Raw genomic sequence first — 72,089 nt, 5'->3', positions numbered from 1 at the left:
GCGAGTAGCTTGAAGATTGCCTTGGACCGACCAGTGAGTGATCCAGTCGAGTCATGGATTGACCCAGTGAGTCAGGGCGAGTTAGAGAGGGTTGTCAAGTGGTCTGAGTCGAGCGGGGACTCGCCGAGTCGTTCTTGAGACTCGGCGAGTTGAGTTGGGGTGGCCCCGCGATTCTTCCAGGTGGAACTCGTCGAGTCAGGGGGAGTACTCGACGTGTAAGAAGGGAATCCTAGAGAGTTGGTGAAAACGTCTAGACTCGCCGAGTTGCCCTCGTGCACTCGCCGAGTCCGGTCAAAGTTGACCGTTGACCGTTGACCAGAGTTGACCTGTGTTGACTTCTTAGGGACAGTCAACCTTAGAGATAAAAAGTGTTAATTAGAGACATATGATGTTATAGGAGGATTATAGCTCGGAGGATCGGGCACGAGGGATTCAGGATTTGTGAGTCATCGAGATCCGCGAGGTGAGTCTTCTCACTATACTTTACCTTGAGTCGGTAATCAGAGTTATGTGTTAGTGTATGTATGTTATGTGTTGTACTGCATTATTTCTATGTGATTTATGTTGTGCATGATTATAGAGTTGGAACCGGAAGGTTCCTAGAGTTAGAACCTGAGGGTTCACAGAGTTGGGTGCACGGACCCATAGAGTTATAGCCTCGAGTGGCTAATATGTGTTTATGTGGTATTTTGGGGAACTCACTAAGCTTCGTGCTTACAGTGTTAGTGTTGTTGTTTCAGGTACTAGTGATGACCGTGGGAAGGCGCCGGCTTGATCTGTACACACACAGGGGACTTTGATATATTTACATTGATCTTGGGATTTTGTGTAATGTGAATTGAGATTTAAATCTGATGTTTTTATGAAAAATTAATGAGAAATGTTTTTATAAATTGTGAAAAATTATTTTAAAATTTTCGGTGTTACATAAAGCAGGTCCGCCTCAACCCAACCACAGATACACAGTGTCAACACACATATATAACAGATAATCATACAATTAACCAACCAATAACAAGCATATAGATCTTACATATCACTAAGCATAGCATTATCCTATCTTAAAAAAAAATTTACTCCATAATTTTCAAATATTGTAACAAAGTGTTAATATTTTCGTATTTTCAAAATTTCAAATTTCAAATTCTCTTTTCTAATTTTTAAGTACCTATTTTCTTAAAATATATTAATCTTTGATAAATTTTAATATTTTATTAATAATCTATGATCCCCGATTAATTACCGCCAAGACCGATTAATCTCTTAACACTTGTTGATCGTCGAGCTACCATCGAACGATTTTTAGAACCTTGAATAAAACTATTACACAGTCAACCATTTAATAGAAAAAATGACTGAACTCTAATACACGATATCCTTTACAAGTTTAGTTTGTGTAATCGTCACAAACACTAAAATCTTCAACTTCTATCTTTCTCTTTCAAATAAGCAATTAAGTATTTGATAATATTAGTTATATAAGTGAGGAGAACGTAATGTTTATGCTTCTTATATGAGATGTCTCAAGTTCAAAATCTCAAGGCTTTCAATCACTTGATTTAAACATGTGTCCGACTTTCTCACTTAATCGGTTTCGGCTTAAAACAGGTAAAAAATCGGTTTTCGGTTTATAAAAAATCTGATTCCTAACCGTAGGTTTAGTTTTCTCAAACCATGTTTTTAACAAAACCGGTTTAGTTTTTTCGTACCGGTTTTAAAAAAGATGGTTCACTCGGTACATCTCTACATATGACTAGTTTGAATATTTGATATGCATTAGTTTGAATTTTTTTATTGGACAATATTATTTTGTGATTTTGATATACTTTAGTTTGAAGTTATGTTTTTTTTTTTTTTTTTTCCTGTTGAATGATTGATTGTGTAATAGCTTTATCATTTATAAAATCTTTATAAAAGGTTAGCTATGTGAAGAAATACCAAAGAGAATAAAAATTTAAGATAGGGACTCCTAGTAAAAAAAATGGTGGTGAAAACAACAAAGGAAAAAAAACAATTAGAGAAGGGGAACAAACCGCCAATTTATAAAATCTTTGGAAAAAAGTTAGCTATAAAAAGAATCGATATATATATATATATATATATATATATATATATATATATATATATATATATATATATATATATATATATATATATATATATATATATATATATATATATATATAAGGTTCTAAATGGCGTGAGGCGTGGCGTGGCGGCAAGGCCAAGCCTCAAGCTTAACGAGCCATGGCGAGCCACGGCGTTTTTCAAGGCGTGATGTAAGGCGGCGATTTTGTATTAATTTAAAATTATATTACCACATAAATATAAATTTATATTAAATATAACTACTTTTTAGAAGTGTTAAATCAATAACTAATAACAAAAAGTCAACAAAAACCACAATACTTGTATCTACGGTTTGAAGAAACATAACAAAGAGAAAAAACTGTGTCTCAAACGAAAAAACACGCGCCATAACACGTCATAACGCGCCATGGCGCGCCATATCACGCCTTGTCACGCGTTACGTCTAACAGCAACGTTATTAAGCTTTTCGTAACGGCGAAGCCACACCTCACGCCATGGCTATATATATATATATATATATATATATATATATATATATTAACATGTGCCTAATTGTCAAAAAAAAAATGGAAGTTAAACAACAAAAGAACAAAACAATTGGAGAAATGGAAGAAACATTAAAATTCGTCGTACTAGTTGTGAGACTCGTATATTATATGGGTTTATTAAAACAAAATGTTAAGTACAAATGATTAAATAGAAATTTTATTTGAATTTGAAATTGAATAAGTGAAAATTATGAGAAAAAATAACATGCAAAAAATAAATTAATTAAAATTATGTGTTTAGTGTGTATTAAATGGGTTAATTATAACAAAATGTTAAACATAAAGGTTTAAATTGTAAATTTATTTGGAATTGAATTTGAAATTTAAAATGTAAAATTTAAAATTTGAAATTAATAGTCATTACGGTAGGTTTAATTTATGGAAACTAAATTAATGATATATTGAAAATGAAAATTCAAGAAATGACTAGTGGAAAATAAATATATTTCAAATTATGAAAAAAATGACATGTGGTACGAGAGAATAACATGTGACAAAGTTATTTTCATCTATTATGGTAGATGGTAATCAGACTCAAATTTTTAGTGGATTAATAAAATTCTTAGGGGCTGTTTGGTAGCCTCTTAATTGACAAATTAAGAGGCAACCTCTTAACTTTTCAGATTAAAAGTGTATCATACGCCTCTTATTTTTTCAGATATGAGACCAAGTCTGAATAAAAAATAGACACGCTTGCCCTTAATATTGCATCCCCACTTTCCCTTTTCTCTTTCACAACACACGACGCTCCATCCCCATCGCATCTCCGATTTGTAAACCGGCCAGCCCATCCGCCACCATACGACCACCGCCTCTGCCAGCGACGTCGCATCCAGCAGCAACGTCATCGCCACCGGCAACGACATCATCGTCGCCGACAACGAACCCTCCAGGTCTGCTTGAAATCGCCATCGATTTGCAATCATATGCTTTGCCCTAAGTTTTTTTCTTCGGTTTTGCTTGAAAGGTGAAAGGTAATTTGATTAATGATCATCTTCCAAACATTGTAGATATCATCCGAAAATACAAATCTACAGGAAGAATAAAATCTGTAAATCTCTAAATGTTTGCTGATTTCTTACTAGAACAAGAACAAGAAGAAGGATGCATTTTTTTTCCTTTTCCCATGTATTGCTTTTACCTTTGCGTTTTTTTTTCATGATGTCTGGTTTCAATAAAAAAAAATATTTTTTTTCATGTTATCTGTGTTTTTTTCTTCTTTCCCCTGTTTTGCATTTTCATGTTTTGTATATGTTGATGGTATCAGGTACCTACCTGGTGGCTTAATATAAAACAAATGATTTGAAGATGTTTTGATTATTGGTGGGGAAAGCAAATTGGTTAACATATGTAAAAAAAATAGAGATGGGAAAGCCATATGCATTACTTATACCTTATGCAACACAAGCTCATATAATCCCACTGATGTAGCTTATGTAACGATTACTCAATCATGGTGTAAAAGTCACATTTGTTTATATTTGATTTTGATTTTTGTTTATGTTTGATTTTGTATATTGTTTATATGTATATTTTTATAATTACTCAAGAAGTGGTCCGTTTATTTTATAAAAAGAAACATTTAATTCGGAAAAAAAAATAATACAGAAGGGTAAAATGGTCATTTTTATGATTCAGACAACAATTCAGATGTTTCAACAAAACAACATGATAAATATTTAGATCTTAAAAATTCAGATCTTAATACTTCAGATCCTACCAAACGGCCCTTACATGGAAGAATCAATGCCCTTCAATTAATAAAAACCATTAAAACTAACATTTGAAATGCTCTTATGTTATCCCTAAAAATTTGGAAGCGACTAAAGTTCAAACAAAAGTAAGATTTCATTATATAGGTTGGAAAGGCACCCGTTCACCGATTACATCAAACAAGAGAGTCCCGATTACTAAAAGAAAGAAAGGGATTAAAAATTAACAGCAGAACCCTTTGGGCAAATTCAAAAAACCAAGACGCCTTAAAGATCACACACATTTGACGGAGAGAACCTTTCGCCAAAAGGAAAATTAATTTGTACAATTTCTTCCGAAGAACAATGGATAGTGGTGACTACTCAATCGTGCATGGCTTAATTACGCATTGCTTCTAAAGGATCCTAGAGCTTTCACTGCCGCTGCTCTCAACACATACTGGTGGTAGAAGGCGGCGATGGCAGCTCCGATCATTGGTCCCACCCAGAATATCCACTGTACACACAACACACACCTCAATCCGTGAGTACACATACATGTGGTGGAACAAAAATGAATTATCAAGAAGGTCCAAACTAAAGGCCTTCAACGATGAATATAATATGAATATGATTATAACTTACTTGATCATCCCATGCCTTATCTTTTCCATACATGACGGCAGCACCAAAACTACGAGCAGGGTTGATGCCGGTGCCGGTGATTGGGATTGTTGCCAAGTGAACCATGAACACAGCAAATCCAATAGGAAGAGGTGCCAACACCTTTCATTAATTCATCCAAAAAAAAAAAAAAACTATGTCAAAAGAAAGAAGAGAAAAGAAGAATCTTGAAAGTTCTGATATTGCAGAGTAAGTACTTACAGGGACATGGGAATCGCGTGCATTTCTCTTGGGATCAGTGGCGGAGAAGACGGTGTATACAAGAACAAATGTCCCGATGATCTCAGCACCCAAGCCAGTGCCTTTACTGTAACCGTCGGCGAGCTCGTTGGCGCCGCCACCATAATTATTATAGTAAGTCTTCTGGAAAGCCTTAACAAGACCACAACCGCAGATAGCCCCCAAGCATTGAGCAACGATGTACATCACTGCCCTCGGGAGTGTCACCTTCCTAGCCAAGAACAACCCAAACGTAACCGCAGGGTTAATGTGTCCTCCTGGAATTTTTATCAAATCATCGTCAAAATCCATCTACTAATTATCAAAGTACGAAGTGAAACAAATTGATCATAGGAAAGAAAAGTTACCGGAGATGCCGGCGGTGCAGTAAACGAGGACGAAGATCATGCCACCGAAGGCCCAAGCGATGCCTAGTATTCCTACGCCACCACACTGGTCGGAGCTGTGGGCGGGATCGGTTTGAGACTTGTAGCCGATGACAGTCAAGACGGTGATGTAAAGGAACAAAAGGGTGGCTATGAACTCAGCAATGATGGCTCTGTAAAAAGACCATTTCGTGAGTTCCTCGGTGTCAATAAAGGCAGCCGGTGGAGGGTCTTCGTAATCTTTTGCGCTGTAGTCATGACCACCAACTTCAACGTCTTTGCCCATGTTCTCTTTGAGAGCTGTGTGTGTGTGTGAAAGTGAGAGAAAAGATAGATGGATGATGAGAAGAATGGAAAAGAAATTGGTTGTATTTATACCGAGAAATGGATTAGTTGGAGACAATGAAAGCAGTGAAGTGTAAGGTTTTATTGTTAATGTTTCATATTTTGTAATAATTTAATGTAACAAAATTATTATTTCATCCGAAGTGGTAAACAATTGTTGCTTTTGTTGCTATGAAATGTTGACATTTCTGTAAAATAATATAAAATGGCTATTTAATACATGATTAATTTATTGATTAAAAAATATGTAATGTTAATTGCTAAGTTAATTGAAGTGGATATATTTTTTTCAAACAAGAGAAATTAAATATCCTCCTATATTTTATTCATATTATCCTCCTACCCATATTAAATGATGACAAGTGGACTAAAATATTATCAATTTCATTAAATATGTTATTAAATGTGCCACATGTCAACATTTGATTTGGTAGGAAGATAAGTAGTAATAAAATGTAGGGGGACCGAAACATGCCACTGAAAGACTCTACTGAGACAAAGATGGGCTGTCAAAAACGTAGAGGAGGTAGGATGGGCAGTTGGTCAGATCTAGTATGGATCGTACATGGATGGTAGTTGGAGTCGGCGGCTCTCCTAGGGTTCCCTTATCGGGGATCCCTGGGGAAGAGGATCAAGTTGGCCCTTGTGAACAGCTTGATGCACAATCTCCCTTCAACCCTTTGAGCGAAATGCGGCAAAAGGAAGGAAAATACATGGACCGACCCCATCATCTCCACCCCGTAGGAACTACGAGATTACCCCAAGGACGCGTTCGGCATCCAGGGGTCACAGACCGACCATAGAACTCTGTTCAATAAGTGGAACGCATTAGCTGTACGCTCTCAGGTTGGGCAGTAAGGGTCGGAGAAGGGCAATCACTCATTCTTTAAACAAACACTTTTAAAGACTATTTAAGTACATTAAACGTCTATTCCGAAAATAAATTAAATCAAACAATCTCGTAAACATAATTTAATTCAACTTATTTATTTATTTTGATCATTGAACTTTAAGTACACTTCACAAGTAAAATCCTTTACTTAAATTGAACAAGAATTATTTACTCATAATTTATATAATTTATATGCTCCGTGATACATCCAACCTCTCAGTAGAACTCTTAATATTATATTTCTCAGTAGAACTCTTAATGGTTTCCATATATTAATTTTAATTGTATTACTTTGTTGTAATATCTCTAGGAATAATATTATGTGTGATTGTGTTCTATAAATGCAAATTTTTTTTGTAAACATTTGTCTTAAAATCTAAAAACAAAATAACAAATAGAATTGGACATCACTGTCAGTGTCACCCACCACCGTCCATTGTCCTTTTCATTGATCCAACCACTAACCTTGTGTCACCTGGATTCCACTAGCCAATCAGTGTTTAGAGTTGGTAAAGAGTATTTTTCTTCTGCTAACCCAGCCAATCATCTAACGACTGTTTTATAAACATAAAAATTCGTGGCCATTCAACTACCACGTGTCAGATAGCTAGCTACTATGACGAAGGTTTTGTTTAATATTTATTTGAATTTACACTCATTTGATTTAAGAGCTTATGTTTTATAGCAAGTATTTTTTATATATACCTAAATTGGTTTACATTATATTAATACATCCAAATTACATAATTTAGTGTGATGCATCTCTAATACCCCAATTTTCATGATATTGACAACCACGATAATAATTAAAAATTCCTGAGATGACAACAAAGAAAAATAATAATATAAAGGAAATGACAATTTACTAATAGAAAATTCAACAAATAAATAAAAGGTTTGAATGGTACGACTCTTTCATGCTTCATATATATTTTGAACTCTTATATTCTTATTTTTTGTTTGCTACTACCAGCTGCAATGTAGCTTCATTGATTACATAATTGCACTTGCATAACAATGTGTTTGTAGCATGCTTCCACAGTCAAGTCCATATGCATCATCATCGAGTCAAATACTACAAATAACCTTTTATAGACATAATTTCCGAGGAGATAGGGATAAGTTATAGCAACGGACGGTTTTGATTGACATTCTTCAATTATTCATTCCTTCGTTTCAAAAAGATCATCGGTTTTGGAGTTTGACCATTCGGGGTGTGCTCAATTTCATAAGCTCCTAAGGTGATTGACAATGACACTTTTGTGTGTTGGGGAACGAAAAACTAGATGGAACAATTATATTCCTATTAAATTTGAATGTTTTGGTTTGGAAAATTCGGTTGAATAAAATTCATATTATAGTCAATCTCAATAATAAAAGAAATTGATGTGGATTCAACAATATGTCCGATTTTTTAGGCTTCACGGAGTGGGATGCGGTTTGGAACCGCGATGGTGACACGTGGCCAGGGAACACCGCCCCTAGGGCGCGGTTAGGTGTGGCCAAGACCGCAGTGCGGTCCTTGAAGACCGTGGTTTGTGATTGGTTGTTGGTGGGTGTGACCATTGGGGGCATAAATGAATTGATTTATTTATTTATATATATTTTTTTCTTTTTTGCCTTTTGAAAGTGTGGCACCGTGTGACAAGAAATCACACTTGTGTGGTAAAATATAACATGGCGCTGATGTGGCGGGGGAAGGGATGCGGTTTCGGTGGCACCACACCCTCCAGCCTTATAACCACATCTGGAATATTGATTATGTTTTAGTTTTATGTTCTGTTGCTGGTAATATTGTGGGTCAAGTGACACATGAATGTTTGAGATCGGCCGATCAAATGAAAGCCAATGCGAATCAAAGAAAATGTTTGGATATAATCACCATCTATACGTTTTGAGTGTTTTGGAAGTTACGCACTATATAGTTTTTGTAACGATCAAACCAAAGAAACAAAGTTATTTGATACCATCATCTTATATTTGGATTTTTAACTGGAGCACCAAATTTGGATGCAAGTTGGTGGTAGTAGGAATAATCTAAAACGATTAAAAGAAAAAAAAAAAAAAAAAGATAGAAAAAAGAAAAACACAAGAACAAAAAGTGAATAAGACAAGGGTAAATTGGTAGTTTTTTGGTTAACAACGGATCATGGAGCCAAAATGAATAGCTTTATAAGTAATATTAAATCCCGAGGACATTAGGTTGGACGAAGTTCCAGAATACATTGTGGTTTGCTAATGTGTACATTTCACTCTATCTGGAACACCATATTTTGGGTGCAGTTTAGATGAAAGATTTTTCTATCAGTGTAGCTTTCCCGCATCCTCTCTTTTCTTTGATTGGCCAATATTAAAAAATATTATATTTTTCTGTTTAAGCTTTTATTAAATTAGATATATCCTAAAATAATTATTATAAAATTTTTAAAATTTACGATTTCAAATTCTCTAGAAAAAGTGTATAATATTTTTATAAAATACATTTAAAAATAAAATAAAAATGTGAAGTTAATTGAAATGTGATCATTTTCTGATATTAGAAAATTAACCGACAAATGAGAAGAAAATGAGATATACTGAGCTGACATAGAAAATACGAAACTAAAATATGGATATACCTAGTGTTGTAAAACTCGCCGAGTTGGCCGATTACTCCTCCGAGTACTCGCTACTCGGCCCCATGCCGAGACGAGTTACAAAATCTCAAGTACTCCCAGATCGACCCCTTTACTGATTTGTTATATATTTCAATCAACTTGTGATTTTAATTTATGATTTTGACATATATAATTTCGCTAAAAATATTTCTACATGAATTAGCGAATCCAAATACTCCCGAGTACTCCTGGGTACTCGCTACTCGGTAATCGGCCGAACAGATACCGAGTAACGAGTTTTGCAACATTGGATATACCCTCCTCATCGTCCGTTTTGTCAAAATCCTCACCAGTCACCACAATCAAATATGATGCCACCCATTGGGACCAAAAAGCGTAATTTACTCTAAAACTATTCAAGGCAAATAATCATTTTTATACTTAGTTACAATTTAAAACAAAGCTAATTATTACATATAAAAGTATTATTACTTACTGTCTTATTTAGCGTTATCAAGTTATTTTTCAAATACATATCGTTTTTAGTAGTTGTTTTACGAAAAAATCAATATTGTAATTACAAAAATTTCAAAACAAAATAATAATACTATTAGAGAAAATTATTACTATTACTGATATATTATAAATTATCACATATAAATGAAAAAAACTTTAACAAAATATAAGCTTATGATTTTATCAATTTTGTATTAACAACTAGAACTAGAATATGCCAAGTAATTTAAGATGATATTTTCTATATCAAGTTTTATTATAGCCGATTAGTTGGAGATCTCACATTGAAATGGTTATATGTATTTTTATATCATATTGCTCAGCTCAGGTGTCAGATATGATAATTGATAGCCCACTATACATAGCCCAATACTTCCCCCAAAGCCTGTATTAATCAAACTTACATTTCAGATGTGTATTATTTATCTTTACATTAATATTCAATTTAAGGTTTTGTTTGGTGTTACCACATGTTTGCTCTTATCACCCAATGACTTCTTTTAGAAGGTGATGCATGTAAGGTTCATATTAACCCTTGAATGATCTAGAATGGAACACTCTCGTACACACAAAAATTACAGTCTATGATTTTAAATACTTTGGGGGACCGAACTTTGCACCAATAATTTCAAAAATAATTTAAAGGTTTGAAAATGGTTTTTAAATAATTACTTATTTTCTACTAACTCGTAGGAAGGGTGTTTCATATTATAATTAGATAATATTTTGACATGTATGTGCTGACCAAAAAACTTCTTTTGGATTGTACATGTAAAACATTATGCATCCTAATAGCAATAGAGGTAAAAAGATAAAACTAATCATCAAGAACTTTGGGTAATTAATGCCCTTCTTTAAAGACATAAAAGATCGACATACGGATCTGTAGGATTCGATATGACACCACCAAACTGTAATATACCAAGAGATAAATTCTACTTCAGCCCAAAAAAGCATTGACTTTATACGCTGAATCATTGTTGAATAAATTTCATATGTGTAATCTTATTATCACCTATCATAATGTTGGTTTGTTAGTGAGAATTTTGAATGCTAAGAAATATAGGATTTTGTTCCTCTCTTAAGAGGTGTTAGGACATTTAATTGTGCATTTTTAGAAAGTTAATGCCACTTAAATAAAATTGTAAAGTGATCATTTTTACCGTCCATCATAAGCATTTAGTGTCCTAACTATACAAAATGTTTTTTTTAGAGTCAGATTTTTTCAGAGTCTCTGAATGATTCTTAACTCGGAACTATTTAGAGCTAAATCACTAAGATTATGCCAAATAAGTGTGTAAATAATTTAAAATGACAGATTAAAACTGGTTTAATCTAAATAAACATCTATAGATATATAATTGAATGTCATTATATCTCAAGGAACTTTTATTATAGCTTTAAATGGTCATAAAATTTTTATTGTTATTTTTTATTTATTTATTTTTTTTTTTGTCGTTGTTGTGTGCGTGAAAGAGTAATTAATCTAGTAACAATCACCCAAGGAAAACCGCATGTTACTCAATTGTTTTCAAGATGCAAAACAAAAACCACAAACAACTTTAAAAAAAAAAACCAAAATCATAAACACATAAGATCAATCCAGTAACAATCACCCAAGGTTATTCAATCACATGCACCCATCATATCTTTGAGGACACCCATCCGTATCTGAAGGGGACAACTGAACAATGTCCTAGCTTTTGCTTGATTTGCTGCCAAAAAATTTAAAGCCCTCGGTAATTCATGGGGTTCCAAACCCACCAACTCCAATTCTCTATAAATTTCGTCCCCTGTATACTCCTGAGGATAAGTTCTATCAAATATTACATTACCCTCCCTGATAGCACCAGCCACATTATCAACCGATTTCATTATCTTTGAGTTAAAATCTTCTTCTTCTTCTTCAAATTTTCTCTTTTTACTTTTACACTTGTTTGCACCTGAAGACTGCCCTTGTGAAAACGGAGTTGGAATAACACCCTGAATGTCATCATCAAGATCAACATATTCGTTCTCCAAATGAATTTCATTGTTAGCTAACAAGTCGTCAACTTCTTTAATTGTTTCAACTTGAATTTTTACATTTTTATTTAATCGGTCATTTCTTTCTTTCACCGTTTCAGCATGTGCACCAGATGCCCTATCCCTTGCAAATACTATCAACATATCATCGAAGTTTGCAATCTTTTTTTGTCTTTAACAACGCAGCCTCAGGTTTTGACTTTAACAACACAAAAATAATTAATATTGCAAACGATAATTTAAAATATTTAAAAAAATAACATAGACATAAAAGGAACACTTACATTTATTAAATTATCCCATACTTCTTCCTCCGCTTCTATTAGTTGAGTAGTTGAATTCCAAGCGAACCCGCTCAATGAAATTCTCCTAAACAAATCGTACCATTGCGAAAAATGTTTTTTTTTAAGGTTTTGTAGCGATTCTTCAAATGACTTTTGGTAATATCCATTTGATGCTCTGTGTTCAACTCCTCAACCATTTGAGCATATGCAGTTGGTGTGAAACTACCATTCACCTTATTGCCTATCTCTTGTTGTTTAATCATCGCTTTGATGTACGCATAATCCATCTTATCTGACCATTTAACTTGTTCCTTTTCACTACCACTAGCTTCCTGTTTGCTCATGATGACTTTGCACATAGGAATAAAAATTAAAGAATCATACATTGTTAGACCACAATACGAAGCATAATACTAATGAAAAATATGAAGGGTAAAACACATAATTAATCTCAAAAACTAATCCTCAATAAAATGTGAAATTGAAAACAAAATGCATCAATAAGAAACTAGTTTTACATATTAATTTAATTGTTTGAATGTGCCAAATAATTTGCCCACATTTCATTTGCAATTGAATTCCTTAGTTGATCTACCCTACTATTATCCTCATCTGTTTCTGTTGAATTACGACGATCTTGCTCTTGTGGTCCGTTTAAGATCTCCTGCATCACCTCATCTTCAAGATTTATGTCGAGGTCTTCATCTAGTAAAAGTTGTGTAGAATACAACATGCCAAAAATATGGCAGATTGAGTTTCACAAGAGTAAAATGGTTCTGTTGTACTTCGAATGATAGGAAACCTTCTTTTAAGGACACCAAAAGCTCGCTCAATGGCGTTATGTAAGGAAGCATGACGAAGATTAAACAACTCTTTAGAATTTTGTGGACCACGCATGGAGTACTCTTTTAAATGATATTTAACACCTCTATATGGCGCCATTAGTTTATCCGTATGAGGCAAACCCCCATCTACTAAACAATATCTACCTATAAAGAGCTTAATCAATATTATTGAAAAATATTAGATATTGAAATTACATTGGTTTAAAAAATTACCTGATGGAATTAGTAGTTTATCATCTCTAGTAAATGCGTTCTTTATTATTCTCGAGTCTGATGCAGTACCCTCCTAACCCGTTAACACGTACGTAAACTTCAAATCAAATGTACAAGCAGCTAATACATTTATTGTCGGGTATCCCTTACGACCACGGTATCTAGGGGCATCTATGTTAGGCACATGGACACGAACATGTGTTCCATCTATTGCCCCTATACAATCCTTGAAAAAAGGATAAAATCTCCTACTTTCTTGAATTTCTCTCGGGACAACATCACCTGTAGGTTGCTGAATATAAAGACCTTCTATTGCCATAATCGATCGTAATACTCTATGGAAGCACCTACTCGTTGTTGATCTAGAGCGACGATACATCCACGAGGTAAACCGAGTTCGCAAATCATTACTTACAATATGCAAAAATCTAGCAACATGTTCCTCAACGGACATGCGTTGCGTACGTCGTAGACCACCTACAGTTTGTAAGATTTCACACAATCTCCTAAAAGCATTTTCACTCATACGAATAAGGTCACGATATTGACCACCTTCTAAAAGATTGTGTAGCAACTCTTCCCGTACAACTTGTCTTTCTAAAATAACTTTTCTAGTGGGTAACCTAACCCGCTTTTTGTTGGCCATATTACGTTGTGTAATAAAAGTCCACAACAAGCAAATCAAGTTAATGACTTGCAATTGTCGGGCTCTTAAAGCATGAGTAGGGTTGAGTACCGGAGTATCCATAAGGACTATATATGAACTAATCCCTTTTTCTGATACATGATCAAATAGTTTGAGTTAAATTTAAAACAACATTGATAAAAATAACATGTAATTATAAATAGTTGATTTATTAATTATAATTAATAAACTTTTTTTGTTATAAAAGTTAAATGTAATCTAGGGGCAAAACAGTCATTCTAATAAAAATAACATGTAATTAGCTTCAAAAAAAAACAGTAATTATATAATTTACCAATAATTAATAAAGTTTTTTTTGTTATAAAAGTTAAATGTAATCTAGGGGCAAAACAGTCATTCTTATTTATTGAATGTAGTCCAGGGGCAAAACAGTCATTCTCTGTAATAATTCTTAAACAATAATGACATTAACATTAAACTTGTAAGCAGTTTGAACATTTCAAGTTAAGGGTATTACCTGTTTGTACAGGTATAAATTCTCTGCTATTATGAACAAAAGATGGACAAAATATTACAATTTTTAGGAGGGACAAAATATTACAATTTTTGGTCCCATTGATAAAAAAAAATTGTAAGCAGTTTGAACATTTCAATTGTAGTTTCAATGCTTTTGCTATTATTTTAAATATGTGACAGACATTATTACACTCATTCTTGTATATATTACAACACAAAAGGCCAACTTTACCTTAAATATTTGCATAGCATCGAGTGATTTGTTATTGGATGGGATTAATTAGTGCTATAATCCAACACAGATACACAGTCTAACCAAAAAAAATTGGCAGAAGTCATAACAAAAGGCAGAATGCGTAACACAAATAAGAAGAAATTAGGCAACAAACATAAGGCAGAAGCCTAACCAGGTAGAATACAGAAGAAGAATAATAATTAAAAAAAACAATTGAAGAAGAAACTGGGTACCTGGTGTTTGTAACAGAAAAGAAGACGAGGCAGAAGCTGATCGATTAGTAGAATCAGGGAGCATATCTTTTTATTGTTAGGCTAAAGGGTATTTTTCGTCATAATCTACCCTTTTATCTTCCAGCCGTTTTCTTCCTCTCCAATTCCGCCCATTTTGGGAGGAAAGTTTGGAACGATACAAATCCTCCCAAATCTGCTTTCTTCATCTCTTCTACTAAAAAAAATACTAGGGAGCACCCAAACTTCTCTTCTTTCCTTCCAAATCCTTTCACTTCTGTTCTCTTCTTTCGTTAAGTGATACTCAGGAGAAGGGTGTAAAATTTTAATTTATGGGTTAAAGAGGGAATATCTTCAAAACGAACGGGTCATCTAGTTGCTTAGAGTCCACAAGATCAACTAAAGTTTTCAACCGGACATTGATACGGCGTCCATATGGATTTTTCCTTTTAAGGTTTTTTAAAAAAAAATTGAAAATCTCTTTTTTATCTCTACGCATCAAGAACATCAAGAACCCATTTGATGCAACAATGGTTTCAATCACAAAATTAAACATTCTTATATATATATATATATATATATATATATATATATATATATATATATATATATATATATATTAAAGGGGAGCACTTATTAGGAATAATGCCTAACCAAGGTACTAACTAGGGTTCTGTTCATCTGGTTGGCTCCTCGACCATGGTAAGTTTCTTTGTTCTTATCCAACATTTTCTTCTCCCATCAAAATCGTCTAGAAGCCCTAAAACCACCCCCACCCCACCTATCGATTTTGCTCCTTCTACTACGGTGCCTTCAATGGTTGCCATGGATTTGATGGCACAGGTGTGTTTTCCCTGGTTCCATTCTGACCTCCACTGCCTCCTATCACATCAGTTGTGGTGCTTTGGAGTTCCGGTGGGTATTTACGTGTCATTCTCGCGTCTCCCCCCACCGGTTCTGCCTTATCTTCCCCCCACCACTTTCTCGCCACTCATATTCGGATTTCACCAAGCTACAGACGAGATGACGCAGATGACCATCGACCGGACTCCGATTTACGTTCTCACGACGGGACTGGGATCATACGTTCCATTGAGCTCTTCAAATCCTCGAATTTCTTTGATGCTTCCACAGTCGGTATGTGAATTCGAGACTTCCACCATCGACGTATGAAATCGACGCATCCTAAAGGTTGAAGTGGTCACGATGCAGATGGCCATCGACCGGGCTGCGATTTAGGTTCTCACGACGGGGCTGACTCCTGATTTGTGCCACCGACAGCAACCCAGCAGTCACCGCCAACTGGAGCTTCTAACCCCTTTTTGCCTGCTTCTCAAATGCTGCCACCAGACGCTTTCCTCATCGAAACACCATTGATGGCACCCTTCTATCCCAATTCAGAACCCAATTCAGACCTTTTCGTCACTTACTCATTCTTTTGGGTTTTAGAATGAACTTTTATTTTTCTTGACTATGGCAGACGCATCATCCAGACCAAGTGCGCTTTCCTTGTGTAAGAACTGCTTTAGGTGGTATAAATGCATCTGTTGTTTAAATAGGTACGACCATCAGGTAGCCAGCAGCCCTGTGTCGCTGTGTCGGTATTGTTCAGCCCTAATTCCTTCAACTCTTTTGTTCTGCTGGACAAGCTTTTGACAGGTAAGTTGTAAACCCTAAGTATAATTCTGAAATTACTTGGGTTTTGTTGTCTGCATGTGGAAATTTGGGTTCTTGCACATCAAATTACCTCATACATACATGGTATGTCATCAGCATAATCATTCATATGCATATTTGTTGATTCTAGAATCAAATATGTTATCTGCACTTTGTAATTTTTGATGAATTATAGATTAGTGACTTCCATTCCTTTTATTAGGCTAAATCCAGGAAGATTGGAAGTTCTTGGGATGTTCACGTTAGAATGTGTTGCTTACAGGCAGATTGTAAGTTCCTGGGACATCATTTTCGTATATTATAAAATTTTTTTATCAACAAAAGGCTAATACTTGGTTTTTTTTTTATAAAAATGTTTAATGTAGGAACATCTGAAAAAAAAAGGCTATTTCTATTAACGAAATGGTAGTTATAGATATTAAAACCAAGTTAGTCTCTTTCTATTTCCCTACATACTTTTATTTTTATAAAAAAATAATGATTTTAACAGTTTTTGTTAAAAATGCCCCTGCATATGGTCATAAACAGATGTGGAGATCAAGACGGTGAACCATGAATACAGGACGAGTGTTAACAGATTGTAAGCAACTTATGACTCTGGAATTGGTATGTTTCTCAATTTTTTTTATTCATTTTATAGGGTTTAGGCTCCAATTAACCATTCAGAACAAACGGGAAATCACTTTACATTGCAGGTTCCTATTGGTTGATTGGTCACTGGTTCGTAATACAGACTTTCAAATTTCTTTCTTGATTCATGCAGGTTTCATTCTATCTTTCTTTGACATTACAGGACCAAAGAAGGAGTTTTACTCATTATATGGTCGCTGTTTTGAGATCAAAGAGAACAAGTTATTAACTTTACTCTTTTTATTATTATTGTAAAGCTTATATTTATCTTTGTTTAAATTTGGATTTTTTTTAAACAACTTCAGGTATGTTTACAAAGTTTGTCCCTTTTAGGATGTCAGTCAACTGGAGGGTCATACCACAACTACTTTAGGGTATGTGTTTTTTTATTTTTTTTATTTATTGATTTTCACTGAAACTTGTGTATTAAATTTCTCAAATGTTTTGATGAGTCATACAGAGTCATGCTCTTCTCAAATGGTGACAAATGCTGAAATGGACCTCAAAGAAGCTTACCTTGACCTACCTCAATATTTTAATATTTTTTAATTAATTACAAAATTAAAAAATTGCCCCTTTCAACATATCATATTTTCTCAACAGGTGAGATTAACATGTGGATCAAAAGTTGAAGTTACTGATATAGATGAACCTACCCGTTGCGAGTAAGCCCCCCTCCCCCCCCAAATTTATTTGTTTTATTATTTTTATTGTGGAATTGTGAATAAAATATTTATTTGCAGATACTCGCCATTATTAACTGCTCCAACCCTTTGCCAAGAAGGAAGACTCAAGGTACACATGTCTCTCATCATTTTATTTGTGAAAAGACAAAATGCCCTTCTCATTGTAAAAGAATAACCCGAGAAAGATTGTATGGAATGTTTCAGGAGCTACAAGATAAACTAGAAGTAGTGAAAATGAAACAACCACAAGGTCACGATGAGCGTTAAGTATTTTTCATACCATTTATTGTGGAAAAAGCAAAAAAAATGATCGATTTGTCCTTTTATTCCATATTTGGGATGAACTTGTTGAAAAGGATCAATACAACACTTCCATGAGATACATGGAGTGAGGCTTATAACTTATAAGAATATAGTTGCTTTTTTCGAGGGGACTAGAATTGGTAAAAAACTAGAGCATTGCTGCTATAGTAAGTTGTACCTCCTGCATTGGAAGTTGAACCTTTCCATGAACTGTATTAGATAATCTTGAGAGGTAGATACATATATGTTGGGTGACTGTGAATCTATTCTTTTGCAAAAAAAAAATTCTCCTTAAAATGGTGCATTACATAATTTTCTGTTGTGGTTCTTAATCTTTTGATGCAAGAAATATCAATATACTTATATTTTTTATTTCTCTATTATAGCATTTTACTTTCATATCTCCATATTACAACATTGTATATTAGAAAAACTATCTGTTTATGGGAATGTCATCCTTATACTAATCAATTTTTGTTGCCATGATTGAGTAGAATTTCAAACTACAATGTGCTAACAAGATTTGTTTTGTAAGTATTTTTTTAAAAACATTTACTCAATAAGAAAGAAATTAAAAGGTATAATGTTGTAATAGAAAGAAATGAAAGTTGGATGTTATAATAAATAAATAAATGAAATGGACCATGTGTAATGTGAAATGGTAAAAAATATATCGTTTTGCCATTTTTGTAGTGGGCCTTCTGTAAAGGGTAGGCACTTGGAAACATATGAAATGGGCCATGTGTAATGAGCTCGTACGAAATGGTTGGCCCATGTGAAATGGATTGCTTGCGAAATCATCAAACAAAGTTTTATCTAACCAAACTTGTGTATTTATGTATTACCACTTAATATTGATATTAAATATGTGGGTTGCATCCGACCCCTGCAACGCAGGGGTTCCCCACCTAGTTCAATATTAAAGTCAATGAAAACAAAATACCAAGGAATCAACATTGACAAATAATCCTTTCTCTAAGGATCCATCTTATACATCTATGCCTAGAAATCCATCACAAATTTCTCCAAAGATAATGGCAATCAAGTAAGTTGAAACCATAGAGCCTGCTTATCCCTCGACCAATTGTAAGCCTCGTTAACTCAAACAACATTAGATTTCCAATACAAATGTTTGTTTTTATAGAATCAGAACGAAAAAAACCTTAAACTAACAATAAAACCATGACCTAAACGTAACGAGTTCAAAATTCCAACATACTAATCAAACTGGTAGGAGTATATATATATATATATATATATATATATATATATATATATATATATATATATATATATATATATATAGGGGAGAGTTCAATTGAGAAAAAAAAAAGATTGAGAATGAGGGAATCATTCCCCGCCAATCATTTATTTTTGCCACAAAATCCTCCATTGTACCGGCGAAAATGGGAAACGAATGCATATGTGTTTTCCAACATAACATATTTCCTTAAACTATGCTAATCATTACCTTAATATATACAAAAACATAGTTTTTTTCGTTTTTTTTTTAATTTTTATAAACTATTTTTATCAAAAAATGATTTTAAATATACCAAAATTCATGATTTTTTATTCTCTACAAATAGACATTTATATTGATATAGTTTTAAGATAAAATAAAATTTTTTTTTTTTTTTATATTTTCAGCTATCATTATTCATAAGTGAATAAAAATGAATCAAGTTTTTAGTACAGTACATTCGTTATTCAGTTATTAATAAAAACTATGATTAATTTTTTTACAATTTAAGTATCATTCATATATGAATATAGCATATAATAAACATAGTATATTCATATTTAAATATTAGACGATGCATTCACTTATGAATATTACATAATATATTCACTTGTGAATATTAGATGGTATATTCACTTATGAATATTAGATAATATTTTCATATCTGAATATTACATAGTATTACATGATATATCACATGTGAATATTACATAGTATATTCATTTGTGAATATTAGATGATATATTCACTTATGAATATTACACAGTATATTCACATATGAATATTACAAGGTATTTTCACAAATATATATAATTTTTATATGTTATTCACATATGAATAACATACAGACTTGCATATTTGTTTTTTTGTTTTAATAATCATATACTGAGAAAACATATTCATATATGAATATAACGTGGTAATTTAGTTCATGCATTTCATCAAACAGTTGGAGTGCATACAATTTAACTTTTTTTAAAAATGTTAAAAACATGATATTTTGACCATTTAAATCTTACAAAAGAGTAGATTGATAGAGAATTATATGAAATTTTTCAAAAAAAAACGATTTGATATTTTTCTAACCTTAATTTTCAAGTTTTATTTGATAATCGATGTTGAATAAATGATATGAAGTGGGTTTTTGTTGATTATCGATGATGTTGATCTAATAACGCTGGGAGTATAATTAATCATAGATGTTGAAGATCTGATCGTATTCAAACACAATTGAAGGTTGAATTAAAAGAACAAAAAACGAATTTTTGTTGTTAACTGTTGAATCGTGTTGATTATTGACGAAGATCGATGATTGATTAGCACTGGATGATGTTGATGATGGTTTAATTGAAGAAATCTGAATGATTGTTGAAAGTTGGAGAAGAAATTTGGATGATGAACGATGAATGGGTTTGAACTACAGATACGTATTTGAGATTGAAGGTTGTTCTCATATTTACAAGTTTGTCACCATGTCTTTTTATGCTTGAATAAAATGAGTGGCTGACAATGATTCCCCCATTTTCAACCTTTTTTATTTTCTCAATTGAACCCACCTATATATATATATATATATATATATATATATATATATATATATATATATATATATATATATATATATATATATATATGTCCCTATTCTAATAAAAGAATAGTTTTAATATCCTTTTGACATGTGTCATCATATTATGCCTCCTAATTAATATACATTTTATTCTTTTTTTTGTCATGTATCACCCTATTAAACCTCTTAATTAATGCATGTCACTTGTCAACCTATTAATTCTCTATTTCAAATTTTAAACTTTTCACTTTAATTACAATAAATTAATAACAATGCAATAAAAATTAAAATAAAATTAATACAAATTACAAGGTGATATAATTTCACATATTTATTTAAATTAATGATTATAATTGATTAATAATTTTGTGTTCTAACTATTAAAGTTTAATTAATTTTGTAGTCGTGGTTTCACGGGTTATAAACTAGTATATATATATATATATATATATATATATATATATATATATATATATATATATATATATATATATATATATATATATATATATGGTTAGGTTCATGTGAGACGGCCTAATTTTGTGAGACCGTGAGACGCATTTTTTATTTTTTTTATTTATTTTTATTTAATTCAAGTTCCGAAAATAATATTTAAATTTTTTTTTTGATTTTTTCATTTATTTTGCATTTTAAAATTATTTTTAGAATATATACAGTGTAATATTCTATTTAGAATATTTCACGTATTTTTCAAAAAAAAAAGGGATTTTTTTTATTTTTTTTAGTTAATTCAAGTTCCGAAAATAATATTTAAAAAAAGAATTTTTATATTTTTCCATTTATTTTGCATTTTAAAATTATTTTTTAGAATATGTCAGTGTAATATTCTATTTAGAATATTTCACGTATTTTAAAAAAAAAACGGGATTTTTTTTTTATTTTTTTTAGTTAATTCAAGGTCCGAAAATAATATTTAAAAAAAGAATTTTTGGATTTTTCTATTTATTTTGTATTTTAAAATTATTTTTAGATTTGGTCTCACAGTCTCACAAAATTAGAATGATCTCAAATGAACCTGAACCTCTCTCTCTCTCTCTTTCTCTCTCTCTCTCTCTCTCTCTCTCTCTCTCTCTCTCTCTATATATATATATATATATATATATATATATATATATATATATATATATATATATATATATATCCAACTAGACTAATCGACTCCAACATCACCGTAAAACCGGTAAATAAAGGGGATATACCCTTTTTTAACAGGTTATTTGTGATTCAGGGATTTAAGGTACCAAAAAAAAATATAGTGACTAATTAAAACCGAACATAATATTTTATTGGGCAACAATGATATGAACCCTAAATATATAAATAACAAAACTAGATAATTTCAAAACCTATCTCATGAGTCATTGACTATTTTGATAATATGATATCGGATCTTTAATCCTATATAATATTTATATAAATTATAAAAAAGAATATAATAAAGTAATGTTACTCAATGCAAGAAGGGGACCATGTAAGCATGCGACAGCCTACATGATTTAGAATTTAGAACGTAGTCTCGTGTTTTTGCATTTTTCGTGTGTTAGGCACCTTAGACTTTTGTCTTGGTCAAAAGTGTGAAATTTTATAACCTTAGAATTAAAAATATATAGTAATAAATAATAAATAATACATAGATAAATCCAACAAACTTGAATTGAGCTAAATTGCGTGGTTCATCTGAAAAAGTAAATGTTTCTTTATTATATTATATACAGAAATAAATAAAATCTAACTTGTTAATTTCTTTAGCGAAAATGTTCCAGTAGAGTAAATATTCATAGAAGTTAAAAACTAGACTAGAAAATTCTAGCACAAGGCAATAATATTATTTAATAACTGGTTCTACTACAAATATAAAATACATTAAGTTACCTAAACGGTCCTTGTGGTTTTGGCAAATCATGCAACTTTAGCCTAATTGTTTTTACACCATTTGTCCTTTAGCTGTGTTTTTCTTGCATACGTAGCTCATTTCAGAGCGAGTCAAAAATAGTTGTTAAAGATATATAAAATTACTCATTCACCTTTTTATTACCTTTTAGCATGTTTATCTAGTAATCCTATTAAACCAACAGACAAAACAATGTAAATTGGTTTTTCCCATAAGGCCTTGTGGTATACATACCACGAATGAAATCGTGGTCTGGTTGGCCCGATAACGGATCGTGCACACCACCCGACGTTCCGTGGTTGGGCGTGGTCGTGCTTCTTCGTGCTCCCGACGACGGATTTAAACGAACAATGTGATTGGTTGTTGGGTTTTTTAGCCGTTGAACGACTATTTTGGTCGTTTCCTTTTTTTTTCAAACTCAATTCACTAAATATAAATAAACCTTCCATTATACCAAAACTTACATCTCATTCTATTCTCTAAAACCACAAAACACATACGCATGGATTCCACAATACATATGAAATTTTTAAAAAGTTTTGACTCGGATGACGATGTAGAATTTGTCGAAACATTCTTCAACGTTGTACAACACATTCACGACGAATAAAGTTCGAATGCAGCTCGTAAAAGGGCGGTCGTCAATCGTGATCGCCAAGCCGCACACAACTTATTGATACGTGATTACTTTGCCGTTAATTGTCTTTATAATGACGACTCATTCGAACGTCGATTCCGTCTGAATAAGGCTATACTTTTACGTATTAGTAATGCTTTAGAATTTCGTTATGATTTTTTCAAACAAAAACCCGATGTTAGAGGAAGAATGAGTTTTAGTAGTATACAAAAATGTGCGGCTGCTCTTAGGTATTTGGGATACAATATATCATTTGATACATCTGACGAATACTTGAAAGTATCCGAGATGATCGCAGTTGAACGTGTAGATTGGTTTTCTGCATGTGTTTATGAAGTTTTTCACGAAGAATATTTGCGCAAACCTACTCAACGTGATATTGAGAGATTATATTCGACTCATGAAGAGAGGCATGGATTTCCAGGTATGCTTGGCATTCTAGATTGTACGCATGTGGCTTGGGAAAAATGTCCAACTGCATGGCATGGTCAGTTCACTCGAGGAGATATAGGTGAACCAACTATCATCCTAGAAGCTGTTGCTTCTCAAGATTTGTGGATATGACATGCCTTTTTTGGAGTAGCGGGGTCTAACAACGACCTTAATGTTCTTGGCTAGTCTCCACTTTTCAACGATATTTGGACCGGCAAAGCACCTGATATGACGTTCACGGTGAACGGGCATGCGTACAAATACGGTTACTACCTTGGTGATAGGATATACCCGGATTATTCTACATTGATGAAGGCATACTAGGTTCCTCGAAGTGAAAAGGCAATTTTTTTTTACAAAAAAACAGGAATCGGCGAGAAAGAATATCGAGAGGGCATTTGGAGTCCTTAAGCAAACATGACATGTAGTGAAATATGCTACATGAGTCTGGGATAAAGAAAGAATTAAACGAATGGTCCTAGCATGTATTATAATGCATAATATGATTATTGAAGATGAAGGTCGAACGATTTGCACGTATGATCCGAACGACGTCGTCGTTCCAATTGAGAAGTTCGTACCCGGAACAAATGCTTTTTTAGAGCGAGTTGTTGAAATTCATAAAAGTGAAACGTGTTTCAATCTTCGAGAAGATGTCGCAGAACGTTGGTACCAACATAGCATGAACGACGATTAGGATTTTTATATGTATGTTTGTTTGTTTTTTTAATTAATATAATGTTTTTTTTTTCTAGATTAACTAAGTAATTTAGTTTGAAGTTGTTATTTTATTTTTATAATTAATGAAAAAATAGTTTAAAAAATGAATGCTTTTTAATTATAAAAAATGTAATTTTATTGTACTTTTGAATTAAAAAAATGTAATTTTATTGTATTTTTTAATTAAAAAAATAAAAATAATGACGTGAAGTGGTGTGTTAGTGATAGGTATCACATGTCAGTAGTAGTGGAATGTGATGCTGATGTGGCACCCAGTACAAATGTGGTATGTGATGGGTATAACGGATGGTCTAATGCAAACGTGCACATGGTTCTAAGATATTTTATTCGGAATGGATTAAAAAGTCTTGATTGTCAATTGACAAATATTGTGACAAATTTACTAAAATCGTGATTGAAAGTTGTAAATTAGGACAATCGGTATTTTAGTTATACCTTTTTATTTTGAAGATTGGTTAAATATTTAAATAATATAAAGAATAATGGAATTTAATCTAAATAAATTGTATATACGTGTAATAGAAAATTCATTCCATAGCTTTCATACACGAGTTCAAATACAGCAGTCACAAAATGTCTAATGACCAAAAAATATATAATATTAGTTTTTTAAAGTTAATAAAAATGTTTGGAAATATAATCAAATAAAAAACATTGACGATGACATAATTTTTTATCATGTATCGCAAATTTTGCCTAAATGATGAAAATACAGCAGTCACAAAATGTCTAATGACCAAAAAATTAAAAACAGAAAATATACTTTTTGTTAAAACATAAAAATAATTTTAGTTGAAAAAAGAATAAGAAGAAGAAGAAGGGTTTTCGTGTAACCTTTCATTTTTTTCAAAATAATTTTTTTTTTATTTTCATAATAGAGTATACTATAACATTTGTTACCAAAAGTAATATAAAAACTCATTTTTCCAATATTACAAAATATAGTTTCCAAAGATAATATAAAAACTCATTTTCCCGATCCGATTAGCCCCGTTTCCAAAATTATTTGTTCCATGGCGATTTCAGTTCCAAAAACAAATAACAAATTCAGATGTTCACCTCAAATAATTATTTGAACTAGCGATCTCCCCGATTCCTTTTTCGTCTACAATAGATAATGAATGGAGTAGAGTGGTGAATGAGCCGTCTACAACCTTTTCCGGTGATTGAGAAAATGATCGGACCAGAAGGAGGCAACATATAGCTTTTCGACAAGGGAACCAAATTAAATATTTTTTCTGATAATTGTGGTTGTGGTGTGTGTATGTGTGTGTTTTAGGGCAAAAACGGGAGAAGTTATGCATGTTTCCAAGAGGGATGGGAAAGGAGTATGTATTGTGTGGTGGTGGTGGTGGCATACAAGTACTCCGACGACCATGGTACTGTTGGCATTCATTGATTTTTCCATGCCAAACTCGACCTCATTTCCCTCCTTTTGTGATCTTTGACCAAAACAACCCAACCCTTTAGCACCGGAGACCTGCACCCAATTAAGCTCCATCATCTCCAGATGTTTGAGATAAGATGAGACAAGACAAGAAGAGATATATATTGTGTGCTCGTAACCACAAATCTAGACCAACGGATGAAATAAAATCAATGGTCATGATTTGAGGGTCTATGATATTACAATAGGGTAATATGTATCATATAATCATACAAATTTCAACATAAATGTATTTTAGTCAATTAACCTATATTAAAAAAAATGAAAATTCCAGATTTTTAGGGATAATTAATTCTCTTAATTTAAAATTTTGGATTTTTTATATTAATTCAATTTTAAGTCTAACGTAATTTTTTATAAAAAAATTTGAATTATTCTGTCATTCTAAAAAAATGTCAACCATAAACTAGCAATGATATTTCCGATTTTATTTTTACAGAATATAGTTCCAATTCAAATATTTTTGATAATTAACCCTATTTAAGAATTCTACAAATTCGTCATATACATCCAAGTCAATATATGATTTTATTCTTCATATACATCCGAACTAAAATACAAATTCATAAATATACAATTATTGAACAAATTTATTTGATCTTCTTCTTCTCCGTAAAACTTGGTAAGGAACAAGCTTCATCTTCTCCGTAAAACTTGCAGCGTACTCGGTGACACTCATTTTTCCTTTCTTTAGGTTCTGAAACTCGTTGTTGATCTCTAGTAGATCCTACTCAGAGCAGTACTGCATTTTCAGTTGCTTTAGGAAATCTTCCCAAGGTATCTTGTTTGCTTCTCCCTTGGGCATCGTATTTGCCAATAGCTTCCACTAGCTCAAGACTCTGGTCTTTAGTTGTCTGACCGCAAAGACGGTTTTCTGCTTGTTGCTACAGTCGCAACTCTCAAACACCATCTCCATCTCGAGATCCAGTCCATAATTTCCACAGGCTTCGGGCTCCCTGAGAGACTTGGTGGTCTTGCACTTAAGAAATTCTTGTACATTCGCCCATCCTTGTCGTTTCTCCTCTCTGGGCCATCCCTTCGTTCACCTTGAGTCCCTACTTGACTCACTTGGCGGCTGTAGTTCCCTTCCTCAGATTGCTCGGGAATTGGCTCGGTCGGCTCAGCATGTATGGTAGGTTCGTCCCTATTTTCATGGAACATCTGTCTCATTTCTTCCCTTTGTTCAGCTAGCATAGCCCGAATCATGGCTTGAACTCCAGCCATGGTGATTGGCTAGGGTACATCTTCTACTACGACAAGTATTTGCTGAATCACCGGGGGTTGATTCCTATTCTCATTTGCATTCATGTTTCCGCTACGGGTCCTTGCCATCTTGATCTATACACCGGATAAGGTGAATCTAGATCTTTATTTAGGATTGACGTTTAAATCATCCTTATCACTCTGAAATGTTTACATGCTAGTTCTAATATCGTAGTCGTACGTTTAGAATCCTAAACACATAAGGTTTCTAGATCCGGTCGGCAACAGACCATAGATCCAAATAAATAACAGCATATAAGGCATAAAACATTTAGCACATAAAAGCATTTTAGGCATAATTCCTAAAATAAGCTAGTGCTCACACCTCACAATCATCGCTTAGCATTCTAAGTTTAAGTCTAGAAATAAATCCATATTCCTAGTTCGCTTAAACTAATGCTCTGATACCAACTGTGACATCCTCATTTTCTCGGCCAGAAAAGACCAATTTTATTTATGCTTTATAAAAACCAGAGTACTTCTTTTCATAAAAATGTTGCGGAATTTGTTCCCAGAAAAATACGATAAATATGTTATCAAAACATTTTCGAAGAAACGTATTTTATTCATTTTAAAACGTTTGGGATGCCATCGTCAATACAAGAACATAAGCATAAACAGAACTTACATTTATTTACACTAGTGATCTACATCTCTTTAATCTCTCAGTGTAATGTCACTTCATAACGACACATGTGATATAAATAAACTGAGTGGGTCAGGTTGGGAAACCTGGTGAGTACATAGGGTTTTCAACCCACAATAATATAATTATTATGTTCAATCATCAAACAATTAACCCAATTACCCATCCCCATTATCTTCTTTATTCCTAAGTACCCTCCCTAAGGATTTATCCTAAGGGTCATCTCCTACATCATATTTTACCTCTCATCTTCTTACATCGCATCTCCTTATATGTTTGTTCCTAAGGACTTTCCCTAAGGATCATCGCCTACATCGCCTAGACAGTATTGATTCAGGGATTACTCCCTCAATACGTGCCCACCAAGGGTTAGGGTATCATCGCATGAATACGTAGTTACAACATCGGCTGAACTCGTAATTCATAGTAAGGGGGTTAGAGTATCATCGCATGAATACGTAGTTACAACATCGCCTGAACTCGTAATTCATAGTAAGGGGTTAGAGTATCATCACATGAATACGTAGTTACAACATCGCCTAAACTCGTAATTCATCACTTACAGGTTATGAGCCTGCTGGTGTTTCCACGGGGTTGTTTATAATAGTCAGTGGTCGCCATCTATACTCTGGTAGATGACTACATCTCCAAATTGTCGGACAAGGTTGTAGTATCCTACATCACCGATTCATCATCACCTATCTCTCATTATTTTATTTCATCACACACCAACTATTTCATCTACCCATGTTTTATCCCAACATATTAGTAGATATAAATATACGGTTTAAATCATTTAAAACATGTATAAAATCATTCATCCAGCATAGACAACAAGTATTCACATAATATGCACACATAGCACGTAATTTATGTAAAATACTTCATATCTATGTGTGAGATGAAAGGGACCATGCACTCACTTGATAAGGTGGTGAGTCGGCACTCGGACAACACTTCGTTACTCTTAAAACAATTATCCCTTGACGAAACCTAGTATCATTACCACTAGAGTTTAGTCTAACGCTTGACGAGACTAATTTAATAGTCTAGCTATTATTACTATTATATAAGCGTTAAACAATACTTATATAACCCATAATAATAGCTCAAATACTCCTTATAAGGTCCTAATAACAATACTATATTGAAACATAAGCTATACTAAAGATAGGATAGGTACAGCTCACTTACAGCGTGTTTTCTCGAAAATCGGGCTTCGTTGGAGCAGCGTTCCCGAGTCGAAATGCTCTTTTCTTGGGACTCCGGGATCCTTGGGGCTTCCTTCGGGTGCTAGGGGGTTTACCTAGACATTAGGGGGCTTAAGGGGAGCTAGAGAGAGAGTTTAGAGAGAGAAAGTGGAAGAGGAAAGGTGTGAGAATGAATGGAACCCGGAACATCTATTTATAGTGTGAAAACCTGATGGAATTGTCGAGTAGGAGGACCTACTAGCCGAGTTGGGGAATGTGGTGGCCTTCTGGTGGTGCCACGTGTCCAATTCTGGTGGTGCCACGTCACCCCCTATCGCGTATCAACCTTCAAACTTAGAAAAATCATAACTCTTACATACGAGCTCTGTTTTCGACGTTATTTTTTTCAACGCGTAGGTAAAATCAAGATCTACTACTTTCATTTAGACTCTGTCGGCTAATTCTCGACCGATCTTAAATTTAACAGTAGGAGGCGTTTAGACTGTTAAATGACCGCGAAGAATTCGTAACTCCTTCGTACGGACTCCGTTTTCGTCTATCTTTTTACCGTTGAGTTCCTATTAATGAGATCTTCAACTCTCATTTAGGTCGCGTAAGCCAAAAACCGCTCGAACTAAAATTCGAGTTTCGGGTCGTCCACTGCTAAGCCGAATCTTAGAAAAATCATAACTTCCTCATACGAAGTCAGATTTGGGCGTTCTTTTTATGGATGTTCTCGGTTTAACGTATATTACAACTTTGGTTTAGATCACTAAGGCTAAAAAGTCCTCTATCTAAATTCACTATTTACGTCTCCCGGTGTCGTGTCGGTTTTGCCGTAAAACTTCGATGGGCCATAACTTCTTCGTTATAACTCGGATTTCGGCGTTCTTTATATGTACGGAAACCTTGTGACATATTCTACAACTTGGTTAAGATTATTTATTCTAAATAATCTTTTGTCGAAAATTCGTTTTCGACCCCTATTGCCTCTAAATTGACTAGCCCGAATCTGCGAGCGTTACATACTAGTGGGCCGACATTGTGGCCTTAGACCAACTTCTGTTGGAAGGTAACTCCTACACATAACATCTCTTTTAATTTCACTTTCAAACTTATAACCCCTTTAAGGGTGGACTATGGTCAATGGTCAAGACCCTGGTCCAAGTCAATATTCTGGTTGACTCAACTTGGCGAGTTGGTCCATCAACTCGTCGAGTTTCATGATTCAGAGAACCTCAAACTCGCGATCTAACTAGTCAAGTTTCTCCTTTTGACAGAATCGAGACTTTTCATTTGAACTCGCCGTGTTTCTCCTTATGACAGAATCGGGACTTTTCATTTGAACTCGTTGAGTCCTTCCATGGACTCGTCGAGTTCTCCTTATACAGTGTCGGGACATTTCACTCCCAACTCGCCGAGTTCATCCTTGAACTCGTCGTGTTCTTTTTCTTAACAATCGGGACCTTTTCTCTCTACTCGCCGAGTTCATCCATGGACTCGTCGAGTTCCTTGGTCTTTAAGTCCATAAAGACGTCTAACTAGCCGAGTCCTCTTCTAGACTCAACAAGTTTGTTCAGTAATAGCAAGGTTGGGGGATTCACGACCCAACTCGCCAAGTCGAATGAACGACTCGTCGATTCCCCCAAAACCCAAGCCTATCCAGTTGATTTTAGTCAGCCTTAAAGCATCCAAAACATGGATATTGTCTCCTAGGGTCGATATAACACGTAAAGTTACAAACTTTACATTCATGCATGGGCTTTCTAGCTCAAAAGGCCTTAAAATGAGGTTCACAAGTTGCATGGGACTCCTATGGCCCTAAATTTGGCACCTTTATGCCATGGAGTCCCTCAAAGATTCCAGATCTGAAATCTTAACCCCAAACATGCTTGCATCCATGAATGGTCCCATATTATGCTCCAAAAATCCCTAAACTACACCATAAAGGGATCTAATAGAAGAATGGACAAGGTATAAATTTTATACCTCAAATGAGCTAGAAATGGAGCACAAACTATGGATCTACTTGCTTCCTCTTGAAACCCCAAGCTTCTTCTTTCTTCTTAAGCTTCAAAATCACCAAAAGTACACAACAATGGTTCAAGAACACTCAAAACGGGTTAGGGTTTCGAATTAGGATTCTCTGGACTAAGGGAAGCGATGATGGAGGCTACAATGAAATGTTAAAGGTCTTTAAATAGGGTGCAAACCCTGAAAATTAGGGTTTCACTCTGGCAGATCTACTCGTTGAGTCGAGGCTCCTCGACTTGTTTAGTAGACTTCAAGTCCCGTGTCCAAAAAGATCCGTTCCTACTCGACAGGTTTGGGGCCTCCAACTCGTCGAGTCCCTTAGCAAATATGAACAATTCTTATTTAAATACGTACCAGAAACCAGGCGTTACAAAAATGATGAGTGTTACTAACCTCATTCTAAAAGAATATTGTGTTTTCTCATTCTGAAAGATTTGTAGGTTTGAAATAACATTCATTAGCTAAAAAAATAGATTTCATTACTCTATGCGAAAATCAAAAATTATAAAACCCGAAACCATTAAAGATTAAAGTTTACAACCATTACTCTAGGAAATTACCTGTGACAACCCGGAACTATCTCATTGTACATCTAGTCAATTCAATCAAAGTTAAACTTATTCTGTTAACTTCTAGCGCTGTTTGAGAGTTCATTTAAGTATTCTAAGCATGGGTTCAGTCAAGGTTGAGGTTAGGAATGATTCAACAAGTTGTGTAGTGTCAAAATCAGGCCATACACCCCTTTTGGAGGAGTGTGCGGCCGCACACATGGGTGTACGACTGTACACACCCCTCATGGCCACACACCCACTCATATATAAAGGGTAGACCCATTTCCTTTCATTACTTTCACTTCTTGGCCTCACACTACACCATCCTCTCAAGCTTCTTCAACCGTGAACCCTCCAAAGCTTCAAGAACGTGAGTAATTTGTTTGGTTGTCAAACCAACAAATAATGGGATAAAATAATAACAATAAAACTCAAATCGCTGCTACTTCTTACACTAAAGTTAGTATAGAATAAGCAGGGTCGATCCAAAGGGATACGGGACTTCTTATTTAGCCATATTCTCACACATCATAGAAATAATATTAAAGTAGGGGTGGGTTATGTTTGAACTAGAATTAAATTTCATAAGTAAATAAGATTAATACTAAAAATCAATAAAAGAAATACATTTATGATTCGGATTCCTATACATGCATTATGTTGTAAGATGTAATATGACGATGATTCATGTTCAATCTAGGTTGGTAATTTAGATATTAACAAACTCTAATACCCAAGTTGACAAAAGTGTTTTATTCAAAACATGTTCTTTAAATAAAAGTTCATTTAATTGATTCAATTCAAACAAGCTCTCACATCAAATCATTAAATGACATTAAGATTTTGCAACAGTTACCAACAATATCCAACATTCCTCATAAATTCGGGAATATGAACATCTAATCTTTGATTACACTAATTTGTGATCTAATTACAACCAATTAAGTGCATGTTACTAACATCAAATCATAAAACATATACGAATTTCATAATTTGATTAACTAGATTGATAAGAACCCTGATTCATTGATCAAGTGAAAAGAGAACCAATCAAACATATAATTAAGATCAAATCAAAGATTACTAGATGATAAACATAAAATCAAGTGCAAGTTACAACTTAACAACAAACACTTAGGAATCCAGAATCATAAATGATTTAGAAATCAGCCACGCATGTCTAAGTGAAACTACAAATTCAACTAGTTTGATCTTTAAATTAACTTACAAAATGTAAAATAATGTGTTTCCAAGATGCTAGATGATGATATGATACACCAAAATCGCCCCCCTACAGTTCCAAGTCGAAGTTATGTTTGCATATGCCAGAAGAACATGATAAATCGGAAGTTAAGAATTTGAATTTCAATCAGATCACGTTACACGAACCGTGTAACACATGCCTTGCCATTACACGGCCGTGTAATGATCCTGATGTGCTGAAAGACTTCCAAAACACAGCCCGTGTAACACATGTCTTGCCAAAGCGCGGGCCGTGTAATGAACTACAAAATAGCAATCTCCAATTTTCTTCATTTCTTCAATTTAGCTCCGAAAGTTTCGAAAGTTCACCGAGAGCTTCCCTTGACCATCCTAAGCATGCTCCAATCTTCAAATTACCCTGAAACATCCACAAAAATGGTGAAATATCGATAGATCCTCGATAATGTCCTTAAATGCAAAATGAATGAATATTACACTAAAAATGCAATGCAAAGCTATAAATAGACATGAAATTAGATTATGAAAAGGTGCAATTTATACACCTAACACAATTCATCCCCTAACTTGCACACCATGAAAGAACACTCTATCTAAGCCTTAGGATTTCAAAATTTGGTCATGTTCTTCATGTCTAGAAGAGAGTGCAACCGCACACCCCTTTAAGGTGGCCGCACACTCTTAAAACACCCTCCAAAGTGAGAGAGTTTGACTTCCATACTCAAGATAGACATGACCCCTAGCCTTATTGCACCTTGGAATCAACATTTGGACATCTTCATATGGGGTGTACGACCGCACGCGCCTATGTACGTCCGCACACACCCTTGTGCGGCAGCACACTACCGTGTGCGACCACACACACACCCTAGGATTACAAACCTACTTCTAGGACCCTTAACTTGCACTACAATTGAGTATAGACCTAGAACAATTCATGGATGCAAGTATGCACCTTGAAAACACCACGATGGCACCTCTCATCATGAGTGTACGGCCACACACCCATGGTCGTACACACCTTTAAGGTGGCCATACACCTCCCTCATGCAATTCTTTAAGGTCCTAACACTTAGTGCAAGTAGTTCCAAGTCCCTAGAGTGGTTCTCCGTCACATCTAGTAGTAAAATACCCTCATTTGACTCCTTTACGTGTCATTATGTGTTATTTAGGATCAAATTGTGTTCAGGGCTTCACTTGAACATCCAGCTTTCCGTATCGATCCTTCAATCAAACCACTCGCTCAAGGTGAGTTCATACCCCTACATTTTCCATGTTTTTAGTGTTTTTAGGGGGGGGGGGGGATACAAGCCAAACTCAAAGTATTTTATTAAGTTTTAAACTTATTAATACAGTCCAATGATTTCCATGCTTAATAACATATTCATATATTTTATCTCTTTTTGTAATATGTTGAGCATAAGGGAAACTTTTAATTTGGAAATCTAACTTCATAGCTTTCAGAAAGGGTTTTACAAAGCATTTTCCATATCAACTATAATAAACTATAATGGGGATAGTTTGGGATAACCCTCTAGGCAGTTTCTACCAAATCAGATTTCATGGATGAATATGTATAAACTATGGCAGGTATAGTTTATGTTATATATTTTCTCAGAAGTATAAAGTACATTTATTCAAGGATAAATACTATTTTTATACCGTCTCTAGCTTGTAAACTAGATTATACAAAATTGTGAGACTCTACTTCAATACTGTACCCTTAGGTGTACAGGGATAAATCATTTTAGTATAACCAGAGTCTCCTGGAGGGAGAGCGTGGGATTTGTGAATAGATCTATTCGGGACTGACAATCCCACATCTGAACTGCTAGCTACAGTTAGGCAGACATATATGGAGCAATAAGAGTCATGTTTTTATATACTACATACTTTTGGTGTAATTAAAACATGTTTCAGACTGATGTAAACATTTTTCATATATATATATATATATATATATATATATATATATATATTCATTGTAATGATTGTGTTACTATGATTGCTATTGTACAATGGTTATGATGCTAATCATGACGTCCTCCACCCCGGAACGATTCTGCCATCTTGGTTTCAGGGTGTGACATTACCAACTTTGACGTACTCCTGTAACTACAGGTCAAATTTCCTTTTGGTATAATGTTACCTGAAGCCAATCCACAACTTCACTAAGATATTTGAGCTCACTACAACTGATGTATACCTTCAGAATGCATAAAAAATCGGTTTTTATATTTATATGTATACCTTCAAAATGCATAAAAAAACCGTTTTTTAAATTTATATGTACAGATACTAAAATTGAATTAAAGTAAAAGAGTGAATTGAATAGTTAATGAAAATGGACAACATATTTCATTCATTCATTTTAGTGACCGGTTGGCAGGCAAGGATTGCTACAAAAAAAATGAAAGAAAAAAAAATGGAAATACCAATTATAATCAATCAGAATAAGAAATGCCCAGGAGGGTAATTAAACCAAATCTTATTCATAGGACTTCAATACCTCCCATTCACATAATGAAACACTATGTTCACTAGATAAACAAACGTAAATAATGCAAAAGTTATAAAAAAGTAAAATCTTACATGGAATAATAAATTCATGCAGGAATTTAGAAACACAAGCCTGAAAGGCAAAGGAGCAAACTGACATTTCCTATATCTTACATAACTTTGATGTCATTTACTCATGTAGCCAAACATTCCATAGTATGATTTAATTATCGTTTCCCCTAAGGGATAAGTTATTTTTCATCAACGTCCCTAATGAAATGCTTACCATATCTGATTATGGTTAACTATTTGTGAAACCAATCATGGTTAAGGAGAACAATTAAATCAGAAGACAACCATTATAAATATCTAAAGATTTGGTCAAAGTAAAACAACATTTGGTCAAAGTAACTTCAAGAAAACCATATAAACAAATGATTAAAGAGGCAGAGAGAGATTGACGGACCAGACTAATGGTCAGAACAATGGTTGTGTGGTGGAGCATGGTTGGTGATCTATTGTGGTGGAACACGATTGACGATTGAGATGCCCAAGACTATGGCGACATGTCTAATGGCGATGAACATGGTTTGGTGACGGGGTATGGTTGTCGATCGAGAGGCGTGTGGTACGTTTGTTGAGTCGAAAATAGGTGGTCTGTTTGTTGAATCAAGAGGGTGAGACTATGTAATATAGGTGTCTTTCAAATTCGTTTTTGTACACATAAGTAAATGGTAGGGTTTCCTCCTAGGTTGTATGTCATAATCGATGGCAAAGGGTGCCAGCTCGGACCCTCCTCTCTTTTTCGATCGTCAGAGGTTTGGAATGTGATAAAATACTTGTCGATTGTGGAGGAGAAACAAGGAATACGACGAGTGTTGATAACGATGAAGGGTCGGTGTTTTTGTATGGTTAACAAACTAATTTCCCTAATTTAAAAGATATTAAATGAAGTTTTAAATATGTACCATACTAAGTGTAGCCAAGATTACTATTTTACCCTTTTATGAATTATTATTGAATTTATTTTTGTTTAATTCTGATTGGTTGGTAGAGGCACATAATATTTGTTGAAAACATATAAACCTATCTCTCTCTCCCTCTCTCTCTCTCTCACTCACTCACTCTCAACCATTTCGCTATCATCATTAAAAAAACCCTTATATTTTGTTCATATGCAGAAAAACTTTTATATATTTAGTTTCATTTTAATTTTATCCAAGCATCCATTTTTTAAAGCTATCAGGTTGTTTTGTGACATAATATTTATTTTGTTTGTTTTAGGTTGATATGAAAAAGAAATACAACGTCACATATTTTTACTTGAGTAAATGATCATTGAGTAAATTATATATTTATTACATTTTATCTTAGACAAGAAGAAACATCACTTATTTTGTTTCCAGGTTAACATAAAAACAAAAAAGATTAATGTCATGTCACAATACAACCAGTAATTTCTTTTAAAAAACAAATATTTGAATGATGTGAAAGTTAACTGAAAATGTAAGAGTTTTTGTGCATATAAACAAAATTTAATGGTTTTCTGAATGCTAGTAGATAAATGGTTATGTTTTTCTGCATTTTGCTCTCCTTTTTAATATAAATAAATTGAAACCGTGTATGTAAAACTAGAAAAAGTTCTAAAATTTAAAAACTATTTTAACCGATTTAAGTTTCAATATTCTTAAAATCATTGATTTCAATTTTAATTTCATGTAAGGCTGGTTGATGTAGTATCATACCTTTAATAGTTACCATATTTTTAGCCTACCACATCTTATTTTTCTTCATCATCCCATCACCCTATAAAATTGATAGAAATTGTATCACACCTCAGAATATAGTTGTTAGTGACAATTGCATATATATCCATTGGTTTTTTTGTTCGCTATAATGACCTTATTGATGGGTTTTATGCATAAGAACAATCCTATGTGCTCATACAAACCCTAATGCTTGGATCTAGGTTTCTCTATTATACACGCTTTGAATCCAAGACTAATAAACTTAGATCTAACATATCATAATCTGAATTAGGGTTTAGAGAATTACCTTTGATTGTTATATAGCAATAACAATCAATTCCTTGCTTGGTTTGGCTTTAGAAAGCTTAGTGCCTCAAGTGTTGCACCTCTAATGGAGTCACAAACACCATATACAACTTGGATGAAGAGGAGAAGAAAGGAGGCTGCCCAAAAAATGACTAGAAACCCTAGAGAATCAGTTGTCCACGTTTTTGGAGCCTAAGGGGTCCTTTATATACTTGTGTGGGCTGCTAGGGTTTCAGTCAAAACCCTAATGGACAGCTTAAACTCTAAGCAGCCCATGGAACCTTCTGGATAAGGCTATGGACGAAAATATGATGGGATTCCATCATAATTTCGTTCACCCCTTATTCCTTTAGCATTCCTTAGCCCAATAACTCAATTAACCAATAATTGCAGTCCAGTCCCCTAAATTTAATTAATCTCTTTTAGCCACAAAATTAATTCCTAATTAATTATTTACTAATATTAATTAAACAATATGATTTCTCCTTTAATATATTATTCTCATAATATATTAATAAAACATATTTAAACCTTTCTTTCCTTAATTCATCCTACATATTGCTATGGTGAAGGCAACCCAAAAGGATCATGCTCATAATCGGGTCAAGTACATACCAAAATAGTTATGGACTTAGACACTAATCCAACAGTCTCCCACTTGGATAAGTCTAATAACTATTTTCCGTATGACTTCAGAACCTGATCAGCAATCGTAGCTTTCAAAAGCCGCTGTCAACTCTGATCTTATCAGATTGCGTGTCCTTTAGATAAGGGATTATATATATTCCTCCATTCTCAAGATATCGTATAGACAAAAGACATGAATTTCAATCATTCTCTCTATACTGTTTCCCAAATTCCGATTTATGACGACAGACAACAGACTACAATTGAACACATCAACTTAGTCCCGGCTTTGCCACGCACTTAGGTGTCATCACTAAATCATCGAGAGGCCCACAGATATCGCTTTTATCCCACTTTGGGTAAAAGGAATGGATAAACTTCGACTCAAATGCTCGCTTGCATTTACTGATCGAATCACACACAACAATAAGTTTTATAACACCAAGTTACTGGTGCGTTTACTTATTATCAATGTGCAACCGACCAACAAATAACAACTCACACGTCTCGGTTTCAAGAATATACAATATTATCGTCTCACTAATCACTCATGATAAATCCATGAAGTGATCCAAGTGAGCGTGGGTTTAATCCAATACTCTAATCTTATCAAAGCACTCATGAACTCTGCAGCAACCTTGTGCCATGTCTAAACACTTCAGACAATCTACAAACAGATTCATGACAGTCTTTATTCATACCTACTCCCAACGTATGACCGACTGTGGATGTTTGAATAACCTAGTTATTCTGGAAGCCAAAACATGCAAACTGAAACATAATAATAATACTTAATCCTATATGGCCCCAAACTTGTGAGAGTAAATAAAACACTTCTATTTATCCACCATATTGATTACTCATTATTTATCATTTAATGTTTCGGATAATCAACTCATTACTTGAATTACAACAACAATTGTCCCATGCTCTAAGCATGCACACTTGTTTCCTATGGTCAATGCTTTGTGAAATAGATCAATTGAAAAAATTTTCCAACGATGCTCATTTCACAATTTCTTAATCCTAAGTGTTAGTGTAAGAACACAAGGTTCTTGCCACTACTAAAATATGCTGGATTCTAACATTTTACGCAACGATCCTTTCGTAAGGTCATAGCACAAAAGTCACCAAGTCTTGGCTAATGAAATTACAAAGTACTTACTTTGAAATTGTTACAAGTCAATTCCATAGACGTGAAGTCTCACATTCAAAGTACATTCCTTGAACATCCTTCTTGCATAAAAGTTTCTAATCTAGACATAGATTCTCAATATCCAACTCCCAATATGGAAACATTTCCACATTTACCATATGACAACTTATCTACTCATAATAATGTCGATATGGTCCATCCAATGCCATACTCCCAACTACTCACAAGCAACCAATCCTCAGCGAACTTTGGATCGTCCTTTGATAGTTGTTTAAATATTTTAGTCAAAACCAATTCTAGTCCTTTTTCCCTCTTAATGCGCTAGACATTTGGAAAATTTTAGAATGGTAAATATTATAGCATTTGCAATCGATCCTATACCCGAAGCGTATGGGACACGATGCATAATGTCTCACATAAAGATATGATACTTTACCAATCTTTTGCCATAATATTTTATGTGTCATGTTCTCATAATTCAAACTATGAAGAGGGATGCCGTAATCATAGTCGAAATTTGAGAACACACTATGTATCCTTTAACTAAATTTATTAAAATTTCTCAATCTAAGCTTTAGATTTTGAGACGAAGTATAATATTCTCTCCCTTAATTATAGCAAAACAACTTTTCAACCCATGCTACTTTGCAAATTGAATCTTGTTTTCTATAATTAATATTGCTAACTTGCAATACTCGCCATAATAATCATACAAGCATAACATTTATGCTCCCACTATGATGATTATTATATAAGCATAACACTTATGCTCCCACTAGCTTTGACATGTATTCAGAAAACAAATGAACTTCCAGAAAACAATGCCTATTGAATTTCTAAAATTCATATTTCTAATACCAGACGCTTTGATAATCCTTTATCTAAGCTTCTTAAAGTTATACACCTTCGCCTTAGATAGCTCATATGTGTGTTTGAACAATTTAGAACTTATGTTACTAAGTTCCAAATGTTCAAACTAATTGCCAAATCTCACAATTCGAACTATGGAAAGGGATGCCGTAACCATAATTGAATTCGAGAATACAATTTTCACAATTGCTATCTTCTTAAAATCTCTCTTAGTGAAAGCATTTCCTCACAGTCATTTTCATGAAGGAGGGAATCTTATGACACTTAGATTTTATGGTGTATGAGTTCCTATCCATGTGAATTTGCCAAAACCAAGATTTGCGACAAATCCAAACTCATATGGACTGAACTTTCTTAATCTTGATTTCTTGCCTTATGGTAAAACGAGTGCCCACCATGTCTTCCAAGTAGTTTAGTAACTTGTCCTTACATATCAATGCACTTTCCATCGACTAAGGCGCTAGTATGCATTCAAATGAGAACTCATAGAACTCACATACACAATTAACTCAATTGGAATGGCACAGAAACAAAATAATGTTAGCACGATAGGTTGTAAACCTCAAGTCGTGTGCTAGTGATGATTCATAAGGTTTATTCTTGATCTGTTCTTGAAACCTTTCAAGACCATTAAGACTCCCACTGACTCCTTGACATATAAGATTCTCTTATCAAGAAACATTTCTTGACAAAGCAAATATTCAAGAGTTAGTGTAGTTCTTATCAAGACAAAACACTTCACATAATTGGTCCTAGTTGGCCTTTTTCTTAAGACAGCACAACTTACCAATTTCAAATGTGCAAGAATAAGAAAACTTTTCCAAGTTCCACATTTGATGAGTGTTATAAACCTACTTAATACTTTTCACTCAATGTCACAATCTCGACTCTAAGACTTGATATTGGAACGAAGTATGAGTGACTTATTGATTTAACCATTTCTACAATACTCGATTCCTCTTCTTAGACATGCAATTGCACTAAGACTCACTTAGAGGATCTATTGAGACATGGTTCTTAATCTTTAAGAGTTATCATAAAACACAATAAAAGGTACTCTCCCTTCTTCTTAGAATAAAGAAACTTTTATCTTTCTGCCTTCTTGATTCTTCTTTATTCGTTCTACTATTCATTGAAACCCTTTCAATCAACTCAGAATTACACTTAATCTTATAACTATAATCATATTTACTAAACTTTAGTAAATCATGACGAATATCTTTGTCACTCTTGTGGTGGACTTGATTAACGCACAACCTAGTGTACTTGATCTCCTAGTCCTTCAATTGACACTTTGTCAAAGAATTAGTCTAAGTTTCCCAAATGTGAAAGTTTTTCATTCATCATACAATATACATTGCATGATTCCAAGTTTCTGTCCAATTGAAATTTGGGCGATGAGAAACTCTCCCTATTTGGTAAACTTTTGACATTTCCACAAACATCATAATTAAGAATCAAATCCATTGTTGCTAATAATAGAAACATTCAAACATCAATTTTTCATACATGCCATCGCAAAGATAAAATCAAAATTCATTTTATTGCGGAAAAAAATTTGTCCTTACAATGCAATTCAGTTGAAAAACTATGTTATTACATATTTCTTAACAATCTATTCTAACTCCAAGTAGTAGCTCAAGAATCCGTTCTTCAAGTAATGCGATCGAAATCATTTCTTCATGATTAGATTCAACTCACTTCTTCTCTCAAGCTTCCTCTCTTTTCTTCGATCCTACAAAACATCAAAATGTAATCTTATCACATCATGTATTAAGAATCTAGAATAGGAACTCAAAAGAGTTAGATAATGGATTTTACCTGAAGTAGAGCCATACGTCTTGACTCTCCCATCTCTTAGATCTCTCAGGTAGTTAGGGCAGCTTCGTCTCCAATGCCCCTTCTCTTGGAAATAAAAGCAAATGGACTCCTTTGGCACAACATATCAGACAATCACAGACTTAATTCTTTCTGGACTTCCAATGTTGCCAGTGTCCATTGAAGTTTGGGAGTTTGATTCACCAGACAAATTTGCTTGACCAGCACGCCAAATCATTGCCGATTCAGCAGCTATAAGCAAATATGTGAGATTAATGAGGGTCACGTCGTGATCCACCATATAGTACTCTCTAACGAACTCACTATATGATTCAGGAAGTGACTGAAGAACCCAGTCAGCAGCCAACTCGCTTGAAATCTCGACACCCAACATGCTTAACCTATCAATGTGTGACTTTATCTCTAAGACGTGTGCACACACAGGTTTCCCATCTTCGTGTTTACTTGACAAAAGGGCTTGAGTGAGCTTGAACTTTTCAAGCCTTTGAACTTGTGGGTTAGGGAGAACAATTGGAGGAGGTGGAGGAAGTGAAGCATGACTCTCATTTCCTTGATCGTATCTCGGAACGTCATCTTCATTTGGAAAACTTGTTCCATGGGATTTAGGAAGACCATGATTGTCAGAACTAGACATCTACAAAATGGGAGAAAGTTCAAGTTAAGTTGATTAGAGTCCTTAATAAAACACCCAAATGAGTTATTAAGGCTAGGATCCAACACAATACTCTACAACCTAGAAGAGGGATGCCGTAATCTAGTTGCAGAAAATTTGAAGGTAGGTAAATGACGATTTACCAATTTCAACCATGAAAAACGAAAAGGAAGATTAAGTTTTAAATGAATTGAAACTCCTAGATCTTTTGAGATTCATTGAACTTTTCAATGGCATGTTTAATCTCGATTATCCCCTACTATTTGTGACTGGGATGCCGAGGATCACAAATAAGGTGTGAATAACCATACGAATCACGTGGTGCACCCAATGCTACAATCACCTAATCAATGTGCGGGTTAGCCACACACGCTCCATTGATCTATGACAAACATCGAGTCACCCTTCGCTACCAATTTCATACCCAAATTAGTGTGTCGGTTAACCACACACGCTCCACTAACGTTTGACATGGGTACGAAGTGTAATTCTATGGATTAACATACAATTTCACATTTTTCCTTAAGTAACTATGATTTGGGAATTTGAAAAAGCATTTAGTTACTTTGTACTTCATTATACTTATAATGGAAGATTTCTGTCATATCCTACCCGTTCGGCTAACGACCCTCCGCTAGTCAAGAGTGCGGTGGGTAAGAGTGGATACCCATTCAATCGCCATTTTATAGGCAATTTCCTTAAACACCCCTTAAAGACCAGCTTCGTGAATGAGGCCTACTAACGGTAAGACTGACTGTTTACTCATACATATATAATACTAGACTTTTAATGTTATATATAGTATAGGGTGTATTTTACACTTTTAAAATACTAGGTGGTTTAATTTAGTAAATTATACTTTTAATTTAATTAAATGTAAACCAAAACTTTATGGGTTTATTAAATCACTTTTAATCATTTAATAAAACCATAAGGGTGTGATTTGAACTTTTCAAATTACTAGGGTTTTAGAATTGAACATTTCAAAATTAAACTTTTAGTCAAATTTTAAATTCCAAAACTTGAGGGTAAGTTTTGAAACATTTCAAAACATTAGGGATCAAATAACAAATAATTCAAATTAAACAGTTAATTTCATAATTATCTATATTTGACCTAATCTTATTTTAGTCACTAGATAATTACCAAATAATTTAAAATAATCCATATTTATCATATAAACAACCAATATTTAAAAGATTTGAAATTATCTATTGTTTTGGCAAGGATAATCATTAATTTAAGATAAAAATCGGATTTTAACTTCAAAAAACGAATTAAGCATCAAATCTAAGTCAAAACAGCAGCTAAATCCCGAAATACCCTCTGCCTGACGAACTGACTCGCCGAGTCCAGATACTGACTCGCTGAGTTGAGTCGGGCAGAGGCCAAAAACTCGATTTTCAGCAAACAAAACAGTTAAGCATCACATACAACTGAAACCAATTAAGTCTCTGATACCACTGATGGGTTTTATGCATAAGAACAATCCTATGTGCTCATACAAACCCTAATGCTTGGATCTAGGTTTCTCTATTGTACATGCTTTGAATCCAAGACTAATAAACTTAGATCTAACATATCATAATCTGAATTAGGGTTTAGAGAATTACCTTTGATTATTATATAGCAATAACAATCAATTCCTTGCTTGGTTTGGCTTTAGAAAACTTAGTGCCTCAAGTGTTGCACCTCTAATGGAGTCACAAACACCATATACAACTTGGATGAAGAGGAGAAGAAAGGAGGTTGCCCAAAAAACGACTAGAAACCCTAGAGAATCAGTTGTCCACGTTTTTGGAGCCTAAGGGGTCCTTTATATACTTGTGTGGGCTGCTAGGGTTTCAGTCAAAACCCTAATGGACAGCTTAAACTCTAAGCAGCCCATGGAACCTTCTGGATAAGGCTATGGACGAAAATATGATGGGCTTCCATCATAATTTCGTTCACCCCTTATTCCTTTAGCATTCCTTAGCCCAGTAACTCAATTATCCAATAATTGCAGTCCAGTCCCCTAAATTTAATTAATCTCTTTTAGCCACAAAATTAATTCTTAATTAATTATTGACTAATATTAATTAAACAATATGATTTCTCCTTTAATATATTATTCTCATAATATATTAATAAAACATATTTAAACCTTTCTTTCCTTAATTTATCATACATATTGTTATGGTGAAGGCAATCCAAAAGGACCATGCTCATAATCGGGTCAAGTACATACCAAAATAGTTATGGACTTAGACACTAATCCAACACTTATGTGGTGGCTTTACTGCACATCCCACAATTGGGCGGTGTCGTGTTCACGATACCACCGCTGTGACACATCACATATCGCAGTGTGCGACAAGAATCAGTGTGATCACTTTAATTAGGCCGGATACCCCGCTTACTCTCACCACTAATAGTTATAACCAAATAATAATCTTTTTTTAGTATTAAATAATAATCATCCATTTTGCAAGATGAATTTCATAAATTTGTTCTATAAAATGATATTATTTTATAAATACGTATTGCATATATTTTTTTTGAAATAAAAAAAGCAAAGTAGCCTTCATATACGCAAACTCTATTATTATTTTTGAACTTAAATTTTGTTGACCACCTATTTAAAGCATTAGGACTTTCACAAACCACAAACAATTCCGATAATTTCGTTTATAACTTTTTTTTCTTATTTCTTTGGAAACATCTTATAGTCAAATGATTAACACAATGGATGTAAGTTTTTCTTCTATTTATCAGGTTTTTTTGGAAGTATACACAAAAAGTATATTTTTAAATTTGAAACTCATAAACAATGAAGAACATATTCAAAACTCATAGGAAAGAATATGTTCAAAACTATTTTATACTACCTTTCGTTAATTAATTGTTATATATGTCTTTAAAAGAGTGTATATGACATATTTTTGGACTTATCTGCCTGATTTTTTGAAATTATACAAACAAATAACATATTGTTCTTGTTCAAAACCCATACACACGGAGAAACATGTTCTAAACTCATAAAAAGAATATGTTTGAAACTTGAAGCAGATATTTACTCTTATCATCTTATGTTAATTGGTATGTAGGTCCTAAAAACATATATGACCTACTTTGAGAAATTATACTACCCACAAAAACGAGTTCGAAACTCATAAATAGGTGTTCAAAACTCATATGAACTTAAGGACAAGTTTGAAAATCATATCAATATTTTTTTTTCCTTCATTAATAAATATATAGCATCATATTAAACTTGTGTTCATAAAAAATATTAGGTAGTTTAGCTTCAAGTTGTCATAAAACCAAAAGGAATGAAAACGAACGTGTGTCTACTACATGAAACCCACCATAGTCAAGATCGGAAACGGGCCAAGCAGCGCACGTAGAAAAGTTTTTGTCAAGTTCCAAAATTTCAAGGTTGCTTACTTGCTTTTGTCAAAATAAATTCCAATATTTAAATTTTGTTAAGAAAAACAGATTTCGAACATATTTTTTTTAAATAAATTCCAATATTTAAATTTTGTTAAGAAAAACAGATTTCGAACATATTTTTTGTTAGAAAAAACATGTTCGAAAATTGATATATTCAAACATGAAAGTAATTTTGGCTTTCTTGGGAAAAGATAGTCATTTTCGTAAGTTTATTTATAGAAAGTGGTAGTTTATGTTATAATATTTGCTGTTTTCTATGAGTCTAATATCAACCCTTTTAACCCTATGTAATTATTTATATCTTTTCTTTTTATTCTAATAAAAGAATAGATTTATTCTCCTATTGACAAGTGTCATACTATTAGAATTTCTCATTAATAACTATATGTAATATATCATGCCACTTGTCAAATTATTAATTATCAATTTCAAACTTCAAATTTTAAATTTTCCACTCTAATTACATTAAATTAATAATTGATTCTCCATTTTAAATTTCAAATTTTAAAATTTTTCATTCTAATTATATTAAATTAATAACATTAAGTTAAAAAATAAAACAAATCAATACAGATTATAAGGTGATATAACTTCACATATTTGTTTAAATCAACAATTATAATTCTCTGTAACTAAAAAATATCTCTTAAGTAATAGTTTATTTAAAATAATTGATTAATAATTTTGATTTTTTAATATAAAAGTTTAATTAATTTTATAACCGTGGTTCTCACGGGTTATAAACTAGTAATTATAATAAATGAAGATCCATTTTGTTATATGTCAATTTTTCATGAGTTTTGACACTTGTTATTTTATGATATTTTTGAAATAAATAATATCCACATGTCAATTTCTAGGGTTTTCTAATTTTTAAAATAAAAAAGTTACATAATACTTATATATTTATATATGCAAAGTGTCAAACGTAATAAATATGATGATAATTGTAATTAATATGTTTTTTTCCTTATTTCAAAATTGTATTTAAAAAAATACTTAATGTTTATATTTTAATATTTAATTTTTTTAATCAACCACCTAGTTTAAAAATAAAATATAATACAAGAACGGACGTATGATTTTATAATCTTAATAGTGTCATGATAGGAGAAAAAAACTCAAAAAAATTTAAAAACTTTTACACTTCACTGGAAAAATCAAATATTATCGGTGCCACTACGAAACACCATAGTAAAACCGCTACTGTATGGTACTTTTTTTGTGCTAAATTGCTAATGATCAATCATAACGAAATATTACACAAAAATGTATTATACCATTTTGGTCATATGATTAACCCATAATTTGATATCAATGAATTATACTCTTATGTAAAATTTAGAAAAGAAAAAAAGTTTATTTTTTCGTTTATGTTAACTAATATTTAAAAAAAAAAAAAAAAGAAAGAAAGTTGATCCGGCTTCTCCGGTGCTCGTTTAACTCGTCGGTGAACCTAAGGGTTGGTGTAAGTGGATAAGATCTAAGTTTGAATTTATTACGTCTCAATTTCAATTTCTATTAGAAAATAAATTAGATTAACTACAGTCAAAAATATCAAACAAAAAAAATTGCAGCGCATGTTTTGATGTTATCCTTCAAGGCGAAAAATATTACATCTGTATTAATTTTTATCCAGGAAATTCGCAATTTAGTAAGAGGATATTTAACCTCGCTTAATAAAAATATCACAATACTTTTATATAGTTTACAATTGTGAAAACAGAAAGATATATAAAATATATGTTTATGCTTTATTAATCTTTTTTATTAGTTCATTATTATTATTATATATACTAATTACAATTGCAATGATGAATAGTATATTATTTGGCTTTCAAACTTTGCAACAACACTTTTCTATATTAATAAGTTTGGTCCATACCTTTTTTGTGTTTTAGCCTTTAACCCTAAGACTTTTATATATTGGCAGAAATCTTTCGTATATTGTCAGGTTTGATCCATAGGCTTTTTAGATTTCAGATTTTGGTTAAAAAATTTTCATATAGAGTTTGACATATAGACTTTCATAATTAGACATTTTGCTCACATTCAAAGAGAAGGTAAGATCATTATAGTTGTATCTAATTTACATTAAATTACCTAAGATAATTAGATACATTTGAACAAAAATGAGATATAATAACAACCTGATAAAATCACATGAATCCTTCTTAAACTAAATTTAAATAAAAAAAAATTTAGTTTTTTATGAATTATGATAGTATAAGTATATTATTAACAAATATTTTCATTAAATTTGATAGATAAAAATGCAAAGCTTTAAATGCAAATTTATTTATGCTGTCATGACAATATAAATTATCAATGATAATTATATATTTGTATTTTAGAGTGTTATTAGTTTTTGTTGTTATCAAAGGATTCGTAGTGTATTTAGTACGTGTCGATGAAATGTGCATTTCCTACCATAGGTTGTGGATACAAGTTTTGTTGTAGATAAAAATGTAGTTTTGGAATAAAATAGTGTGGTGAATGTTAGCTATTCTAAAAAAATTAGTTTTTGTTATTAACAATATCTTCAAAGGGTGAAACTGTAATAACCTAAATGTTGAGGGTTTAAATTTCCATAAACATGGGATTATCAAGGAACTAATATATATATTTCCTAATGTTTCATCCATGCAATCGTGGCTCATGTTTATTAATAAACTAGCTAAAACATATGTATAATGCAGCTATCAAATCAAAATAATATAAATAATAATACAAATATAATCAATAATCATTAATTAGCTATTAGCAACAAATTTTTTTATACGAAAAATTCCCATACAAACTAGTTTAAATTATTAGTATTTTTTATATTTATTAAATCAGTTATTTATATTATTTTAACTCATTTTATTATTCGATATATTTATTTTATTTAGTTAAATCATTAATATGCAATTTTCTTTTTAATTATTCAATCCTATTAAACTTGTAGTTAATTCAAATCGTTGGAAGGCAATATTTACTAGTTTATTACTAACATGATAATGTTTGCGGATCAGTTGCACAAAACAACAAATTGATTTCATAATTCATATATTTTACAAAATAAACCATTATTTCATTATAGTTTTTATAAATTGTAAATTTATGACACTGCAGTTCAAATTTTGGTTATTTTTTAGAGTAGCCCCACTTCTTTTCTTATTAATTGATTTGTGGTGAATTAGATTTTGCATTAAGATATTAGATTTTATTGTATAAAGTACAAGTCAACAAAAGCATATTCCTTAATGTAGCAACTTCATCACTGAAGTTGGTTTTAAGGATAAAATATAATGTACGCTTATATTTAAGAAGAGCGTAACAATAATTCTTTTTTCCCTCTTATCCCATTTCATCCCACACTCATTCTGACCCATTCAACAGCTGTTTTTTTTTTCTCTATTAAGAAGTACAAATATATAAAAGAGAGAGGAGAAAGAGAAAGATGAGGGTTGAATACTTATTCATTTTTATTGTTTTTTTTACATCACCACAATTGGCTCATTGATTTTAAAAGTCATTTGCAAAAAGTGACAAAAGACATCTAAATATATTTTTATATAAGCAAAAATCATTAATGCTACGATAACTCAATAATTATTAAAAAATAATCAAAACAAAATTATCATTGATCTGATTAATTTGTTACTAATCCAGACCCTCTAAATGACACAGATCTTGTACGATCATACACCTCACACATCTCCAAAACCGGCCCAAACCACAATAAAGCAGTGTTCCCGCCCTCACCTCCTCCTCACCTTACCCATTCTGTCGACTCGGAGAACACATACAACCCATAATTTGGTTTCATAAAATAAAAATATCAGACAGACGGAATAATTTAAAGATAAGTGGGACCAATAATGAGGTCACTTCCAATTTATAGCATAATTTAGTCGATCCAAGCTCTCCATTATTGATCACCATAAAGGGTCCACCGTAAGCTGAAGACACACGTCTACACTATTCCTCCCCACCATAACATCACATCCTTCTATGTGATCTGAAAATAAAATGCTACACAAATTTTTTTTATTTGATCAATTATGCACTTATGCTACTTCACCCCCTGTGGTTTAGTATAACTACATAATACCCACTTATAAACTCTATTTTTTTAAGAGACCAATATTCCTCTTAAAGTTCAAAGTTTACAACTCTCTCTTATTGAAATAGAAAACTTGTTTTTTCTTTTTTATTTCCCATCATGTACTTTGATTTTATAAGACAATATGAATGTAACATCACAACAAGAATGATGACACAATGTATAAGTATAGGCTCCACCATACCATAGGGATAAGATTTCATCATCCAACAAACCACCTAAAAACAGTACATAAAATGCATGTGTTCAATTCTTTTATAATCATTGTTCTTAATCAGTAATAATATCACTAATAAAAAATAACAAAATAGTACAAACAAACACGAGAAATAACTTACTAAAGAAAAAACTTGTGTTGTCATTTTCTCATAATTTCCATTCGTTTAATTTGAAGAATCACAATGTCAAAGTTGTTCATATAGGGCTTGAGTCAAAGTTGCATGTCATGAATTCCAATAGTGGTATTATATGTAACTATAACAAAACTATCAGGATGATTAATGTAAGTTCCAATATATATTTTCATATCAGCCCTCATAATATAACGGTATTTACAAAACCAAACACAAGGCTTATCCATCACACCATTATATATATAGATTGGCTGACCCATCAACAACCACCTAAGGCCAACCAATCAATCTTTCATACCCACTATTTTTTCCCAGAAAACATAAAGAAACAACACCATCTTTTTTAGATTAATTCTTCTAACAATTTTCTCTGAAATGGCAACAAGAAAATTCCACCACCACCACCATGATCAAAGGCCAAAATTCCTTTATCTCGGTGGTGGTGGTGGTGACCGGAGAATCAATGGAGTTGATTCCGAGGGTTTTGAGATGAACGAATCCGACCTGTGGAGCACCGGAGTTGAAGATCATGCAAACGAGCCTCAAAACCTCATCTCACGAAGATCAAAGTTTCCATTGAAAACTCATCATCAAAGAAAAGTACCCATGGAGACGGCAAAGTCATTGCCGGTCAATGTACCGGACTGGTCAAAGATTTTAAGAGATGAGTACAAGCATGATGATCATGGGAGGAGAGAGAATGATTATGATCATGATCATGTGGGGTTCGATGTTGATGATGATGATGATGAAGATGATGAAAGGTTGCCTCCCCATGAGTATTTAGCAAGAACTAGGATTGCTTCATTTTCTGTTCATGAAGGTCTTGGAAGAACACTAAAAGGCAGAGATTTGAGTAGGGTTAGAAATGCGATTTGGAAGCAAACCGGTTTTGAACAAGATTAGTACGTACACTCTGACACATTTGGGGTCCACTTAACCAAGTTATGATCGAGCTTAAACTACGTACACATGTGAAGAAAAAAAAGATGTTTGTGTTCAGAATTTAATTGCTTAGAGTAGACCATGTATGAAAACGTTGAAGATGAATGTGTCATGTTTAGTGAAAAGAGGTATAAAATGACATCTAGTCAATAATCAGGTTAACATTAACCGATCATTTGTAAGTCTAACATTATCGATCTATCTTACTCGTAAATCACAAAATCATATTTCATTTTGTATCTTGTTATCTTATTTTGTAGTAATATTTAAGAACAATTAATTATAGTTATTAGTTCCTTCAAAAAGTTTTCGAACCCATGATCATACATTTGATTTTTTTTTTCAAACTAGAAATAGAAATGCGTAGTTAAGTACCAAAATAGTCAAAAGCATTGGTCTAATCTCTAATATGTGTAGTCAATGAAAAACACGTATTTGTTGCATTTTGGTTAGCCGCATTTCGGATCCCAGTTACTAATGAACATACAAATTTAATTGCATAATATACAAGTCATATATATACTTTAATTTAATCTAGAAAATTATTCAATGACAATAAATGATTTACTTTATTTAATTCGTCTTTATCGTTGAGAAAAAGCTTGATAAATAAGATGTCTATCCATTGTCAAATCAACTACTTTAAAATCAAAACGAGTAGCCAACTGTTTACCTTTTTTTTTTATATAAAACTTATGTGCTTATATTATAATTATGATTATTTTATTTAAATATATAAGGAAGTAAAGAAATCTTGCATTTTTATGGTACTCCATTCGATTTCTGTTATCTTTAATAAAACTATTTTCATATACATAATCAATTCATCATCTTCAATGTACTTTTCGTTTAGTATAAAAAGACAATGAATGTATAAATTATAACAACAAACTATTCAATGTATACACTTTAAGAAACTCTGTCGTGTAGTATACAGTATACTCATGAAATATGAAGTTAGAGTATCTATAAAACTACACTTCGTCTAATTTAATGTTCCACAAACTATATATATATATATATATATATATATATATATATATATATATATATATATATATATATATATATATATATATATATATATGATTGGAGAATAAGCAATTTTGACTTTAATGTACGCAATGGGGGGATTTTAATTGATTTTGTGGCGTGGAACCCACCTTCTGGGATTTTTATAGACTACTAACTAAAAAGACGGATAATTAATTCAAGAACGAAACAAGTTTTTATATAGTCTTATCGTTATCATGTTGTATATATATTATATTATTGTCTATGAGATGTCAACAAATGATAATAAAAGTGAAAAATGATGGATATGAGATGCCAACAAACGGTGGTAAAATTGGGATGTGCTTTAAAAGTTTTTTTTAGTTGAAAACGATTTAAGATCAAAATGGATATTGATGGGGTAATCGAAGTAAAATAAACAATGCATAGAAAGAAAGATCAATTAAAAAGATATAAAAAAGTATGCATCATGGAGAAATAAAATATTATTATTTAATAAAAAATTAATTATCACTTTTCTAAAAAAATAAAATTAAAAGTTTTTAATACACTAATCGAAATATCTACATATACTGATATACAACGTCAAAAAACATCCAGGTTTTTTAGATAAGGTTTGTAGTGTTGGAGTTGATCAGGGAGGTGTTTGAAGTTAAGCCTTGTTTGGGTGTGGTAGGTAAGAAAGATGCACTCCATCGAAATTAACCCTTCAAGTAAAAGTCATTTATACCCTTCATTTGCAAGTCTCTTTCAATTTATCTACATTATTTTAAAAATTAATTTTCTTCTTCTAGTTTTGTTTAATAGCAAGCATGTCTTTGTGTTTTAGTACTTCATTTGCAAGTCTCTTTCAATTTATCTACATTATTTTAAAAATTAATTTTCTTCTTCTAGTTTTGTTTAATAGCAAGCATGTCTTTGTGTTTTAGTAAATTATTGCTTTACCTAAAATCACAAGTTTGGTTTAATTCTTGTGAAAAATTTCAAGATATATCGCCGATTTTGCTTTTTTCGATATTGGTCCTTGCTAATACAAAATGACATTGTTATTTTTATATGATTTTTTTAAATTAAAATTATTATCTATTTAATTTGATATAGCTATTTGTAGACCCACCACTTCAACCATTGTCGTACATTCACCATTCTACCATCTCACACCTTACGTTACCGTTTTAAGTCATCCATAATACATTGAACATTATAAAGTTTGATGCGTTATAGGGTCGCCTAAAAATGGCCAGGCATAACGACTACCAAGACATCAAAATGGTAGGGGCATATCATGTTTACCACTTCTCATATTACCTTTCTAAGGATTAAATAATTTGTGATTGCGAAGCATCAAATATAGAGTGTCACCTGTTTTTCCGTTTCAACCAGTCAAAGACTTAAGGATGTCAGGAATAAGGTTTTGGGGAAAAAGTCTTATGTCACGACGTGGTGAGTTGATGGTTGGTGGCCATGGCGTGACAGTTGTTGCAGCCTAACCCCAAGATTTTTAAGATTTCTTCCATATTTAAAGGCACTATCTCATGGATCAGGGCATCCTCTTCAGCCTCCACCCGTTACTTGATGAAATCATATCCCTCACTTGAGTGCTCTTGATATTTTTTTGATGATCTTGAAGTTTTATGCCTTGAAATTCATCTTGAGAGAAAAAGGTGGTGTGCCTGTTGGTTGAAAGTCGGTATCTACTTCATATCTTGCATCTCCTACTTCTTGCGGAGCTTTGAAAGGTATAAAGCTTCCACCTTTATCATTCTTGCTACTCATTTTCATGCCTTAAGGTCCTTTTAATCCTTTGAAGGTATGTTCTTGGAGTTTTGAGTAACTCCATAACCTTAGACTTGCTTGGTGACCATTTTTAGGCTTAATCTGATGAATAAGGTGTTTAGTCATGGTTTCATTTGAACCATGCACGAGTTTTGGTCATTGTCATGGCTTAATGGACTTAGGGTTATAAATCTTGTTTTGTAGTGATGTCTTAATGGGTAAAGATGGAAATTTTATCCACTAAGTCAATGAAAAGGACCAGATATGAAGTTTTGGAATTTGATGCTCTTAATGAAGAAAAGAGCATTATGCCAAAAACCATAAGAAAAATTTTGATTTTCAAAACCATTTTCATAAAATTATAAGTTAATCCAGCATTGTTTTCCAAAACATCAAGACAAATCAGAGTATCAGTACATCTCTCAATACATAAAAGTCCATGGGATGATGTGAGTGATCATGCATTCGCTTTCCCTCGATCCTCAAAAGTACCTGAAACATTAAAATCCACAACTATAAGCCAAAGCTTAGTGAGTTCCCCAAAATACCACATACACACAACAAATATAAACACAATGCATCCAAGCATAAGTCGTCAGTGTGCCTGGACTGCCTCATAAGGCCTACAATATGCATGGACCGCTCTCCCGAGCCTACAGTCTACTCACTACAAGAAAAACGCGATTTTGCTACGGAAGGAATCCGTTGCGAAAAACTGAAATTCCATTGCAAAATATGATTTTCTATGGAATTTGCAACGGATCATTTCCGTCCCTAAAAACTTCGAAGCGAGGGTTTGCAACGGAAACGATAAGTCGGTCACAAATGTGACAACGGAATGAAAACCGTGGTAGATGGTATTCAGTCGTGTATTCCGTAGTAGGATTTCATCACACAATTCGTGGTAGTTATTCCATCACAAATTACGTGCTGGTGATTCCTTAGCAAATTTCGTGGTGGTGAATCCCTAGTAAATTTTGTGGTGGTCATTCCCTAGTAAATTTTGTGGTGGTGATTTCCTAGCAAATTCCGTGGCGGTGATTCCCTAGCAAATTCTGTGGTGGTGAATCCCTAGCAAATTCCGTGGTGGTCATTCCCTAGTAAATTCTGTGGTAGTCATTCCGTAGCAAATTCCGTGGTGGTGATTTCGTAGCAAATTCCGTCGTGTTGAATCCCTAGCAAATTCTGTTTGATGACTTCATAGCAAATTTTGTGGTCATAAATCCTTAGCAATTTTCGTGGTGTATATTAAATACCAGATTCCATATGGACCGATGGATAATTGATTTTTAAATTAGATCCAAATTATTTTGTAGTAATATATGAAAAACAAAAATAACAAAAAAATCAAATAACATTATATCATAAAATAATACAAATATTATTTACTATATGGAAAAAGGAAAGTTGGTAATCTAAAATAAATACTTTACAATAAACATATATCAACACTTTATGACCTACTATTGTTGTTTATTTGTAAAGACATTAATAAAATCCAATGTTGTTTGAAGTTGTTTTTCAAGATTCTCGACCTTTGCGTTGTTTTCTTCTTGTTGGGCGTTCATCATTTCTTTAAGCTCTTCGTTTTGTTGTTTTTGTTTAGCAACAAGCTCTCTCATTTCATCTATTTCATCATTTTTTTTCCGGAATGTAAGATACATTCGTTTTACAGTTCCTATTGGGAACTGCCTTTGCAAAAGAGTCTAATCCATAAAGTCTTTTTTTTATCATGACCACCACCAACAACATAAAATAGTTTGTCCTCTTCAAATCAACACCTTCAGCTTCCAACTCTTCTCGTTTTTCTGTATAGGTCTCCTACAAAAAAAATATAAGTTAAAAGATATCAAATTTATAAATGATATTATGGACTAGTTACAATATAAAATTTTAACACTGAAATAATATTACATGAATTTGTCTATCTTTTTCATTTGTGAAAGTGACTTCATCGTGATTCTTCGTGTGTGTATACAGGAACAATTCATTATGGGGTGGATCACGTCCTAATTTCCTCTTCTGCATAAATACCATATAAATTGTCAAATATATAGATAAACATATATAAACATTGATACGATATACCAGTAAAAAATTACCAAATCAGAAGCTATCTTCAAATGACTTGCAGATCCATCGTTATGTGTAGGTTTTTCTACTCCATCAGCCACACCGTTACGTCTATTTTCTTGTTCTGCCCATATTTTAGCTTGTATTCTTTTGTATTCCATTTTAGTTGTCAGGAGTTCCAGACTTCGTGTGGAATATAAGCTGGTTTAAAGTCGTGTTTGTTTCTTTTTGGGCTCCGCATGTTGAAGAGATATTGACCATAACTTTGTGCCGCTTTCCTCGCCCAAGCTTGCCTCACTAGTGAGTCTATTGTTTCATCCCAACAACATTTTCTCTACACATCAAAAATATATACATAAGCTTAAGTGTAAAAGTTTACCAAACAACAATTTATCACATATAGTTAATTACCTGAAACTCCTCCCAATATAATTCGTGCATTTCTTTGCTTACTTTTCCCCAAGCGAACCCTTCTGGATCTACTCTTTGTAAAAAGGACCGACTAATAAAGTGTACACAAGGGCCTAGTGGCATTAGCCTGCAAGTAATCATGTGATGTGTTAAGTTATGAATTGATATGTATGTGTAAACCAAAAGGTTATACATAGAAAAGGTTGTAATTAAGATTTGATTGGTAACTCACGTTTTTTTTCCAAATATGAATAGTTAAATGTACATCTGGTCCACAATCTTCAGAGGAATTGTTTTCACCTTCTATACTTTCCACTACAGATCCACTCATGGTTGGTTGTGTTGGTGATGGGGTAGATTCTAGGATAGGTGTTGTTGTTGGGGTATATTCTTGGGTAGGTGTTGGGATAGATGTATATGTTGATGATGTGGTAGTTACTGTAGTTGTGGAGTATGGTAGTGTAGATGCAGGTTTTGAGGTTGTGGTAGTAGATATAGGTGTTGATGATGTGGTAGTGGGTTTCGGTGTTGAGGATGGTTTAGATGATGTAGGTGCTGAAGTTTTGGTTATTGATGTAAGTGTTGAGGATTGTATTGTTCTAGTTTCTGAAGTTTTAGATGTATTTTCTAAGGACGGTGTGGATGTTGTAAGTGATGCCGAGGAAGTGGTAGTCATGGTTGATGTTAATGATTTAGGTATAGGGGTTTTGTTGGTAGATGTTATAGGTGCTTTGTATGTGGTTGTTGGTATTGGGAAGTCGATTTCTTCATCTTGTAATTGTATGTTTATGAATTTTGCAACTGAGATCCTGTTACGTTTCATAACCTGTGGTGTAATGAATTTAGTTGGCTTCACACCGGATGGTCCTTTCGCTTTCGAGTTCGACATCTTTCTTGCTTAAAAATTAACCAAAAACAATAGTCAATACCAATGTATGTGTAACATCCCAAAAATACAGGCCAAAAAATTCATTTTTAAATACGTCATTATAAAACCAACAGTGTAATAAAACATATGTAATACCATGTCATGTCAAAACCAAAGTAGAAATAATCAAACATGTTATCATAAAACAATATCAGAGTGTAATCCCAAAGATCTCATGTGCGGAAAACCATAGTGTGATGCGCTGCGATCGAGCCAGCTTCTTTCCTTTGAAAACGAAGTACCTGAAACCAAAACTGAAAACCGTAAGCACAAAGCTTAGTGAGTTCCCCCATCATACCACATTCCATACAATCACATAGCATACATATTGTCAGGCATTTCTGGGGTGCCCGACCTACCCGGTACGGCTATTCTGGGGCGCCGACCTACCCGTGTTAAGCCATTCTGGGGTGTTGACTACCCATGTCAAGCCATTCTGGGGTGCTGACTACCCTTCGGTCCTAACGACCGAACCTCGGGGACTATTTCACCCATACTACTACTATCACATATCATAACGTAACAGATCATCAGACATATCTGGGGTGTCTGAACTACCCTTCGGTCCTAACAACCAAACTTGGGGATTATTCCCCTCCTACGACCAATATCACATATAACATATCATGCCAGCATATAAACATATCATCACATACTGTCAGACATATCTGGGGTGTCTGACCTACCCTTCGGTCCTAACAACCGACCTTGGGGACTATTCCCCTCCTACTACCACTATCACATATAACATATCCGGTAGTAGCAAACCTAGATGATATCACAAAGACAATCATCTAACATACAACTCCTACTGGTGGGCCGGCATTGTGACCGTAGACCCACCGCTACTGGAAGGTAACTCACCTCACATTGCTGAATTCCCATAGACACAATCCCATACTGTTGAAGTCCCGCAGACTCGACCCCAGCTGTTGGCTGACAGATTCCCGAACTGTCAACACCAAAATAACACCCAATTAATAATTGGGTCCCAATACATAACCATAAGTATATTCTTTGGGTAATTACTACATTACCCCTAACTTGGCTTATTCAAGCCCAAAGCCCAATCCATAGGCCCAAAGTCAATTAGAAATCAAAGCCTAACACATGGCCCAATTTCCAAATTGGGCCTAGGCCTATACATGGTCTCATTCTAAGGCCCAACATCATATAATCATTAAGGCACAAACTATGGCCCGTCTATGGCCCAATTTTCCAAATTGGGCCCAAGCCCCTTACATGGGCCTTACCCCAGGCCCATTAAATTATTCTAGTTTATTTGCTTAACTTTGGATGACCCATTAATTACCCAACCCTCAAGGCCCAACAATAAACCCAAGTGAAATTAGGGTTTCACATAAAATGATGATTAGGGTTAAGTTTCCTACTTAGCCCATTAAGGACATAATCCATTAAGTCCATTATCGTTTAGATTAATCTTTGCCAAAGTTTATTATTTAATATCTCAAGTTATTAAATAATTCTCGTGTGTCTCGATTAATTCCCCAAAATTAGGGTTTCATGGCATTAGGGTTTTCCAAACCCTAATTAGGGTTACCAACCCAATACTAGTCCATTAATTAATTTGTTGGACTTTTAGATCAATTAGGGCTTTATTGGGCCTATTAAGCCCACTAAAATATCATTGAGCCCATTAGGGTTTTATGGGGTCAATTAGAGTCCATTAGACTCATTAGGGTTTTCGCTAAGCCCATTTGGCTTCATTGGGCCCATTAGGATAACAAGGCCCATTAGGGTTTTAGTCCCTTGGCCAATCATCCAAACGAGTCCAAACACCATCATAGCACACCGCCACCCGACACGGCGGCCGGTGGCGGCAGCCACCACCTCACGGTGGTGGTTTGATTTTCCTTTCATTATTCCAATTTTTACAATTTACAATGAACTCACGAATTAAACACACACACTATACTAAACAGACACACACACACACAAACAACCACCCTTGTGGTGGTCGGTGGTGGTACACGGCGGCTGGTGGTTGTCGAGGCCAACACAAATAATAACCCTAAATATTACACACTAAAATAGTGTATAGTGGTAAAGGGATCGAATCCACGGAGACTGGTTCAATTTATAACTCTATGAAAAATCTCTTTGTAAAAATACTTGTAAAATGACAATAAAAACAAAATGGGGGGTTTTGGTGTTTTGAAATACTTGAAACAAACTAGAATTAACTATGATTTAAATAGACAAATGCAACAAAAATAAGAGTTTGATGTAAAATCAATAAGGGAGAGATGGTTGACTTAAAGTTTCCTCACTTTGACTTTTGATGAACATATCATTAGAATCCAATGGTGCAATACTTTGATTTAAATCCTTAATTTGGCTATAGTAATCCAAGGAGCTTGAGATTACCTAGACTTTTCTTAATTGTTGAAATGGCTAGAGAAGCTCATAACAATTTCCTTAGTCAAAGTCACTAATTCCAAATAGCATGTAATTAGTGAAAGTCAACTAGCATTAAGAACCAAAAAGTCACCAAATCCAAGAGGGGTCAAATGCTTTCACCACCATGTTGGAGGAAATGTTTTTATGATTGTGTGAAGCAAAAACAACACAAAGATCATTTGTTGCTTGCTAATTTGAGGATCCTTTACTTAATCAAGAAATTAGCCAACTAATCACCACAAACACATTTAAACTCATGAACTAAAACATACAAGTAGTGATAAGATGTTAAAACACAAAACATTCCCATAAAGATTTAAGAACATGTTCATGGATTCTTCAACATTCAACAAAAGTTCAAAGGATTAACCAAAAGTCAACCAAGATTAGTTTAGCCAAGCATGGCTAAACTCAAAGAAACAAAGTTAGAGAAAATTGTACCAAACATTAAGCAAGAATCAAGAGGTAAAAATATGATGTTCTTCAAGTGTTCTTGGCCTTCAAAAGTCTTCAAAACTCCAGAGAGAATCTCCAAAAATCGGATGTCCAAGAGTCTCCAAAAGATGGGCACCAACCTTCCTCAAATAGCCTTCCAAATGGATTTCCGAAATTACCCCTACAGAGCCTTACGCGACCCGCGTGCTGCTGCGCGGGTGGGTTGTGCGGGTGGTGCCTGACATGGGCTTCTTTGAGATTTTGGGCCTCCAAAGCATATCCCACTAGCCCAGATCGAATCCAATCACCTCCTAGCCCATTTTCTTCAAGTTTTTCTTCATTTTAAGCCCAATTTGACCTCTCCAAATCCTCCAAAGCTCGTGCACTTGCCCGATTAATAATCTACGCACGCTTGAATAAACTCCCGCATCTTACAAATTTAAAGTTTATTTCTCTCCAAGCCTTCAAATAATCATCAAGCTCGCTCCATGCATCATCTCCACAATCACCAAGCCTAACATCCTTTTTGTCTACCAAATCCCATCGCTTTCCATACGTCCCAAACACTCCCGCTCCGCTAGACCCGAAAACCTGCAATCATGCTCACAAGATTCGAAAGTACCCGAAATAGTCATAAAATAACAAAAAGGAAAATATGCATGGAAATTATCTAAATTATGAATGAAATATGCTAAAATAAACTATAAAAAGAAGTAAACAAAACAAACTATCAAATCACCCCAAGCTTAAACCTTACTTGTCCTCAAGTAAGACAAGACTAAAATGAACTCGGGATGAACTATCCTAAGGAAAGTAAAAAAGAATGGATAGAGCCGCAGAACCTGATCACCGTTAGTCAACATGGTCATAATTGATCTTGCTATTACCTCACGAATTTTTCATCCGATGATAATGGTACCATAAACCACAGCCAGGACAACTCCTTTAGGTGAGTAAGGAGGGATGAGCCGTCGCAACCTCAATGGAACATGCATACAATGAAGAATATCTGTAGTAGGGAGAAAGCAGCTGGATGGGCTTGGGTGGAGCTCTTCTTTAAATTTACACTCTGATCTCACGTTTTCCGGTTTCTCTCATGTATAACTAGGTTTAATCGCTCGGGCACCGTTGTAGGAATCGGCTCACTTGGTGTTAGCCCAAACCTCCCGTAGTATCCAACTCGACAGTCTCCCTAACATCACCAATTTGCGAAAAACAACTCGATCTATATACAATAAAACATACCTAAATAAATGAATATCAAACGCCAGGTGACCAAAATGTTAGAAAATTTAGTTCAATAATTGAACCGGTCACTCTTCTCAGATTTCTGCAGCTGGGAATTTGCATGCCCCCTTTTTTTTCTTTTTTTTTTTGTTACCATACTTGAAGGTAATGTAATAACAATCGAAATTTTTAACAAGATAACCCTTTGACTCAAAATTTGGTTCCTAAAGTGTGTAAGTGGAACCGAAAGGGTAGTAATATAATCCGAATGGTCTAAGCGAGAAAATGACCATGTGTGGAGCATAAAGATATAATGTAAGCTCCTCTTCAAACTTGTGATTTTTTTTTAAATAATGAAAATGTCCACATGCGGACTAAAAGACTTCTCTAAAATCCTAAGAAAATCGCAAAAAGATATGGTGATGTAAAAAGACCGGATATGGATTCTACTCGGGGACAAGCACTAGTGCTTCATCCTAATGGTTCAAACATGATCAAGTGTGATCCTCTCGGCGGTAGTGACCGCAAGGCTAAGACATCCATTGCTATAGTATATCCTACAGTCATTAGTATTGTATGCATAATTCTTCATGAAAACTACCTAGCCATGATCACTTACCCCTTTAAGCTACCAGCATCTGATCCCAAGTATGAAATCCCAAACTGCAGCTAGTGGTCTCGGTTCGATGGGTGAGAGAGCAACAAGATCCTAGACCAATAATGATACAATAACTATGAACCTGTTCCATGGCATCCAAGGAGGTGAGAATAAATAGACAACAAAAATGCATGAATGTTAATGCCCTAAGCTAAATATTATGCAAAAATAAAAAGTGGAAAAGAAGAAAATAAAATCTTTTTTGAATTTTATAAAAAAAATTGAATGCAGAATAGCTTAAAACTAAAATGTTGTGCAACCTAATTAAAAAATGCATGAAAAAAGTAAAAGGAAATACCCCACCCCAAGCTTAAGAACAAACATTGTCCTCAATGCTTAACGTAAGGGCAAAAATGACCTAAATCGGAGGATTGGATGACGAGAGATGTCTGTGGCGGTGGTCTCGTGAAATTACAACTGGTAGAACTCCGACAATCTTGCATTTTCCCGGCGAGGTGGGTGCTGGAAGGTTACGTGCTTGAGAGGAATGGAGTGGGAGGTCAAGATGGTTAAATGAAGAAGAAGGGAATCTGAACATTGTACTCTATGGGTCAACAAGGGTCAATTTCGGTCAATGTTGGTCAAGAAAAGTCAAAAGGTCATCTCATTAAAACCTTTGGTCAACACCTGGTCAAATAATAGCCAAAAATAGCCCAAATTGCCCAGTACAGTGCGCGGGTCGCGCAGAGTAGCACGCGGGTCGCGCAGACCTTGCAGTTAAGTCTTGGGCCAATGTCGCTTCATCACACCTGGCCGTGCAACCCACCCGCGCAACAGCATGCGGGTGGCGCAACCCACTGATCCTGATCTTCATTTTCGCTTCATTTTTCTTCGTTTTTTCACCCGTTCTTGCTTTGGAAGGCCCCAAACACCTAGAAACTCTTGATTTCTTCAAAAACAACTCTTTTGAATCCCAAAATCATCTTTAAAACTCATTTATTCAAATTAAAAACACAAAAACACAATGCTTTCCAAAAATGCCATTCTTTAACGTCTTTGGCGAGACGCCTCCAAACTTTACTTTAACACTTTGGGGCGTCCAAATGGATGACATCTTGGACATTTGAATCAAAACCTTCATTGAATGGCTTCAATCGATGTCCATTAACCTTGCAAATTTGCCCCGTGTCTACATTTTTTAATTTCCACACCTCCATTGGGACTCTTTTCTTGTATTTGACTTTCTTTTTACGGGAGAACCATACCAGATTTAGACCTTTGATAATAGCAATCATCCAACCATATTCTCTCTTGTACTTGTTCAGTAAGGTGACCAACTCTTCCCTCTTTGACATAGTTTTTGAGTAGGTGACCGGTTGGGCGTCTTCTTTCTTGGGATACGTATCCTTTGAAGAGTATGACAAAATTATCGCTTCTGGATCTTGTGGTTGGTCTACCAATGGAATTAGTTTCTCAATGGTAGTGGGTGGCTCAACCTTTCTTTCATTAACCCCTAACACTTCCTCTATAGTTTCATTGACAACTTTCTTAATTTCTTCTTCTTCTTTGACAACTTCTTCCACTTCTACTTCTTCTTCCTCTTCTTCATATAACACTCTTGGGCCATCAAAACTTTTCTCATCTTTCAAAGGAATGGAACATGCGCTATGAAATGGGCTCTCTTCGGATGGTAGTTTTCCTTGAGCTTCCATTATACTAATTGATTGAGCAATTTGTGTTATTTGTTGCTCTAAGCTTTTGAGGCTAGCTTGAGTTGTTTCCTGGAAAATTTGGGTAGAAGTGGCAATGCTTTTCACAATGTCCTCTAAGGACATGTTTGGCGTTTCAGTTTGTTGAGGAGGGTAATGATAAGGTTCTTGGAACTGTGGAGTTGGTTGGTATTGGTTATTTCCCCATGTTTGGTATGGGTTTTGATAATGGTTATTTTCCCAAACTTGGTTGTTGTCCTACCATTGATCATGTTGAGGCTTATCATAACTCCATTGGTTTGACCGGTAGTAGCTTCCCTTATCTTGCACTTCTTCCCATTCTCCTTGTAAATATGGACACGTGTCAGAATGATGTCCATTTTGGGCACAAAAATCGCAAAGAAGAGGTGTGGATTGCACACTTTGGTCACTTTCAGTCATCATAACTAACTGAGCTAGCTCAGAAAGTTGGTCTTCGGTGCAAGGATTGTTCATTTCCAAATCATACTTTTTTTTTTAATTTCGGGGTTTTAAATTAGAGTACCTTCACAATGATATGTAGGCATAGAGAAACAAATTGATTAAATCAAAACCAATCCCCGGCAACGGCGCCAAAAATTTGGTGGTTGTCGAGGCCAACACAAATCATAACCCTTTACCACTATACACTATTTTAGTGTGTAATATTTAGGGTTATTATTTGTGTTGGACTCAACAACCACCAAATCAAAAATTTGGTGGTTGTCGAGGCCAACACAAATAATAACCCTAAATATTACACACTAAAATAGTGTATAGTGGTAAAGGGATCGAATCCACGGAGACTGGTTCAATTTATAACTCTATGAAAAATCTCTTTGTAAAAATACTTGTAAAATGACAATAAAAATAAAATGGGGGGTTTTGGTGTTTTGAAATACTTGAAACAAACTAGAATTAACTATGATTTAAATAGACAAATGCAACAAAAATAAGAGTTTGATGTAAAATCAATAAGGGAGAGATGGTTGACTTAAAGTTTCCTCACTTTGACTTTTGATGAACATATCATTAGAGTCCAATGGTGCAATACTTTGATTTAAATCCTTAATTTGGCTATAGTAATCCAAGGAGCTTGAGATTACCTAGACTTTTCTTAATTGTTGAAATGGCTAGAGAAGCTCATAACAATTTCCTTAGTCAAAGTCACTAATTCCAAATAGCATGTAATTAGTGAAAGTCAACTAGCATTAAGAACCAAAAAGTCACCAAATCCAAGAGGGGTCAAATGTTTTCACCACCATGTTGGAGGAAATGTTTTTATGATTGTGTGAAGCAAAAACAACACAAAGATCATTTGTTGCTTGCTAATTTGAGGATCCTTTACTTAATCAAGAAATTAGCCAACTAATCACCACAAACACATTTAAACTCATGAGCTAAAACATACAAGTAGTGATAAGATGTTAAAACACAAAAAAATTCCATAAAGATTTAAGAACATGTTCATGGATTCTTCAACATTCAACAAAAGTTCAAAGGATTAACCAAAAGTCAACCAAGATTAGTTTAGCCAAGCATGGCTAAACTCAAAGAAACAAAGTTAGAGAAAATTGTACCAAACATTAAGCAAGAATCAAGAGGTAAAAATATGATGTTCTTCAAGTGTTCTTGGCCTTCAAAAGTCTTCAAAACTCCAGAGAGAATCTCCAAAAATCGGATGTCCAAGAGTCTCCAAAAGATGGGCACCAACCTTCCTCAAATAGCCTTCCAAATGGATTTCCGAAATTACCCCTACAGAGCCTTACGCGACCCGCGTGCTGCTGCGCGGGTGGGTTGCGCGGGTGGTGCCTGACATGGGCTTCTTTGAGATTTTGGGCCTCCAAAGCATATCCCACTAGCCCAGATCGAATCCAATCACCTCCTAGCCCATTTTCTTCAAGTTTTTCTTCATTTTAAGCCCAATTTGACCTCTCCAAATCCTCCAAAGCTCGTGCACTCGCCCGATTAACAATCTACGCACGCTTGAATAAACTCCCGCATCTTACAAATTTAAAGTTTATTTCTCTCCAAGCCTTCAAATAATCATCAAGCTCGCTCCATGCATCATCTCTACAATCACCAAGCCTAACATCCTTTTTGTCTACCAAATCCCATCGCTTTCCATACATCCCGAACACTCCCGCTCCGCTAGACCCGAAAACCTGCAATCATGCTCACAAGATTCGAAAGTACCCGAAATAGTCATAAAATAACAAAAAGGAAAATATGCATGGAAATTATCTAAATTATGAATGAAATATGCTAAAATAAACTATAAAAAGAAGTAAAAAAAACAAACTATCAGCGGCAGCCACCACCTCACGGTGGTGGCGGTGGCTATCCTCGATTTTCCAGCTATGCATAACACACACATACTTCATGCTATATTTCATTGTAAAATACACACCCACACACCGATGTATGCCCACTGCCACCCACACACAGTGGCCAAAGGTGGCAGAAAACAAATGACAGCACCCACCATGATAGCATCCGAACCACACACACCCATATATCTTGCTCAAAAAAGAATCCAACCACCCACCTGGTGGCTAAATGCGACGACAGCGATCTGAGAAGGCGGCACCAGCAATGGCTAACGGCGGCGAACGAAGGCGGCGAAGTCACGCCAGGAGCAAGGGCATTTGAGGCGCCGGCGACCACCATGAACGAATACGAATGGGGACAAAACAGAAGGATAAGAAGAAGGGTAGAGGTGCGGCAGCAACGGTCATCGACCTCTCTCCCTCGCCGGTAGCAAAACGGAGATAGCAGCGCTTCGACCGGTGGTTCCCGACTCCGACGACAACTGTAACGCCCAGTTCCTGGTACGTATTTGTTTTGGTTAAAGGTTCTTTTTTTGGAAGAGCTACTCAGCGAGTTGTAGCCCTAACTCACCGAGTAGATGTCGAGATGGGTGCGGGCTTTAAGTGATTTACTCGGCGAGTCCACGCCTGGACTCGGCGAGTAGGCCAATCAGGAGGAGACCCAAATCCTTAGGGTTTGCACCCTATTTAAATGTCCTTATAGCCCCATCTCAGCCTCTATCATCCTCAGAGCGTTCCTTGTCGAAACCTTAGCCTCCATTTGTAAGTTTGAGTGATTTGTTGCCTTGTGAAGGATTTTTGGGGCACATTGGAGCTTAGAAGGAGAAAATAAGAGTTTGAAGAGTGCAAGAGAGGGAGTAGATCCGAAATTTACTTTGGGGGAAGCTTCCATTCAGGTAGTAAAGTCTCTACCTTAATCTTTAGTTCATTAGATCCCATTTTGTCCCAATTTGGTTGTTTTCAAGCCCTAAAACACCAAACTCCATGTGTTTGTGCTTAATAATCCGAAAGGACTTCAGATCTAGACTTTATGGACGTGTTAGAAGCATAAAGTTGTGGTTGAAGTGATTGAGGACCCCCTTGGAGTGCATGACCTCTTAAAGAGCTTGGAATTGCATTTTTGAGCTTATAGGGCCATGCATGCACGTAAAGTTTGCAACTTTACGTGTTAAGCATGCCCTAGGATCATAGATCTGTGGTTTTGAGGAGTTGCATGTCTCAGATTTGGCTCATATGGGAAATGGGTCAAGGGACTCGGTGAGTCCCAGGGTGGAACTCGGCGAGTTCTATGAATATGGCCTTAGACTCGGCGAGTTGGATGAACAACTCGGCGAGTCCTATGAAGATTTCCTGGTACTCGACGAGTTGTTCTTCAAACTCGGCGAGTTGTATGAACTGGATTGTATACGAAGGGTTTAAGTGTCAGAAGTCCAACCCTTCGTGTTTGCACGTTGGATTAACAATCTAACGTGTTCCGATAGTCCCAGAAACCCCAGATCCTCATGAAGGATGTTCGGATAAGGATCTGGACGCAAGTGGGAAGTCTGCTCGCATGGACTCGGTGAGTTGTTCATGGAATCGGCGAGTTGTTCATAGACTCGGCGAGTTCTTCATGGACTCGGCGAGTCGGATCGCGAGCGGGTCCCATCGTCCCGAGTAGTGAGTTAAGGACGATTCAGTGAGTGGGAAGAAGGGGCTTGTAGAGTGGGACCGAGTTAATGGAGAAGGACTCGGCGAGTCGGTGCCATGACTCGGCAAGTCCGGTCAACTGGAAGTTGACCTGGACAAAGGAGTTGACCTGGGTCAAAGGGAGGGTCAGTCATCTGACCTAAGGGTGTGAACGAGAGGCTAACCTATGTTTATGATTTATAGCGGGAAGATTTCTGATTCAGCAGTCAGGCGCTTAGCAAGCAGTGAGGGAACTCACTAAGCTTCGTGCTTACAGTTTCAGTTTTGGTTTCAGGTACCTCTTCTTCGAAGGGGAAGTAGCCGGCGCGGTAGCGGTACATCACACACATGCTTTGCTTTCTACATCATGAGATCCTCCTGGGAAATTGTTCTCTGACACTTTAATGTTTTATAAAAATGTTTCTAGACATGCAATACCTTTTGTGAAATGATATCACCGTTGAACCTTTTATTTCTAATGTTTTGCCGCGTACTTGTTTTAAAAATGAAAATTTTGACTCGTATTTTTGGGATGTTACAAGTTGGTATCAGAGCCCTGGTTTGAGCGATTCGGACTCACCTTTGGGGGTGTCTGAACTCAAATCGAGGGAGTAAAAGATTTTTCAAAAAGAGATGTTTTCTAAGAATTAAGAAAAGGGTTTGAGAAAGAACAAAGTGTGTGATGTGCGCAACCGGCCGAGCTCAAGTAAGTATTCCCCAAAGTACCCATACAAGCTTATGTTGTGTTTATCAGTTTCAGTAGAACAACATGCTAGAATAGGACTAAGGATCTAGTAGTGATGCCTTATGTGCCTGCTTTATGTGCTTCAGTGTATGAAAAATTGCATGCTAGAATTGAGTAGATAGCAGTAGGATAGCCTGTTAGGGGTTATGCCTGATAGTATGAGTTTAACATTATATGCTAGTTCAGTTCTCTCTACGGGAGCAGAGTTGCTTGATATTGTTTCCTTAGTGCGAATGCTGCTTGCTTTGTGCTTTGTGGGACTCTGAGTGATGGGATTTAGCCATTAGGTGAATACGTCACGTCACATGTGATCAGGGTTGGATAATCTTAGAGTGCTGGATTTGGCTCTATTGCGCAACTCTTGTTTGAGTCTAACCGTTGTAGGGACGAGTCTGATACTCGAAGGATTATCCGAGCCTCACCCCATGTGATGGTATTTAGGTAATGGTTAATTGGCATTACTAGGAGGCCTTCAGCAGCTGAGGACCTGGTATGGTGGAGCCTGAGATTTCCTAGGGCAAGCGTAGGATGAGTATAGCGGTGATCAGCAGTAGTGGAAGGAATTTGGTGGAGTCGCGGCAATCCTTGAAAAAGGTACAAATAGATGTGGAAGGTAGTATGGGTCCGTACTACTGAAAGAAGAGGATCCGTACCCGAACCAAGGAAGGCCAAGATAAGACCAGGGAACTTGTAAGTAGTCGTGATCCCTCAAGAAGTATCAGTATCACTAATGATTGTTATTATGTAGTACAAAATGGTGGTACTACGATTGGGGCCGATAGATGGCGGTTCAGGAGAGGGGTCAGGTTCGGGATCAGGTTCCGAGCCAGTGGATGAGGGACTACGCGAGTTCATCGCGTCAGAGATCACCAGGGGTATCCTTGAGTCGACCCCCATTATCTTCGGGTCGATCAAGGAGGGGATCATCGAGTTGATGGAAGATCCCCTTCGGGTATTCAGGAGCGACATGGCATCTGGCCAGTCGGGACCTCGCACACTGTCCTTTAAGGACTTTCGGGGCAGTGGTGCGCCAGACTTTCATGGGGTGAAAGACCCCATTATCGCCAGACGATGGATTGCAGACATCGAGTATGCACAGTTGACTAGCTTCTGCCCCGAGGGGTCGAAGGTGAGGTATGCAGCAGGGTGTTTACGAGACCGAGCTCGAGACTGGTGGGAGTTAGTGGGTGACTCGTTGGGAGCCTCAGCGATCGAGGCTATGACCTGGTCGGACTTTGTGACCAGATTCAAGGCAGAGTTTGCGCCGGCTGCGAGCTTCAGCAGTTGGCCAGGGAGTTTTTGGACATGAGGCAGACGTCGGAGACTGTGGCGGAGATCACCGCCAAGTTCCGAGAGAGGGCATTGTTGGTGCCCCAATATGCGGGTGATGAGGACATGAGGAGGACCCGCTATCATGACATGCTCCGAGCTGATATACGGGAGCACGTTAGTTTTTCAGCTTTGCCCCACCTTGGACTCTATGATTGCCAGGGCGAGGGAGAGGGAGATAGATTTGGAGCACATCCGAAAATGGAAGGCAGAAGATGGACAGTCAGGAGGGGCTTCGGGGAAGAAGCCCAAGGGATCAGATTTGGGGCCGAAAGGCCAACAGGGACGGGGCCGCTGTAGGAAATGTGGCAAGACACACGAGGGGGCGTGCAGGTTGGGGTCATCAGGCTGCTATAAGTGTGGCAAGTATGGACACTATAGCAGGGATTGCACTGCTCCGACAGCAGTTATTCAGACGTCTGAGTTGTTGTGTTTCCACTGCAACCAGAGGGGCCACAAGAAGGCCAATTGCCCCCAGTTGACGGTTGCAGCGCCAGTGAAGGCGCCAGCTCCAGCGACCCTGCGGATCACAGATGGCCGGCAGGGCAAGGTAGAGGCTCCAGTGGTGAGGAGCCGGACATTTCAGCTGACCGCCGAGGAGGCACGCGTAGCACCCGATGTGGTGACGGGTATGATTCTTTCCCTCTCATTTATTTATATGATGTTATGATATTGATATGTGCTCGGTATATGTATATATATGTGCTAGGATCGTTCCATGTGAACGGTATCCCAGTCCAGGTGTTGTTCGACTCGGGTGCTACCCGATCGTTTGTTTCCCTTGCACTTAGCAAGAAGTTCACTGAGTCTTCGGGCATGTTGGATTGCCCTTTGGAGGTGGAGATTGCCGACGATCGATCAGTGCGAGCGTCATCAGTGCTCAGAGATTGTGTTCTGAGGTTATTCGAGGAGCGCTATTTGGTGGATCTGGTTCCCATTCTGTTGCGTGGGAACAAAGTGATTATAGGCATGGATTGGTTGAGCCCTAATGGGGCAGTGATAGATTGCGCGCAGCAACTAGTGCGAGTCAGGACCCCAGGTGGGGGAGAGTTAGTGATTCATGGCGAGAGGCCGCAGTATGGACCCACAGTATGTTCAGCAGCGAGGGCTAGACGCTACCTTCAGCAGGGATGCGCCGGATATGTCGCGTACGTGATGGATACCCGGGAGGCGGGTAAGGTGACAGTGAGCGAGGTTCCGGTGGTGCGAGATTTCGCAGATGTTTTCCCATAGAAGCTTCCTGAGATACCTCCGGAGCGACAGGTGGAGTTCAGGATTGACCTCGTTCCTGGTGCGGCTCCGATAGCCAAGGCACCATATCGGTTGGCTCCTCCTGAGATGCAGGAGTTGTCTACGCAGCTGCAGGAGCTGCTAGACAAGGGATTCATTAGACCGAGCAGTTCACCCTGGGGAGCCCCGATCCTGTTTGTGAAGAAGAAGGATGGGTCGCACCGGATGTGTATAGATTACCGGGAGCTGAATAAGGTAACGGTGAAGAACCGTTACCCACTCCCGAGGATTGATGATCTCTTTGATCAGTTGCAGGGAGCATCTTGGTTCTCCAAGATCGATTTGCGTTCAGGCTATCATCAGATGAGGGTTAGGCAGGAGGATATACAGAAGACCGCGTTTCGGACGCGTTATGGCTATTATGAGTTCATGGTGATGCCGTTTGGGCTCACCAATGCTCCTGCCGCGTTCATGGACCTCATGAACCGCGTGTGCA

At 35.0% G+C, this 72,089-nt stretch overlaps 3 protein-coding genes, 1 long non-coding RNA gene and 1 pseudogene across 4 annotated transcripts; 3 read left to right on the top strand and 2 right to left on the bottom strand.

The window, feature by feature from the left end:
* Window positions 1–4,468: 4,468 nt before the first annotated feature.
* LOC145088218 (aquaporin PIP2-4-like) lies at window positions 4,469–5,975 on the bottom strand. The gene is made up of 4 exons (XM_079026467.1): window positions 5,602–5,975; window positions 5,216–5,511; window positions 4,976–5,116; window positions 4,469–4,847 (listed from the first exon to the last, which is right to left on the bottom strand). Exons 1-4 carry the CDS (start codon window positions 5,903–5,905, stop codon window positions 4,734–4,736), a joined length of 855 nt encoding a protein of 284 aa, XP_078882593.1. The 5' UTR covers window positions 5,906–5,975; the 3' UTR covers window positions 4,469–4,733.
* A 5,507-nt stretch (window positions 5,976–11,482) lies between these two features.
* Window positions 11,483–12,726, bottom strand: LOC145090741 (uncharacterized; annotated as a pseudogene).
* Window positions 12,727–17,839: 5,113 nt separating this feature from the next.
* On the top strand, window positions 17,840–18,263 carry LOC145090740 (uncharacterized). The gene is made up of 3 exons (XR_013701740.1): window positions 17,840–17,935; window positions 18,014–18,065; window positions 18,161–18,263. It is a non-coding gene; the product is annotated as an uncharacterized LOC145090740 (long non-coding RNA).
* A 5,544-nt stretch (window positions 18,264–23,807) lies between these two features.
* LOC145089981 (uncharacterized) lies at window positions 23,808–24,182 on the top strand. Its single transcript, XM_079028348.1, has one exon. It carries the CDS (start codon window positions 23,808–23,810, stop codon window positions 24,180–24,182), a length of 375 nt encoding a protein of 124 aa, XP_078884474.1.
* Window positions 24,183–50,995: 26,813 nt separating this feature from the next.
* Window positions 50,996–51,920, top strand: LOC145088216 (protein S40-4-like). The gene has a single exon (XM_079026465.1). The coding sequence runs from the start codon at window positions 51,112–51,114 to the stop codon at window positions 51,640–51,642; it is 531 nt and encodes a 176-aa protein (XP_078882591.1). The 5' UTR covers window positions 50,996–51,111; the 3' UTR covers window positions 51,643–51,920.
* Window positions 51,921–72,089: the final 20,169 nt, after the last annotated feature.

This window comes from Lactuca serriola, chromosome 2 (genome assembly GCF_051521515.1).
Source record: "Lactuca serriola cultivar US96UC23 chromosome 2, Lser_US96UC23_V15, whole genome shotgun sequence".
Classification (NCBI taxonomy): domain Eukaryota; kingdom Viridiplantae; phylum Streptophyta; class Magnoliopsida; order Asterales; family Asteraceae; genus Lactuca; species Lactuca serriola.
The sequence above is the reverse complement of the archived record's forward strand: the minus strand, read 5'-3'. Positions and strand labels throughout refer to the sequence as shown.

Excerpts from the sequence above, each read along its gene's own strand:
- LOC145088216 (XM_079026465.1), top strand. The coding sequence starts at position 51,112 with ATGGCAACAAGAAAATTCCACCACCACCACCATGATCAAAGGCCAAAA.
- LOC145088218 (XM_079026467.1), bottom strand. The coding sequence starts at position 5,905 with ATGGGCAAAGACGTTGAAGTTGGTGGTCATGACTACAGCGCAAAAGAT. Across the intron at positions 5,512-5,601 it reads CTGCACCGCCGGCATCTCCG|GAGGACACATTAACCCTGCG; the intron begins GTAACTTTTCTT and ends TAAAAATTCCAG. Across the intron at positions 4,848-4,975 it reads ATAAGGCATGGGATGATCAA|TGGATATTCTGGGTGGGACC; the intron begins GTAAGTTATAAT and ends TTGTGTGTACAG.
- LOC145089981 (XM_079028348.1), top strand. The coding sequence starts at position 23,808 with ATGAGTTTTAGTAGTATACAAAAATGTGCGGCTGCTCTTAGGTATTTG.